This window comes from Cervus elaphus, chromosome 20 (assembly GCF_910594005.1).
Source record: "Cervus elaphus chromosome 20, mCerEla1.1, whole genome shotgun sequence".
In the NCBI taxonomy this organism is placed as follows: Eukaryota; Metazoa; Chordata; class Mammalia; order Artiodactyla; family Cervidae; genus Cervus; species Cervus elaphus.
The window spans coordinates 40,835,424-40,907,512 of NC_057834.1; the positions used below are offsets into that span (position 1 = coordinate 40,835,424).

Consider the following 72,089-nt stretch of genomic DNA (forward strand, 5'->3'; position numbering starts at 1 on the left):
GCGTTGGGACTGTGACAGGATCTGAGCTGGTAGTGACTTGATCTAAGTTCTGCTTGAGAAGGGTCATTTTGGCCATTCTTACACCGCAGGCTGAGCCAAGGCACAAGTCACGGCTCCTGTCTTCCTTCTTATCTTGGATCCTTATCAGAACCCAGAGAGCATATTTCTATTCTAGATGTTTATTTTAAATTTAGCCAGGAAGAAACTGACCCTTGGTAAAGTAGCAGTGATACAATTACAATTGCCAAGTGCAGGTCCCTTTGCATTGTATTGTATGTTGTGTCTTTTCTGGGAAAGTATCCAATTTTAAAAGCGTGTCCTTTGTCCATCTGAACACACTTGACCTTGGTGGACCGCACACTCCCATTAGAGGTCCAGAGGAGAGGATCCCCAAACTAAGTGGAATTTGCAGAAGGAATCTGCTCCTACACTTCTTCTCCCAGGCAGAACTACCATATCAGACTAACCCTACCATACTTGTTAATTTAGCCTTTATCTGGTCCTCCCACTTCTGCCCCCCAGAGTGCCTGGCTGCTCTGGGACATCCCTGCTGATGAGGACAAGTCACTCAGGGCTGGTAGGTTCTGTTTTTCCACATGGGTTGGAAACACCTCTTATTTCGTTTTCAGCTGCCTTGTGCCTATAGCAGGGTACTTAAGAGCACAATGGGAAGGACACAGAACACAGCATCAAGGCTGGCTGACGTTTCTGTTTTATTTCCCTCTGCTTCCCACGCTGCAGCCAACCTGAAGTGTTCATTCCATTCACACCCACAGTATTTTCCCAGGCTACACCTTTACTCAGGTGGTTCCCTCTGAGACTCTGCTCCATCCCCTTTGGGGATCTCTTCCTTGGTGCTCATTCTTCAAAGCCCAGATCATATGTCATCTCCTTCAGAAAGTCTCTGTCAGTTCACTAATCCTCATGAGATTCCCCATCAGTGAGTCTCCAAAGCTTTAGCATGGGCTCTCGATTCAGACATACTTGAGTTTGAGTCTCGGTGACTAGCTGAGTGACCTTGGATGCATGACTGTTCTGTCCTCTCTGAACCTCAGTCTTCTTGACTGTAAGGTAAAGGGTATAATCACACCTGCGTCATGGTGCTGTTGTGCTGGAAAAATGAGATCATGCAAGTAAAGCCTTCGACGCTCTGACTGATATACGACCAATGCTAAATAAATGGCGGTGGCTATTGTTACTAGAGTTATCTGAGCATTTGTTTTTTGTCCCTGCTTACTCTTAAGGGCACAAACTGTCCTATTCAACACCATTTCTTTGGAGATTCTTCCATAGATACCCAAGCTTTGCTTTTCGGACCTTGGATGGAGCCCTTCTCTTCCAGTCTTGCACTTCTGTATCATGACACTAGAGGGCGGTAAGAGACCACGAACACTTTAAGACAGGCAGGTCATCTTGGATGCCCTTCCTCTTGGCTAGCCTGTACCAGTAATGGGGCACCTACTATAGTTTTTCTCGCTTGGATTACACTCTCATTCCTTTGTGCTAGGAAAAGTCCAAAAGCACAGAAGCCAAGAGCTATTCATTGTAGTCCTTTTGGGAAGGCCTCCTCACTCCCCAAGTTTGCTTTAGTTGATTGGTTAATCAAAATCAGCCAGGATTTCCTGGTACTCATATCTCCTTTACTATGCTTCATGTTTTAAGGATGAAATGGCTTCAAGAATGCAAAGTGCTTTGAACATTACCTGGCACATAAGAAAGAAGCCTATTTTATTTTTTTTTAATTTTTTTTATTTTTCAGAAAGAAACCTATTTTAAAGGGCCAATTTGGGAAGTGAATAAAAGGTAACAAGGAACACAGGGAAGCTTTAGAAACCCAAATGTGCAACGTTTCATTTGTAAAGCTGTGTGCTAGACCCAGTGCCAAGGACTCCCCAAATATTATTTCATTATCAAATACTGAAAAGTTAGTATCCCTGTGTGCATTTTAACCATTGTCATAGACTGAACGTTAGTCTCCACCCCCACCCCCACCCCTCCAATATTCTTATGTTGAGATCCTAACCCCCAACATGATGACATTAGGAGGTGGGAGGTCTTTAGAAGGTGATTAGTTTATCATAGTAGGATTATTGTCCTTATGAAAGAGATCTCCCTTCTCCCTTTCTCCACGTGAGGGCGCAGCGTGAAGATGGCAGTCTCTGAACCAGGAAGTGGGCTTTTACCAGACACCAAATTTGCCAGCATCTTAATCTTGGGCTTCCCACCCTCCAGAACTGTGAGAAATAAATGTTAAACCACCTAGTCTATAGTATTTTTGTTGTAGCCGTCTGAGTGGATTTAGACAATCATGAAAGGAGAGATTAGAGATCCTATATAACTCACCTACAATAACACAGAATGTAACTAGTGCAGCTAGCTTCAGTCCTAGCTGTGTCTGACTATATATAGCACACATCTTTTAACATCCACAGTGATGCCTCAAGTGGTCAGGTTGTTTTATTTGTTTGTTTAATAATGATTATTATTACCTACTGCTGCTGCTAATTCGCTTCAGTTGTGTCCGACTTTTTTGCAGCCCCATGGATCGTAGCATGCCAGGCTCCTCTATCCATGGGATTATCTAAGCAAGAATACTGGAGTGGGTAGCAGTTCCCTTCTCCAGAGGATGTTACCAACCCAGGTATTGAAACCAGGTCTCCCACATTACGGACGAATTCTTTACCAGCTGAGCTACAAGGGAAACCCAAGAATACTGGAGTGAGTAGCCTATCCCTTCTCCAGCAGATCTTCCTGACCCAGAAATTGAACAGGTGTCTCCTGCACTGCAGGTGGATTCTTTACCACTAAGCTATCAGGGAATTGTGGCTCAGCTGGTAAAGAATCCGCCTCCAATGCAGGAGCCCTGGGTTCAATCCCTGGGCTGGGAAGATTCCCTGGAGAAGGAAATGGCTACCCATTCCAGTATTCTGGCCTGGAGAATTCCATGGACTGTATAGTGCATGGGGTTGCAAAGAGTCGGACATGATTGAGTGAGGTATTCCCTGGTGGCTCAGATGGTAAAGAATCCACCTGCAATGCGGGAGACTTGGGTTTGATCCCTGGGTTGGGAAGATCCCCTGGAGAAGGGAAAGGCTACCCACTCCAGTATTCTGGCCTGGAGAATTCTGTGGACAGAGGAGCCTGGTAGGCTTACAGTCCAGGGGTAGCAAAGAGTCTGACATGACTGAGTGACTTTATCTATAGATATCTCTAAATTAAGGACTTTTTACTTTCCCTCAGCAGTTATAGTATTAAATAAATACTATCACACCTTAAAAATACCCAAGATATTTTTATTATGCAGTGTCCACTCAGTGTTCACATTTCCAATTATCTCCAAAAGGTCATTATTTTTCTAACAATTTATTTGAATTGAGATCAAAATAAGGTAGGTACATTTTTATTGGTTAATCTATCTCAAGTTTATTTTTGTGTATAGACTCCCTGTCCATTTTTTTGTCTCTTTGGAATTTTTTACCTGAAGAAAGTGTGTTATCTGTCATACAGGGTGCTTCCCGTCTGGATTTTGCGGACTGCCTCCTCACGGAGTCATTCAGCACCACGTGGGTTCCGGTATAGTACTGCTTTCACTTGTCCACATGGTGGCGCTTCATGAGACAGCTGCCCTTGGGTGAGCTGGCAGAAAGCCTGAAGTACCTGGCATTGTCTGTCTTCCCAGAGTGGCTCTCAGCCAGCGAGTTAAAAGCGCAGGAACACAGCAGCCCAGCCTTCTTGCCTCCCGCCAGCACAGCTCGGAGTCTTTTTCTACTCTCTGCAGTTCTCGTAAGGAAAGGCGGGATTAATGCTACCCATCCATCTTTGCCTGAAAACACACATCTACATGGCTTCTTCTCACAGTCCTGCTTCTCCTACTCCCTTACTAGTTTTGTCTGGAAGTACAGCCTTAATAAATTATTTGCAAATAAATCCTCATCTCAGGGAGTGAGATGATACCCGTTGTGGTTCCAGAAGGCTGATTCTGGTGGTGGAATTTGGAGTTGACTTGCTTGCTGTCTAGAAGGAAACAGGATCCCTTCACTGATTGCACTATCTTTCATGGTGAATCAGGGCAAGATCTAATGGAAGGTGATGCCCTGGCTTGTGCTACATCTTTGATTTTTTGAGATAAATAGAGGAAATGCTAAGCTTGAGGATGGTGAACTCAGTTGTTGCTGGTTGATATTGATGCTTTAAAGAGATAAAAAAAAAAAAAAAAAAAAAAAGCTCAGGTCACCCACTTATTACCTTCAGATGTGATGTGAAAGTCAGAAGGTGTACATAGTAGTGTTTAAAAAGACCCTCATCTCCTGCAGATAGTGCTAAATGCAAGACTTTAAGACCTAATAGTAACCTCAGCATGTATGCGTGCTAAGTTGCTTTAGTCGTGTCTGACTCTTTATGACCTATGGACTGTAGCTCACCAGGCTCCTCCATGGGAATTCTCCAGGCAAGAGTACTGGAGTGGGTTGCCAATTCCTACTCAGAGGATCTTCCCAACCTTGGGATTGAACCCATGTTTCTTATGTCTCCTATACATAGGCAGAAGGGTTCTTTATCACTAGCGCCACCTGGGAAGCCTAATAGTAACCTCTGTAGAAAGCCAAATTTTCAGCTTTCATGCTTCTTATACCAAAGGAAGATCCTAATAGGGAAAGAATGAAACCTCAAAACTTGTGATGGGAACATATTCATGGCTGTTTTAGAGAACACTGAACTCCAGAATCCCCTGAATTTTCTCAGCCTGCAGAAGCCAGCCACTCTACTTAGACGACATCAGTCCCCACATTCTCACTGGCTGAAGATGTGAAGAGGCTTCATTTGAAGCAGATACTTTGTAAGGCATTATCATCTAACTGGAGATCACCCTCACCTCCTCTCCTGGCCATTGGTTCAAGTCTCAACAAAGCCAACTGAGTTAGTGCTGATCCTGCTAAGGGAGGGAAGAATTATTCAATCCTGGGAATCTGCACCAGGACACAGGAGTGCTAACCAGATGCCATGATTGTCTGTGTAGAAAATCTCAAAGAATCAACAGTAAATCTTCTCAAACAAACAGCAATCATACCAAGGTCAACAGGATACAAGGCTAATATACAAAAGTCAATTGTTTTCCCATATCCCCGCAATGAACATATGGAATTTGATATTAAAAGCATAATGCCACTTACAAAAAATACTTTGGTAAAAATCTAACAAAATATGTTCAAGACCTTTATGTGAAAACTACAATAGTCTGAAGAAAGAGAACAAAGATCTAAATAAATAGAAGTACATGCTTTGTTCATAGATTCAAAGACTCAATACTGTTAAGATGTGAATTTTTCCCAAATTTATCTACAGATTCAACATAATCCAAAACAAAATTCCAGCAAGCTCTTTTGTGAATAGCAACAGACTGATTCTAAAGTTTATGTGAGAAGGTGAAAGACTCAGAATAGCCAACCAAAGACTGAAGAATAAGAATGAAGTTAGAAGACTGACGTTACCTAATTTTAAGGCTTAATATAAAGCACAGTAATCAAAACAGCATGATATTGGTGAAAGACTAGATCTGTAGTTTGATGCAACTGAATAGCGAACCAAAAATAGATCTACACAAGCAGAGTCAACTGGTTTTGATAAAGGGGCAAAGGCATTTCAGTGGAGAAAGTCTTTTCAACAAGTCATGTTGGAGCAACTGGACATTTATATACCAAAAAAAAAAAAAAAGAATGAATTGAGACCCAGACTTTATACCTTTCATAAAAAATTAACTTAAAATTGATCATGGACCTAAATATAAAAAATCTGTAAAATTTCTCTAGGGTAACCTAGGAGAAAACCCAAGTGACCTTGGGGTAGTTGGTGAGCTTTAATTTTTAAAATTTTTATTTGTTTAATTAAAAATTTATGCATTTTAAGGAAATTAACATTTTTAGAATCACAAAAGGTGTCCACTACCACATCATTAATCAAAGCAGCTCTCATCTACCGCCACTCTAGACCCTGTTTTCACTGGTGCCTGCCTCTATAATTAATTCTCTTCAGAACTGTGATTTTTTTTAAACTTTTTGTTTTATATTAGAGTATAGCTGGTTAGCAATGTCGTGATAGTTTCAGATGTACAGCAAAGTTATTCGGCTCCTTGTATACATGGGAGTGTGTGTATACATACATACGTATACATACACATCCACACCTGTGTATAGGTGTACATACATACCTATACATGTATCTATTCCTTTTCAAATTCTTTTCCCATTTAGTTTGTTATATAACACTGAGCAGAGTTCCCTTTGCTATACAGTAGGATCTTATTGGTTATCTGTTTTGAATATAGGAATGTGTACAAGTAAGTCCCAAACTCCCTAACTATCCCTTCCCTTCATCCTTTCCACCTGGTAACCCAAAGTTCATTCTCTAAATCTGTAAGTCTGTTTCTGTTTTATGAATTAGTTCATTTGTATCATTTCCTTTTAGATTCTGCGTATAAGCAATATCATACAATATCCTTCTCTGTCTGACTTATTTCACTCAGTAAGACAGTCTCGAGGTCCATTCATGTTGCTGCAATTGGCATTATTTCATTCATTTTAATGGCTGAGTAATATTCCGTTACATATATGTGCTCAGCTTTATCCATTCCTTTGTCAGTGGATATTTAGCTCACTTCCACGTCTTGGTTATTGTAAATAGAGCTGCAATGAACATTGGGGTGCATGTGCCCTTTCAGACCATGCTTTTCCCAGGATAAGCCCAGGAGTGGGATTGCAGGATCATATGGTAGCTTTCCATAAGACAACTGCTCACCAAAGAAGATAGATGACAAACAAGTATAATGAAAATATACTCAACATCATTTTTCATCAGGGAATTATGAATTAAAAATATAAGATACCGCTATACATCTACAGCTCAGTTGGCAAAGAATCCGTCTGCAACGCAGGAAACCCTGGTTCAATTCCTGGGTCAGGAAGATCCTCTGGAGAAGGGATAGGCTACCCATTCCAGTATTCTTGGGCTTCCCTTGTGGTTCAGCTGATAAAGAATCCACCTGCCATGCAGGAGACCTGGGTTCGATCCCTGGGTTGGGAAGATCCCCTAGAGAAGGGAACGGCTATCCGCTCCAGTATTCTGGCCTGGAGAATTCCATGGACTGTGTAGTCCGTGGGATGGCAAAGGGTTGGACACTACTGAGCAACCTTCACTTTTACACATCTATTATAATGGCTAAAATACAAAAAGTCAACATTAAACGTTGGTGAGGATGCCAGGCAACAGAAACGCTCATTCATGGCTGGTGGCAATACAAAATAGTACAGACACTTTGGAACAGAGGATACCTGTTTCTGACAAAGCTAAATATAATCTTACCATATGATCCAGCAACTCTAGGGATTTACTTGATTTAAAAATCTAAGGCCACAAAAAGCCTGCACACAAAGATTTATAGAAGTTTTATTCCACAATCACCAAAAAATGGAAGCAACCAAGATATCTTTTGATAGATGAATGGATAAGCAAACTGTGATATTTACATACAATAGGATACTAGCGATGAAAAGAGATAAGCTATCAAATCACAGAAAGACAGGGATGAAACTTAAATGCCTATTTCTCTTTTTTTAATTAATTTATTTATTTTATTTAGATGCTAATTACTTTACAATATTGTAGTGGTTTTTGCCAAACATCGACATGAATCAGCCATGGGCACACATGTGTTCCCCATCCAGAACCCCCCTCCCAACTCCCTCCCCATCCCATCTCCCAGGATCATCCCAGTGCACCAGCCCAGAGCACCCTGTCTCAGGCATCAAACCTGGACCAGCAATCCACTTCACACATGATAATATACACGTTTCAACGTTACCCTCTCAAATCATCCCATCCTCGCCTTCTCCCACAGAGTCCAAAAGACTGTTCTTTACATCTGTGTCTCTTTTGCTGTCTCTCATATAGGGTCATCGTTACCATCTTTCTAAATTCCATATATATGTGTTAGTATACTGTATTGGTGTTTTTCTTTCTGACTTACTTCACTGTGTATAATAGGCTCCAGTTTCATCCACCTCATTAGAACTGATTCAAATGCATTCTTTTTAATGGCTGAGTAATATTCCATTGTGTATACATACCACAGCTTTCTTATCCATTCATCTGCTGATAGGCATCTAGGTTGCTTCCATATCCTGGCTATTATAAACAGTGCTGTGATGAACATTGGGGTACACGTGTCTCTTTCAATTCTGGTTTCCTCGTTGTGTATGCCAAGCAGTGGGATTGCTGGGTCATATGGCAGTTCTATTTCCAGCTTTTTAGGAATCTCTACACTGTTCTCCATAGTGGCTGTACTAGTTTGCATTCCCACCAACAGTGTAAGAGGGTTCCTTTTTCTCCGCATCCTCTGCAGAATTTTTAAATGCCTATTTCTAAGTCAAAGAAGCTGCTGCTGCTGCCGCTGCTGCTAAGTCACTTCAGTCATGTCTGACTCTGTGCGACCCCATGGACTGCAGCCCTCCACGCTCCTCTGTCCATGGGATTTTCCAGGCAAGAGTACTGGAGCGGGGTGCCATTGCCTCCTCCGAAGTCAAAGAAGCTAGTCTGACTTTAATTATATGACATTCTATAAAGACAAAACTATAAAAATAGAATAAAGATTAGGGTTCAAGGAGAGCACAGAAGGGTTGGATAGGTGAAGCATAGATGACTCTGTTTTAGGGCAATGAAACTACTCTGTATGATTATACACACACACACACACACACACACACACACATATATATATAATTTTGCATTTGTTAAAACCAATAGAATTTTGCAGCACATAGAGTAAAACAATGCATGCAAAATAAAGAAAAAATAAGAAGTTGGGGAATCCTAGGAAAGAATATAGACTGTTATACGATATTATCTGTGTTACAAATGTATGCAACTGCCTCATTGGAGAAGGTAAGAGAAAAAAAAACTGACTTAAACAGCTTTGGAAATGAGAGAAACATGTAAGACTAAAGGCATAAGAACTGCTTATTAGCACTGCGGTACGGTTGAGACGGGAATGGCAACCCACTCCAGTAAGCTTGCCTAGGGGAAGTCCCATGGACAGAAGAGCCTGGCAGGCTACTGTCCATGGGGTCACAAAGAGTTTGACATGACTGGGCAACTAACACTTTAACTTTCATGCTGTGCTCAGTCATGTCCGACTCTTTGTGACCCCACGGACTCTAGTCTACCACATTCCTCTGTTCAGGAATTTTCCAGGCAAGTATACTGGAGTGGGTTGCCAATTCCTACTCCAGGGGATCTTCCTGACCCAGGGATTGAATATGCATCTCCTTTGTTGGCAGGTGGATTCTTTACCACTAGGTCACTTCTGATTCTTCTATGAATGTACACTAGAAATGAACAATTAAGAAGATGGATGGTGGATGGTAGGTGTGACATTTTCCACTGTTGGAGTTGGAATTTACATATGAGAAAGAGGGTAGAATGATTCATGTGGTTAAGGATTATAGTTGGAGATGGTGGTATGAACTATGTTTAGCTTAATATAAATACAGGTGCTTACATATAGAAATGCACACTCATGCACACATATACATACATGTTAGTACACATACATATATTTCCTTTGTGAATTGAGTGGACCCAAAAGAAACAGTAAACTAGTAAAAGTGAGCATGACAGATCTTGGTTTTTAATGGCATTCTCCAGTAAAATCAACCAGGACTCCTCGAAGAATTTGTTAACTCTAGGATTGGGGCAGGAATATACATGATAAGCCTGGAGTACCTCGTAGTGCCAGAAAGGATGGAATGCTCAAAAAAATCAAAGGAACGAAGGAAAAACAAAAACTAAAAACTCCACTTTGATATTTAACTACAGACACAGGAATCAATTGAAAGATCTCCTAATGGCCAAAGCTGGAACAATTTAAACAACAAAATAAAATACTATTCAGGTCCTTTGCCCAAAATAAAGAAAGTACTATCTGGATCTTTTGTCCATTTTAAAACCGGATTTTTCATTTGTTTGTTTTCTTTTTTTTTAATTTGTATGAGTTCCTCATTTATTTTGGATGTGAACAAACTCCTTTTGGTGACAGACCATACTATTATAGCCAAGACCACTGCCAAGGAACTTATTCTCTAGATAAGTTGGTTTTAGGTCTTGCTTTTAAGTCTTTAATCCATTTGGGTTGATTTTGGGGTATCATTCTGAGAGTCTGATTTTATTTTTTTGCACTGAATATCCAGTTTTCTCAACACCATTTATTGAAGAGACTATCCTTCCTCATCTTGTATTCTTGGTGTCTTTGTCAAAAATTAATTGACCACATAAGCATGGATTTATTTCTAGTTTCTCTAATCTGTTTCTTTGATCCATGTGTCTCTTTTTATGTCAATATCATGCTGTTTCCAGCAGGTATATGAAAAGGTTCCCAACATCACTTATCAAGAGGGAAATGCAAATCAAACCACAGTGGGATATCCTCTTACACCTGTTAGAATTGCTATTATAAAAATGTCAAAAGCTAACAAGTGTTGACAAGAATGTGAAGAAAAGATAATCCTTGTACATTGTTGGTAGGAATGCAATTGCTATAGTTATTATGGAAAACAGTATGAAGTTTCCTCAAAAGTTTAAAAATAAAGCTGCCATATGATTCAGCAATACCACTTCTGGGTATATACACAAAGGAAATGAAATCAGTACTTGAAGAGATATCCTATGTTCATTTCAGCATTATTAATGATAACCAAGATATGGAAACAACTTAAATGGCAATGGATGAATGGGTAAAGAAAATGTGATATATGATGTTATATTATAATGTGTGTGTGTATATATACATATGTATATATATACATATATATATATAAAATTTGGACTTCCCTGGTGGCTCAGTGGTAAAGAATCCACCTGCCAATGCAGGAGATGTGGGTTTAATCCCTGTGTTGGGAAGATCCCCTGGAGAAGGAAATGGCAACCTAGAAAATCCCATGGAGTAGCCTGGAGGGCTACAGACCATGGGGTCACAAAAGAGTTGGACATGGCTTAGAGACTAAACAACAACAGCAAATTTAATCTCAGAAAGGGAGATGAAATTTGTGACGCCAAAGAAGCTGAATTTATAGTAGCATAGAGCAGAGTAGTGGTTATAAGAAGCAGGGGTGTAGAGGGAAAAGGGAGATTTTTAAAAATGAAGGAAAGGAAAATGGTGGTTGCTGAGGGCTGCAGGGAGACGGTCATGGGGAATTATTGTTTAATAGGTACAGAGTTTCAGTCTTGCAAGAGGGATGGTGGTGACGGTTGCACAACAACATGAATGTACTTAATACCTCTGAACTGCACATGATTAATACATGAAATTTGATGTCATGAGTATTTTACCACAATAAAAAATAAACTACTACTGGAGTATAACCCAAAGTGTAAAACAAAATATTAATGAGTACATGCTGACATAAATAAATTATTAAACACATCTACCATATACACATCCAAACATATACACATCCATATATACATAAGGAGAGGAAATAAATATGTCTCCTATATGGATAATTCAAAATAATTTATGAGGATACTCCATCTTCAGTGACAGAGAGCTTAACTCCTCAATTCTTTCTTAATCGTGGGCTTTGCAGAATGACATCCTTCCAAAGAATACAGTATAGTCAGATGGGATGTTGGGAGGGAGGGTGAAGACAGTAATTTTACAGTGGAGAAGCCTTATATATACTACCTCAGCCAGGTGATCAAGGTAATAAATCATGTGAATAGTATGTACTCTTTATATAATGTAATGAAAAAGGCAGTTTACCTCTGTGGTATTCCTCCTAGAAAACAATAACTCCAGTCAAACCATGAAGAAAACATCAGACAAACCCAAACTGAGGGATATTCTATAAAATACCAGACCAGGATGCCTCAAAACTATCAAGGTCATCAAAAAGCAAAGAAAGTCTGAGGAACCATCACAGTCAAGAGGAGCCTAAGGTAACAAGACAGTAGTGTGGTATTCTAGATGGGATCCTGAAACAGGAAAAGACATCAGGTGAAGACTAACATAATTGGAATAAACCATGAACTTCAACTAATAATAATGTACCAATACTGTTTTGCTAATTGTAAGAATAAATGTGCCATACTGATATAAGGTGTTAATAACAAGGGAAATTGGGTGTGAAGTGTAAAGTAACTCTCTGTACTATCTTCTTGACCTTTTCATAAATCAAAAGCTACTCTGAAAAAAAAGGTATTTTATACATTCTGCTATATATAAAATCTATAAACAATAAAGTTCTGTTGTATAGTACATGGAACTCTATTCAATATCTTGTAATAACCTACAATAGGAAAGAGTCTGAAGTTGTACACCTGAAAGTAATACGGTATTGTATATCTACTCTAGTTAAATAAATAAATTTTTAAAAAAAGAAAAGAACCACCAAAAAAGTCTATTAAAAATCAAAACCTAGGACTTCAAAAAAAACTGCACACATTCTGGGTGTTTCTAATTACTTCTCCCTGTGCCCCCAATCTTCCCACCCAGTTCTACCCAAGCTTCCTTTTAACTCTTGTCCTCTTAGGAGGACTTGAGCCTGTAATCTCATCCTCTAAATAATGAGAGCCACCCAAGGAGTGAAGTATTGAGATCAAAATTTTGAATGAAACACCCTGTTCACTGTGTGATGGATGAATTCCTGGGTGTGTGGACACAGGGATCAAAGAACAGCTTGAGGGCCATTGCAATCATTCAGGTGAGAAATGACCTTGATCAAAGCTTGGAGGGTGTGGGAAGGGGTAGCAAGGATTTATCTCTGGTGTGGGGATAGGGAAGAAGAGGAAATGAGCATAGGGAATGATGTGGTTTCTCTGGCTTTGGTGAATGCACAGATGGTATCATTACCCAAGAGAGAGAATTCCTAACGAGGAATGACAGTGTGTGTGTCTGGAGTTGGGCGGGGAGTAAGGGACACTAAGTGCCTTTCAGACCCATTGACTTTGGGTGCATATGGCATTCTCAAAAGAGATGTCCCTGACATATGCTCATGATTGTGATGAAACAGCTTTGGGTAACTTGAGAAAACCTGCCTGAGATGATGTTAAATTATCAGAATCCTGGTGGCTCAGCAGTTATGAATCTGCCTATGATGCAGGAGATGCTGAAGATGTGGGTTTGATCCCTGGGTCAGGAAGACCCCCTGGAGGAGGAAATAGCAACTCACTCCAGTATTCTTGTCGGGAAAATTCCATGGACAGAGAAACTTTCTGGGGTACAGTCCATAGGGTCACAAAGAGTCGGGCCTGACTGAGTGCACACACAAGGTGATTCCCAGGAAGGAAAGAGCCCCATGTCCTGATGTGGTTAATGGTAGGTAGTAAAGGCTACAGAAATGTCAGGGAGGGAAAACCACTGCAATGACCTTAGATCTGTACTTCTGCAAGCTACTGGCTCCTCTGATTCCAGTTGGCTCAAACTTTGCTTCCCTTAGTGATATTTTCTCCATCAGAGACCAGTCCCAGAAGTCCCTCTTCTCCCCATCTTCCCCAATTCTGCTACTTTACTTTCCTAAAGTCTTCCTTAACCATGTCAGCAGTTCCAAGACTCTTGGAAACCATGAGCATATTCTGTGGAGAGAAAATCTGGGCAAGCACCAGAACCGAGGTGGAGCCCTACTCCCTACCCGTGCCTTTAGCATTGGGTTAGCATTGGGTTCAGTGGGTATAATGGAAAGCAGGGCTGAACTGAGATGAATAGATCCTCATCCCTCAGCCAAGGTAACCCATTCCCTCTTCCTGACTGTTGAGTGCTACTTTCAGGTACACGAGTGAACTTTTGTTTTGCTGTTGTTTTCATTTCCTTTTTAGAAGCTGTTGAATGTATTGAGTGGTTTGGGGTACAGAATCAAAGAGGGGTCAGAGTATCTGTCCACCTATGGGAACTGGCCAAGAGAGTCATTCTCAACCTTTAACCTGCACACGGGTTTTTATGTGGTGAGTGATAGAGTAAAAAGTCAAAGAAAATACAGGATTCCAAGCCTTCCAGGATTTATTCTGTATTATTGTACACACTCACAGATTCAGCTATAACAGTGGGGATGTAGTCAGAGTAGCTATAGTCACTCTCTCCTCAGGTAAAGCCTCTGGCCACCTGAGGTTGGGATTGGGCTCGTCAGAGGTGGATGCTGGGATATAACTCCCCCCACCCCAGCCCTATCAAAGAGACATGCAGAAGGTCAGGGTCAGGCAGGTTCACAGATGAGGCGGGTCACCCAGGTTGGGGGCCCGAGATAAGCGAGGCCACTGGCTCTCTTTTCACTTGTATGGGATTTCCGGGGCCTCTGGGACACTGCAGGTGGTTACTTATGTTTAGAAGGCACTACACCTCCTGCTTCCTCAGAGGGCAAGGCTTTTCCCTTCAGTGGCAGGACTGGTTGGATCTCTTGGACCTGGCCGGGAGCTGGGACAAACACAGGCTGTTTCAGCTGCCCCTCCTGCTGCTCCAGCAGTTGCTCCTCTTTCTTTTCCAGTTGCTCCTCTCTCTTTGCTGGTTCTTGATCCAATTGCTGGCCCAAGACCTTCCCCTGTTCCAGCTGTCCTTTTAGGTGCTGCTCTCTTTGTGTTTTCTCCTGCTCCAGCTGCGGCCCCAGGTGTTCTGCTTCCTGATATTCCTCGTGCTGTTCTTTTTGCTGCTGCACTTCCTGTTCCTGTAGCTCATGCTGTTGCTTTTTGACAAGCACTTCTGGCACCTGTGACTCTTGCTGCTGCTGCTCCACCTGCTTTTCTGGCACCTGTGACTCTTGCTGCTGCTCCACATGCACTTCCGGCACCTGTGACTCTTGTTTTTGCTGCTCCACATGCACTTTCAGCACTTGTGACTCTTGCTGCTGCAGCTCCACATGCACTTCCTGTTCCTGTGACTCTTGCTGCTGCTCCACATGCACTTCCTGTTCCTGTGACTCTTGCTGCTGCTCCACATGCACTTTCGGGACCTGTGACTCTTGCTGCTGCTGTTCCACATGCACTTCTTGTTCCTGTGACTCTTGCTGCTGCTCCACATGCACTTCCGGCACCTGTGACTCTTGCTGCTGCTGCTCCACGTGCACTTCCTGTTCCTGTGACTCTTGCTGCTGCTCCACATGCACTTCCGGTACCTGTGACTCTTGTTGTTGCTGCTCCACATGCACTTCCGGTACCTGTGACTCTTGTTGTTGCTGCTCCACATGCACTTCCTGTTCCTGTGACTCTTGCTGCTGCTCCACATGCACTTCCGGTACCTGTGACTCTTGTTGTTGCTGCTCCACATGCACTTCCGGCACCTGTGACTCTTGCTGCTGCTGCTCCACATGCACTTCCTGTTCCTGTGACTCTTGCTGCTGCTCCACATGCACTTCCGGCACCTGTGACTCTTGTTGCTGCAGCTTCACATGCTTTTCTGGCACCTGTGACTCTTGCTGCTGCTCCACATGCTCTTCTGGCACCTGTGACTCTTGCTGTTGCTGCTCCACATGCACTTCCTGTACCTGTGACTCTTGCTGTTGCTGCTCCACATGAACTTCTGGCACTTGTGATTCTTGTTGTCTCTGCTTCACATGCTGTTCCTGCACCTGAGACTCTTGCTGCTGCAACTCCACATGCACTTTCTGCACCTGAGACTCTTGCTGCTGCAGCTCCACGTGCACTTCCTGCACCTGTGACTCTTGCTGCTGCTGTTCCACATGCTGCTCCTGCACCTGTGACTCTTGCTGCTGCAACTCCACATGCACTTCCTGCACCTGAGACTCTTGCTGCTGCAGCTCCACATGCACTTCCTGCACCTGTGACTCTTGCTGCTGCTGTTCCACATGCTGTTCTTGCTGCTTTGGCTCCGCTTGCTCTGGTTCACACTTTTGCTCAGGCACCCCCTTCACAATTGTGTGTTTCTCCCTGAGCTCTAAGGGGACCTCCCCCGGGAGCTCCGAGTGTACCTCCTGGCATGGGGCAGGCAGTGGAGTTGGCTGCTTCACTTGCTCCTGCTGGGTATCGGTGGGAGGAGAAGCAGGCTTGAGGGGCTCCTGATGGGCAGGGGGCAGGATCACTGGCAGAGTGTACTGCTGGGACATCTTGGAAGCTGCTTTCGGTCAACCTGAAAAAGAGGAGGGGTTAGAGGAGTTACTGAAAGCAAGGAAATAGATGAAGCCCAAGAATCTGTAGCAGTGCCTGGTTTCTCAGCATTCCTAGTTCCCTTGGGTGGGGCATTCTTCTGATCATGCTGGGCTATCATTCCACAGAAGCAGCAGAGTGAAGGTAGGGATGGAGAGGGGCGGGGAAAGGCCCTCCTGGGAGCTTATTGTTCCCAAGAGCCAATAACAAGGACTGTCTCCAGAGCTGCTCTGTGCAGGTGCGCTGGGTAGCATCTCACCTCCTGCTCTTGCCTATCCTTGTCTCTGGCTTGTTCCTGACCTCCTCTGACAAACAGGAGAGTTGAGCTCTGGGATTATGACAGGAAGAAGGAAGGTGCCAAGGTGGGGGGAAGTTCTCCTGGAGGACCCCCAAGTCCTGGAAAATCAGTAACCCATCCCAACAGGATCTGAGAAGTGATGCTGCATGCCCTGGACTGGAGTCACATGACATTATCTTGGCTTAAATCTCCCAGTGAAATGCTGTGTGGTTCTGGGCACGTCATTTAGTCCCTCTGGGCCTCAGATTTCTCCTCTGCAAAATGAACCGGTTGGCATATTCAGCTCCAGGGCTTCTTTCTCTCTTGACCTTCTGAACTTTGGCTGGCGGTGGTGGTGGGAGGGGGCTGGAAGGTTGCTGAGAGCTGGAGCTGGTTCTTTCAAGTCTCCTACTTCTAAACTGGGTTTCCCTGCCCCTGCTCTGCCTGAGTTCTCCAAATAGAAAGTGTTCCCCGTTTGGCATTTCTCCCTTCTGTAGCACAGCTAAAAATTACAAGTGTGTCCCTGGACCCCATTCCCCTTGAGAGAAGACAAAAATAATAGTGAGCCCAAATCAAGCAGTTTTAGGAGAGAATCTGACTGTATTTCCCCTGCATCCCTATCTTACTCTTCTCTCCTCCCTGTCCCCCACACTTGAAAATACAGTCCGAAGAAGACATGGTGCAAGAGGGGATTGCTGTCTGTTCTGTTTCCAGGCCACGCACCTAACCCTCAGCACAGTGACCTGAGCTCCCCCAGAAGGACAGTGGTCCAATTGAATCCTGCACACGAGTGACCCCTGCACCCCCTCAGGCTGACCACCCCCAGCCACGTTCTGGCCTGTGGGAGGCCCCAGGTCCCAAGCCTGGTTCTACCAGCAAACACTTACCAGACTCACAGTGGGGCCAGCTGGAGAGGCTTCTAGTGGAGTGCTGAGCTGAGCAGGGGCCGAGGTGCCCTTTATACCGTTCCCCAGCCTGGCCTCCTTTCCAGGTTGAAGGAGAAGGACTGGTTTCACCACTCCAGTTGGTCAACTTCCTCTAGCCCCTTCCTGACTCATCATAGGCACCTTAATCAGAAAACCCCTGAGGGCCCCTTTTCACAGAGACACACAGCTCCCGCCTGGCCAGTGGGCTCTGGGGGTTCAGTCACCCCCATGAGGCTCATCACCTCGGCACAGGGAGGTGAGAGGGAGGCATCTTGGGAAACTGGTCCCCTATTCCTCTTTTTTTGTTTAACCTCAGCCAAACTTTTCTTCTGAATCTCAGTTCCTTTACCTGTAAAATGGGTTTATCTTCCTTATTAGGCTGAGGGATTCAATTCCAGGGCACAGAATAGAAAGTTACATGTCTTTCTGGGATGCCCAGTCTGGAGATATGTTAAAGGTGGGAGGAGCCACTTTTCAGGGCTCTTTTCAGCCCAAGAAACAGGGCTACTGTGGGATTCTCTTGGCCACTAACCCACAACATATCTGCTCTCAAGACATACCTATAACATAGCTATAACATACCTATAACTTCATTCTGCATGGAAGTACTCTGTCCTGGGATAGGGGAGGGTTCAGTCTGACAACTTTAGAGGTTAAGCAGAATGCTTACAGGAGTCTCCTGCCATGTGTCAGGGGCTACCCAGGCCCTATGCTGAAGACTGTAGTTACAGAAGTTCCCAAGAATGCCAAGCTCACAAAAACTCCAAGGCATGGACCACTTTAGGCAAGAAAACAGGCATTAAATCTATAATATATAAAATAATAAGGATTACTTTTTACGGTGATAAAAACAAACATCTCATACAATGTTTTGGGGAAATTCATGAAGATATAAAGATCAAGATTAAGGGGCCTTTCCAGGTGGTGCTAGTGGTAAAGAATCTGCCTGCCAATGAAGGAGACACAAGAGACATGGGTTCGATTTTTGGGTCAGGAAGATCCCGTGGAGTAGGAAATGGCAACGTGCTCCAGTATTCTTGCCTTTAATAACTTCATAGACAGAGGAGCCTGGTGGGCTATAGTCAATGTGGTCACAAAGAGCCAGACATGACCAAGTAACTGAGCATGTGTGCACGCGTGCGTGTGCACACACACAAACACTCTGACATAAAGATCAAAACTAGATCATCCACTACTTTCTCTAAACTACTCTCTGAACGTAGCTTAAGCAAACTTTCAGGGTGGGGGTTAGAGCTGGCTTGTCCCTCACCAGCAACAATGGTGACCTAAGCCTCTTGGAATAAAATGTAAACTCCCTACCAAGTGTTCAAAGACCCTTACTGAGAGTCCTCAGTTACTAAGACAAGCCCAGTGCTCCCCACCTCTGGGGCCTCCCAGGATCCCTAACTCTGCATCTTTCAGTTTCACAGTTAATGCTGGGGCCTGGAAGAGGGACTCCCTGGGACACCATCTAAAGGGTATCCCCTGATTTGCTGCATTTCACTTATAACAACTGAGGGCTGCTTTATTTGCTTTTGTCCACTTGTTTATTTTCCAAATTTCTCATTGAAAAATAAACTGTAAAAGGCAGGAGTTTTGCCTGCTGTGTTTTCCACTATGTCCCTAGAACCTGTCCTAACTATCAAATATAACCAGTAGCCTATAAATATCAGTGGAAAGAATGAAGGAACAGTGCATTTTAGTGTCATGCATATGTGTGTATAAACAAAATTGAATTGTGACTTGCCTTTCTCTTTAATAGCTTATTTTATGGACATCATTTAATCTTTCTCCTTCACAACCTAATCATAAAAAAATAAATAAAATCAAGGAAAATACTCATTTCTGGGGCTAATTTTGAGAAGTTCTGATTTCTGTATGGTATCTCACAGGTATCTCCCTCCAAGCCCCCAATAGATCTATTTCTGAGCTAATTTTGTCGTGCTCCTGGGGCTTAGTCTGAAAAGACAGATGGAAGGACTCCTGTTTCCGGAATATACCCTCAGTTCATGCCCTCTGTGGCCCCTGAGCCTCACCTGGGACCTCACATGGTCTCCCGTTAGCACAGGGCCAGCCATCTTCTGGGGCAGGGCAAGTGCTCTCCACCCTGCCCCCTCCCCCTTTGCCCCATGCAGAACTAAGCCAGCACCCTCACAAAGAGGCACCCATGCCTTCTACTTTGCAGCTGATCTCACATGGGAGGAATCTGCCTCTCCCCAGCTCATGACTGTCAGTCCCTGCTCCAGGAAGTCACACCGGTCTTATGGGTTTCCATGGACTAGAATCTGCCAGATCTACCTCCCGCCCTCTGATTCACAGCATAATGAAAGCTTTGGGGGAAGACAGTGTGTGAGCCTTTGGCCACTGGGCAGAGCCGGGGTGTGGTGAGGAGGGTGAAGCCTGGAGTTGCTGGGGTGTGTGTGTGTGTGTGCACGTGGGCACGCGCTCACGGGGAAGGATTGGAGGAGCCCCAGCCCCAGCTCATGGGGCTCAGAGGCCCGATGCTCTGCCCTCAGATTGCCCCATCTGGGGCACAGACAGGCATGTGCATGGGCGAGATTCTCTTGGTGTCTGCGTGAGCGATCCCACGGGGCCCCAGGGCCCACACGAAGAGGCCGGGTAACTGTCTAGCCCCCGCCCACTGTCTTGGGGATGAGCTCATATCCCATGACACATGCAGAGGCCCTGAACCCAGCTCAAGGAGGCCCTGGCTCTTTATCTTGCAGAGCCAGAAACTGGCTGGTTTCTCTTTCTGAGTGATACATCCTTCTTGAACTGTTGCTTAGCTGTGGGGGCAGGATGAATGGGTCATGTACTTCGCTGCCCGGGGGCGCCCAGGAGGAGGGTTATGAGGATAGCTCTTAGTAAGTTGGTGGGATGGGGTGATGGCAGATGGTCCTGCAGTGCTGGCTTGGACCAGGTCTCACGTTCTCATCTAGGGTAGCCACGCCTAGGATGTCTCCCAAAGAGGCAAAGCCCCCATCCTCTGAGGCCGTGGACATCTTCTCCATCCCCTGGGGCTTCTCCTCTGCCCAGGGCACTGTTGCCCACATCTTCCCACAGTCCACACTCTGTACTGGTCACCTTCCCACAGGCCCATAGTCCTCACTGCCCTGCTCCATGGTGCCTCCTGAAAACTGGCCTCCGCTCCTCATTTGCCCTCTGTGGCCATCTGCTGCTCCAAGAAGAGAGAAAAGACCAAGAAAGGGCCAAGAGGCTGAGTCTTCCTCTCTAGGCTCCTGAGTTGGCCTGTCTGATGTACCCTGGTGCTTCCCTTATGTCTTCCTCTGGCCTCTCCTCCTTGACCTGTGAGGTTGCTAGGCTCCAATTTCTTGCTTGTGAATCTGATCACTGTGGAGAGACAGACACAGCTCTGCTCCTGGTGCAGTAAGAGGAGCAAAGGCATGAAAGTTGATCAGGAGCAGAGAAAAGGAGCTGTTCAGTGCCCTCTCCTCCAGCTTGCAGGATGCCCTCCTCTTGGGCTCGCTGGGAAACCACATCCTGGGTAGCTGATTGTCTGCACCTGATTACAGCAGCATCTCTGAGCTGGGAGCAGGGGTGGGAGCTGGAGAACGCATGGGGAGGGCCTGGCCAGGGTGCCCAGGAGCTTCCCGGCACTTCCCAGTCCCCTCCACTGGGGCCAGTGCCGTTTTGTGACAGGTGGGAAGTGAAGTCTGAAGAGAGGACATGAGAAGCCCAAGGCCCTACAGAGGGCCTGCGGCACAGCTGAGCAGAGCTCCCACACGCTGATCTCTGTCCAGCGGGCTCTCTTCCCCACCAGGCTGCCTTCCCAGGTGCCTGAGCATCTGACAGAGGTAACGGGCTACACTAGATAACCTGGGACATCTTCTGAGTGTGAATCAGCCATCTACGGGCTGACCCCATGTGGTCAGTTCTGGGCTTCCTAGAGGAAGGACCAGTCTTCTTTGGTTCAGATTCAATCAAAATGCCCTGAGGATGACCCTCATTTGTTCTGGGAACAGAAAGCTCTACTTCTTGGCTGGTATATGTGTGTTTGTGTGTTAGTCCATCAGTCGTGTCTGACTCTTTGAGAGCCCATGAACTGGGGCCTGCCAAGCTCCTCTGTCCATGGAATTTTCCAGGCAGGAATACTGGAGTGGGTTGCCCTTCCCTTCTCTGGGAGATCTTCCCAACTCAGGAACTGAACCCGGGTCTCCCCCACTGCAGACAGATTCTTTACCATCTGAGCTGCCAGGGAAGTCCTCCTGACTGGCACTGATCTATTTTAGCCTCATCCAACCCCTAGGATTGTTGTTCTGTTGGCTTTGCAGTCAGATGGACCTGGGTTTAAATCCCACTCAAACTCTTGTTATCTGAATGAGCTGCTTTTCCTCTATGACCCTCAGTTTCTTTGTCTAGAAAAATTTATTTTTTACCCTCTTTTTTTTATACTATTTTTAATCTAGTAATTTCTCACCCATACCAATGAAATGCTCAGAAAGGGCGGGGTTGGGAGGGAATCTGTATTCACCCCAGCTCTATTTTAATAGCAAAAATTGGAAAGAAAAGTTTTTCCATTTGAAGATAAGATAGAATATGAAAAGATTAAATTATTTTTGAAAATTAATTTCACATATAAGGAACTGGAAAAGGTCAGTTTTCATTCCAATCCCAAAGAAAGGCAATGCCAAAGAATGCTCAAACTACCACACAATTGCACTCACCTCACACACTAGCAAAGTAACGCTCAAAATTCTCCAAGCCAGGCTTCAACAGTACATGAAATGTGAACTTCCAGATGTTTAAGCTGGATTTATAAAAGGCAGAGGAACCAGAGATCTAATTGCCAATAACCCCTGGATCATTGAAAAAGCAAGAGAGTTCCAGAAAAGTATGTATTTCTGCTTTATTGACTATGCCAAAGACTTTGACTGTGTGGATCACAAAAAACTGTGGAAAATTCTTCAAGAGATAGGAATACCAGACCACCTTACCTGTCTCCTGAGAAATCTGTGTGCAGGTCAGGAAGCAACAGTTAGAACTGGACATGGAACAACAGACTGGCTCCAAATAGGAGAAGGAGTATGTCAAGGCTGTATATTGTCACCCTCCTTATTTAACTTATATGCAGAGTATGTCGTGAGAAATTCTGGGCTGGATGAAACAGAAGGTGGAATCAAGATTGCCGGGAGAAATATCAATAACCTCAGGTATGCAGATGACACCACCCTTATGGCAGAAAGTGAAGAAGAACTAAAGAGCCTCTTGATGAAAGTGAAGGAGGAGAGTGAAAAAGTTGGCTTAAAACTCGACATTCAGAAAACTAAGATCATGGCATCTGGTCCCAACACTTCAGGGAAAGTAGGTGGGGAAACAATGGAAACAATGACAGACTTTATTTTTTTGGTCTCCAAAATCACTACAAATTGTGGCTGCAGCCATGAAAATAAAAGACACTTGCTTCTTGGAAGAAAAGCTATGACCAACCTAGACACCATATTAAAAAGCAGAGATATTACTTTGCCAACAAAGGCCCATCTAATCAAAGCTATGGTTTTTCCACTGGTCATGTATGGATGTGAGAGTTGGGCTAAAAAGAAAGCTGAGTGCCAAAGAATTGATGCTTTTGAACTGTGGTGTTGGAGAAGACTCTTAAGAGTCCCTTGGACTGCAAGGACATCCAACCAGTCCACCCTAAAGGAGATCAGTCCTGAATATTCATTGGAAGGACTGATACTGAAGCTGAAACTCCATCTTTTGGCCACCTGATACGAAGAACTGACTCATTGGAAAAGACCCTGATGCTGGGAAAGATTGAAGGCGGGAGGAGAAGGGGACGACAGAGGATGAGATGGTTGGATGGCATCACCAACTAAATGGACATGTGTTTGAGTAGACTCTAGGAGTTGCTCGTGGACAGGGAGGCCTGGCGTGCTGCAGTCCATGGGGTCAAAAAGAGTCGGACATGACTGAGTGACTGAACTGAACTGAACTGAATGAGGAACTGTGGTAGCATTTTAAATATGAATTTGTTAACTATAAAATAAACTATAACATACAGATATTATTTGCAAATTTGTAATAAGTGTGTGATTATATTTTTTAAAAAATGGGTATTTGCACCTCCTTTGACTTTTGTGAGGATTTGGTGAGGTGATATTTGTGGTTAGCACACAGATGGTGCTCAGAAACTGTTTTCCTGTTGGGAGTCATGGCAACATTAGCTGACAGACTGCAGTGTGCTACCTGCGCATACATAGAGTCTTAATAACTCAAGGTTTCACTTTCTCCTTTTGCCAATGAGAAATCTGAAACCTCAAAGTCACACAGTGCATGGAGTGAAGTGGGGATGGAAACCAGGGATCCTGATGTCCCATTTACTCCTCCCTCTAGTCAGCCTGCCGTGGGCCTCTGGCAGTGCTCCAGCTCAGCCCATGGCGTGTTTCCCTTGTGCACTCAGGAGGCTCCACATGGGCTGATTGTGTTTTCACGTGGTAGGCTCACTGAGGATTCCACATGGGCTTGCATTCCTGCAGCATGACGGTCCACAGAGGGGCCTGGAGGTTGTGTGGGCAGAAAATAGGTAGTGGTTTGGATCTAGCTTTGATGTGGACAAAGGAATCCCGGCAATGGAGTGAGGAGTGCACAGGCAGTCACAGGGAGCCAGAGACGATAGAAAGGGCTCTGCCAGCTGCACGGAATGGGGGCTGACTGGTAAAGAACCCGAGGGATCGAAGCCTTCACAGGGATGCGCTCAAGAAGTGGAAGGCAGTGGTGGGAGGGACACATCTCACTAGAGGGCAGACAGAAAGGGTGGAGGGCCTGAGCTGGAGGGAATAGGGGAGGGATTCCACAGAGGAGAGAGGAGGCAGGTGCAGAACGAGGAGAGCAGGACCTAGTCTAGCTGTGCAGACTCCCCCAGAAATGTCGTCCATGGTCAGACAAGTCAGAGGAGGTGAGGGTGCTCCTGGGACTCAGCTGACCTCTTGGTTTATCATTCCCCATCCTCTTTCCCCTCTATTAATTAGAGGATGCTGGGGACACCTGACCCTGCATCAGCTGCTTCTGTGGAGGACTAATTGCTCTTAACGTTACTCCTAAATGTGGTTGCAGAGGCCACTCAGATCCATGTGGAGTCCATGCATGTACGTGTGTGTGTATGTGTGTGTGAGAAATCTGGGCATTAGAAAAAGCCACTGCAGAGTTATATACAGAGGATTAGAATCATCTGGGCCTGGATGAGAGGTTTTCACCAAGAGGAGTCAGTAGCCCACATTGCCTTGTTGGGGTTCTGCTCAGACCCCTCTGAGCAGCCTCAGCATGGGCCATTTCTAACCTCATCTGTTCTCTGTACCTGTGGACTGCTCGCCATGAAGCTGTCCAGTTGTTCCAGGCCTCCAGATGGGTTGGTCTGGTGCAGAGTGCGAAAGAGTGCCTCTTCATTCCTTCCTTCCTAAAACTTGCCTCCCTGCTTACTATCTGCATTAAACAAGACCAATGCAGAGTCAGGGTGAGTCCTGGCCTCTGGGATCCCAGCTGGGCCAGGGTACTGAGGAGGACTTTGGCTATCACCCTAACCTCCCAGTCTGAGAGGGAGATACCACCTCTGATTTCAGAAAACCCAGATTAGGGAGACATGGCTCCTGCTCCCAGGAAACTCCCATCCGATGGGAAGAGGGGTACAGAAACAGTGATGGGTGCAATTCAATGCTGTGACATGTAAGCCCACAATTAACTGGTCTGTGTGCATGGATGCAGGTGTGAATAGGCAGGGCTGTGAGTCTCCCGGAGGGACTGGCTGGGGGGTGGTGGGCAAAGGAGATACAAAGGCAAAGAAACCTGCAAAGCCTGCTCTTTACCAGACATGGTGCTAAACAAGCCTCAACCACCGTCTCATTTAACCCTTTGCACTTCACAGGCAAGCAGCTGGGACTCAGAACAGAGGTCCTCCAGGCAGCAAGTGGAGCAAGTCTGGGAGTGTCTGCTTCCAGGCCAGCCTCTGCACCAGAAAAGGCAGAGATGTCCACTAAGTCCCATAGATATGGGACACACTGGAGCGATAGAGTCCAAATGTGACAGAGCAGGACTGGAGAGCGGCAAAACAGAGGACAGGTGAGCTGGAAACTGCTGGAGAGTGGCTGAAAAGTTATTTTCCTGCCACTCAGGTTTTACTAGAAAGCCTGCTTGGAGTGGGATGGGGGGGTGGTGCATGAGGGGGAGAAGGAGGTCAGAAGGCTTTGGGGGAGAAAGGTGAGCCCCGAGCTTCCTCTTACAGGCAAGTCTTTGCATGCATGGCTGTAGCTTCACCCTCTCTCTACCCTGTGGTCCAGCCTCCAGCACTCTAGGCACCCCCAAACTACCTCTCTCCCCAGCTTAGGAACACAGCTGAGAAATCTTGCATTGGAGGAGACTTCACAGTCATCAAATTCAACCCTGACTTGTATCACATGAAGGATGACACAGTCTAGAGAGGGGACAGAAGGGCAGGGGTTACAAAGGGGGTCAGCCGCAGGCCCCGGCCAGGTCCAGATCTCCGGATCTCCTGAGTTCACCTTTACTCACCTCTCTGCCTCTGCACATTCCATTCTCTCTGCTGGAATGCCTTTTTTTCACCTCCTGCCTTATTGAATTTTTTAATCATCCAGAGCTGATTGAGAGCTTCCCATGTACATGTGTTCCAGGCATTTAGGGGTACAGCTTTGAACAAAACAAGTGCAAGTCCCCACCCTCCCAAAACTTTCATTCCAGTGTGTGGAGAGAAGGTGGCAAGTGACATAAACACATACCTGGAATATAAAGCATGTTAGAAATACTATGTAGAAAAAAGAAGGTATGAAAGAGGTCTAGGGAGTGCTATGGGATGGGATGTTGTATATTTTATTTTATTTTTTTGGCTGTGCAGCATACCATGTGGGATCTTAGTTCCCCAACCAGGAATCAAACTTGTACCCTGTGCATTGGAAGCATAAAATTTTAACCACTGGGCAACCAGGGAAGTCCAATGTTGTGTATTTTAAATGGAATAGTCAGGAAAGGCCTACAGCAAGAACCCAAGGAGTGGGGTCAGGGTGAAGATATGCAGGGGAGAAGGAACAGCAGGGGCCATGTGCCAAGCAGGCATGTTCTGGAATCAGCAAGGAGGCCCATATAACTGGGCATGTATGAATGAGGGAAAGAGCTGTAAGAGGTGAGGGTGGAGGAGTGGGTGATGCTGGGCAGTGGGAGAAATCATGAAGCAACTTGGGCTTTTATGGTGAATGAGATGAGAAGCCTCTTCAGAGTACTGCACAGAGGGGCGGCATCATCTGACTTACTTGTAAAAGGTTCTCTCTGGCTAGCTTGGAAGCAGGCAGCCACAGTAATGTGGCAGCTGCCTAGAACTAGGGTGACAGCAGGAGGGGCAGGGAGACATGGTCAGAGGATAGATATGTCTTGACAATAGAATCAGTAAGATTCCCTAACAGATTAGATGCAAGGTATAGGTGAGGGCAAACAATGACTCAGAAGTTCTTGGCCTGAATGACTGAGGATGGAGCTGCCACTTAACAGTGACAGAGAAGACCACAGGAGGGGCTGGCTTTGTGGGAAAAATCAACAGTGAGCTTTGAGACATGTTTGGGATGCCCATTAGACACACCCAAGGAGAATTGTCAAGTAGGCAATGAGATATACTAGAAGGAGAATTAAGAAGGAGGTTCATGCTGTAGACATAAATTTGGAAATCATCAGCATATAAATGGCATGTGAAGTCATGAGCCAGGATTAAGTCATCAAGGGAATGAATATAGATAAAAGAGAAGAGGTCCCAGGACAATCCCCTGAATCATTCCAGTGTCAAAGGGTCAGATGAGAAGCAACAAGTCAAAAAACTGGGACTGAACGAGAAGGAGCAGATGGTGAGGTAAGAAATTCACCAGAAGAATAGGGCATCCTGGAACACAAGTAGAAAGAGTGTTGATCGGAAAGGATGAACATCTGCGGAAAATGCTATAAAGATGAGAACTGAGAATGCCTGTTTGGTTGGGCAACATGGAATCCATTGATGACCTTGACAAAGGTAGCCAAGGGCTGTGGTGAGGATGAAAACCAGCCTGCAGTGATTCCAAGAGCAAATGAGAAGAGAAGGCTTAAGAGCAGTGAAGATAGAAAGCATTTTCCAAAAATCTTATAGGGAAGAGGAGCAGATAAACGGGAAAATAACCAGTGCTAATTCCTGTCCTCCAGCTTCTTTTGAACTTTGCTCATGATTTTGCCCTTCCCTTGCAGGGAAGCTGTCACTGACAGACCAGAAGCTGTCTCATAGACAGACCAGTCTATGAGACCATGATTGCTCTAGAGCTCACGCTCATTTCAACCTCATCTCCTCACTCTTTGTTCCTGCCTGTAGAACCTTGGATCCAGCATGGGACTTTCCCACTTCTTCTCTGTTCCTGTAGAGCAAGTAACTCCATGACTTACTTCTGCACCTCATTCAGACTTCTACTCGAAATGTCACTTCCCTTCACACTGTCTAAAATAGACCACTCACTCCACCATGTTATTTATCTCATTAGAGTGATCATCATCATTTGAACTTATGGTATTTATTTGTGTGCTTGCTTCACTAGGAAAATAAGTGCATGAGAAGAGAGCCCTTGACTACACTAGTTCCTAGACTTTCCCAATACTCAGGACCATACTTTGCATGTGTGTGAGTGCTCACTCAGTTATGTTCAATTCTTTGCAACCCTACGGACTGTAGCTCACAATGGTCCTCTGTCCATAGGATTCTCCAGGCAAGAATACTGGTATGGGTTGTCATTTCCTACTCTAGTGGATTCTTCCAACCCAGGGATCAATGCTGCTTATCTTCATGTCCTACATTGGTAGGCAGATTCTTTTACCTCTGAGCCACTTGGGAAGCCTACTTGGCACATGATTTCTTCAGCATGCCTATATATCTGTCACTTACATAAATACTCCTTGACGTAATGTCTACTTATGTTAAAAAGATGCAAAAATATGTTTTCCCATAAATAAATGTAACCTGTAATATCTAGTTGCTGTTCCTGATGACAGAAAACTTAATGCATTCACATCCAGATAAACTCAATCAACTCTGGCTTAACTTCAAGCATTATAAGACCCCCTTTCCTATCCCTTCTCCGCTTAGCCTCAGATTATTTTAAGTCTGCTTTCTGAAAGGTATTCGATTTTAGATCTGTGCCATGAATCCCCAATTGGAGCTGAAACTCCAATACCTTGGACACCTGATGCGAAGAACTGACTCATTGGAAAAGACCTTGATGCTGGGAAAGATTGAAGGCAGGAGGAGAAGGGGATGACAGAGGATGAGATGGTTGGATGGCATCACCAACTTGATGGACATGAGTCTGAGCAAGCTCTGGGAGTTGGTGACAGACAGGGAAGCCTGGCATGCTGCTGTCTATGGGTCACAAAGTGTCAGACACGACTGAGCAAATGAACTGAACTGAATAGATGAATCCCCAAACCTTAGAAACCTTCAGGCTTCTGTTTTGAAGATCCAGTCCTTGACTCTACTCTGGGGTCTGTGCTGCTGGCCAGATGGAAGACTCAGGGAGTTTTGTACAAGAAAAAGGATGGGATTAAAATATTCCAACGTTTCACCTCTCCACGTCATCTCTCCTTCTTCCTGGCAGTAGTGATCATTTGACATTGTGAACATTTCTTCCTCTCCATTAATAGTTTCCAGCTTTAGAGACAAAAGCCAGAAACCCATCTTCCCTTCAGTGTTTTCCCTCGCTCTTTTTGGTGGTATTTCTGTGCTTCACCTTTCAGTCCTCCACTCCTGTCCTCCACGGCAATACAGGACCCCCAGCCATTCTCCACCCCTGCCTCTAAGTAGTTCCACGCAGCAGGTGGAGCTAACTGGCTATAAGGCCAAACAAAAGAGTTAAGTCTGCATTTAGGGGTGAGACCAGGACAGACAGTCCTGGCATTTCTGCAGGCACTAGGAGCTATCAGAGCCAAGCCAGCCTCAGCCCTTCTGGGGGGAGGGGGTGTGCTGTGCCCCTTCCCAGGAGGCAGGAAGCGGGAGAGGGGCTGAAGCCAGGGTAAGTATGGTGTGATTTTATGTGGGGAAGGAGGAGCATTCCATCTCTCTGAAGTTCAAGGAGTCCCCTCTTCTGTGCTGTGCTGCATGATATCAGTTTAAAAATACAGTCTGTGATTTTTGTCCATGACTCTTACATGAAATTCAACCCCTTCATCCAGTGCTTAACCAATCAAACAGCAATTGGTCTAGTGTGAAGGGGAGAGAAAATTAGGATTTAAAAACCCTTCTTAGGTGGCTCAGTGATAAAGAACCTGCCTGTCAATGCAGGAGATGCAGGTTCAATCCCTGGGTTGGGAAGATTCCCTGGAGGAGGCAATGGCAACCCACTCCAGTATTCTTGCCAGGAGAATCCCATGGACAGAAGGGTGTCAAAGGGTTGGTCACGACTGAGCACGTATGCACACAATTTTAAAGACATATTTAAGTCTCCGCAATTTGTCCCCTCCTGAGTTTTCTGCCACTGAAATGATCCCTCTTTTTTTTCCAGCTTTATTGAGATATAATTGACATATATCATGTAAGTTTAAGGTGTACAACTTGACACTTTGATAAACATATATATTACAAAATAATTACCACAATAAGGTTAGTTAATGTATCCATCTTATAATTACCATTTATCTGTGTGTGTGGTAATTTAAGATCTCCTCTCTTAGCAGCTTTCAAATATCATTAAATTCCAGAGCTTATTTATTTTCTAACTGCAGGTTTGTACCCTCCTAACAATACCTTCCGATACCCCTACCCCGACCCGGCCCAGTCCCTAGCAACCATCACTCCACTCTGTCTCCACGATTGTTTTTTAGCTTTCACATGTAAGTGAGAAAATTCAGTACTGTCTTTCTGTCAGACTTATCTCACTTAGCAATTATCCAAAATGAAACACAGAAAGACAATCTTAAAAGAGAAAAGAATAAAGCTTCAGTGAGCTGTGGGAAAATATCAAGAAACCTAATACCAGCACAGTTGAAATGCCTGAAAGATGGAATAGACAAGCAATTACTAAAATATTCCAAAATTGCGGTGGAGGGGCTCTATACAGATACAAAAATATTAATGAACTCAAGTACAAGAAATGTGAAACAAATTATATCAAGTCGCATCACAATAAAATTGCTTGCAGTAGGCGATAAGGAAAATAATCACAAAAACAGGCACAGAAAAACAGACACATTGCACAAAGATCATATTACAGAGGGAAAAAGAGTAAAAGCAAATTGCTCACTTGTCACGATGCAAGCCAGAAAATGGCAGAGGAAATGCACTGAAAGGGAAACTTTGGAATTCTATATCCGTAAAATATCTCTATAGAATGAAGAGAAAATATTTTTTCAGACATTTCAAAGGTGAAATAATTTAACACCAACAGACTCTGAACTCTAAGAAATGTTAAAGATAGTCCCTTGGGATGAATAGGAGTGATATAAAATGGATTTACAGATGCACACAAAAGAAATAGCACTCTACCTAGATAGAAACAAAAGACTTTTCTTATTATTTAAAACTACTTGAAGAATAAATAATTATTTAAAGCAAACTTGATAGAAATTTATTTTGAAGTTTTTAGCATATGTTAAAGAAAAGTGTATCATACCAAAGCACGTAAGTCAGAAAGAAAGAAATGAAAGGATATTGTTTATAGGTTCTGAGACTGTAAGTGAAGTGATGTAATATGAAGATAAACTATCCTGAGTGAAGGATCTGTACAACACAACACACAACATAACCACCAAATCACACAGAGTTATGGAGTGTAAATCAACAAAGGAGATGAGATGGGATTATATAAAACATTCCATGCAAAAGAAAAACAAAGGCATAAGAAAACAGAACAAATGTGGGACATAGAAAACAAATAGCAAGGTGGTAGATTTAAACTCTGATTAAAGGACAGAGATTGTCAGATTGAACAAAAAAGACCTAACTGTATATTATCTAGGCTTCCCTGGTAGCTCAGTGGATAAAGAATCCACCAGCCAATGCAGGAGCCACAGGATATATGGATTTGATCCCTGGGTTGTGAAGATCCCCTGGAGAAGGAAACGGTAACCCACTCCAGTATTCTTGCCTGGGAAATCCCGTGGACAGAGGAGCCTGGCAGTCTACAGTCCATGGGGTTGCAAGAGTTGGACATGACTTAGCAACAAAAGAAGAACAGCATATATTGTCTGCAAGGAACTTATTTTAAACATAAAGATACAAATAGGTTAAAGCTAAAGTGATAGAAAAAGAAATGCCTTGTTTATACCAACAAAAAGAAAGCTGAGGCCTCCCTGGGGCTAAGTGTTGAAGAATCATCCTGCCAATGCAGAAGACATGGATTTGATCCCTGATCCAGAAAGATCCCACATGCCTGGGTGCAACCACGTCCACTGTGCCACAACCTTTGAGCCTGTGCTCTTGAGTCCAGGAAGCGCAACTATTGAGCCCATGTGCCACAACCACTGAAGCTCGTGCCCCTCAGAGCCCGCTCCTCAACCAAAAAAAGAAGTCAACGTAATGAGAAGCCCACACACCATGAGAGGAAAAGCCCTCACAGCAACGAAGACCCAGCACAGCCAAAAATAAGCAAATAAATACATGAAATTTTACATATGTAAAATGAAAGTTGAAGTGACTAAATTGACTTGAAAGCAGATTTTAGAGCAAAGAATGTCACCAAGAACAGAGAAGTTCATTCTATGATGATTATGATGCAATTTATGAAGAGGATATGATACATCCTAAATGTTAATGCATTTATTAAGAGATTTTCAAAATATATGAATCAAAACTGTTATAAGAAATAATTGAGGAATTTGCAGTTATGTTCAAAGATATCAACACTACTCATTTAATAATTGATAAAACAAGTGGCCATGATGTCAGTAGAAATATAGAAGACTTGAATCATACTGTCACATCAATTAACCTAATTGACATTACAGAACATTCCATGCAACAACAGATTCCACTCAGATTCCATTCTTTTCAAGTGTACTGGGAGCATTTACTGAGAGAGAGCATATGCTGGCCCATAAAACAAGTCTCAGTAAGTTTAAAAACTTTTAAGTTATGCAAAGCATGCTATTTGACCACAGAGGAATAAAATTAGAAATAACAGAAAGATCTTTTAAAAGTCTCCCAACATTTGCGGGGGGTGGGGGGGTGGGGCGAGGAAAGGTCACTTATAACTAACTCATAAGCCAAAGTGTTAGGGGAAGCACACTGATTGAAACCGCCCACCCTGGCCAGGCACCATAGTAACCATTTGCATGAGTTGTTTTATGGCAGGAGATCCTGATAAGGAATACGGAACTAATAGGCCACCACCAGCCGGAAGAGTTCGGGAAAGATCGAGAGGAGACACTACCTGTCCGTCCACTTCCCAGAATCCCTCTTGCTAGCATCCATTTTGGCTGAGCGATGCGTGCGCCACCAGGAAAGACTCTGAATTAGAATGATTGGCCAAAGACCACCCGGAAACTAATCCCATCACCATAAAACCCAAGACTGCGAGCCACGCGGCAGAGCAGTTCTCCTGGGTTCCCTTACCTACTGCTCTCCACCCGGGTGCCCTTTCCCAATAAAATCTCTTGCTTTGTCAGCATGTGTCTCCTCGGACAATTCATTTCCGAGTGTTAGACAAGAGCCCAGTTTCGGGCCCTGGAAGGGGTCCCCCTTCCTGCAACAAAAGGGCAAGCCAAAAAGAAAGTTAGAAAGTCTTTTGATCCAGAAAATTGCAACACAACCTTTAAAAATTTTTGAGTGTAGCTAAAGTAATACTGAGAGGTAATTGTACAGCATTAAATATGCATATTATAAGAGGAAAGACTTCAAGTTAATGATCTTGGCTTTCATGTTAAAAAACAAGAAAAGAGAAGAACAAAGAAAGCCCAAAGTAAACAGAAGAAGGAAAATAATAAAAAGTCAGCTCAGACATTTAGTGAAATAGAAAAATAAAAACAACAAAACCAATGAAACAAAAAGCTGATTCTTTAAAATTGATAAAATTAGCCAACTTACACATGAAAAAAAGGGAGAAAATATAAATTATCAATATCAGAAATGAAGTCACCTTACTACAAATTCCACAGGTATTAAAAAATAGTAAGGACATATTATAAAAAACTTTGTCAATAAATTCTAAAGTAGATAACATGATTAAATTTCTTAAACAAAAATTGACAAAGTTCATTCAAAAGGTAATAGATAATCTGAAAACTCTAAATCAGTTAGAGAAATTATATTCTAAATTAAAAATTTTCCAGTAGGGACTGACAGTAAAAGGGCACAAGGGAAATTTCAGGGACAGAATGTACTAGTAGTCACAAGGGATATACATTTGATACAAATCATCAAGCTAAACACTTAAAACAGGTATATTTTTATTACTTGTAATTTATACTTCAGTAAAGTTGATTTTAAAAGCTTGAGCGGAAAAAAAAAAAAAAAAAAACTTCCCACAAAGGAGCACTGGTGAATTCTACCAAATGTCTAAGAAAAAGATTATACAGAATTATCCACAAACTACTACAGAAAGTTGAAAAGAAAGGACTACTTCTCACTTCATAAGGACAATGTTTTGACACCAAAGTCAGACAAAGACAAGACAGGAAAAGGAAGCTATAGACCAGTATCCCTTATTAACATAGAGGCAGAGAAAGTAACAAGATTTTAGCAAATCAAATGTAAACACAGTTTAAAAAAAAAAAAAAAAAAAGGACTAAACAACCCAATCAGATAGGGTTGATTTGCCAAAGGAATGCAAGGTTGTTTTACCATCAAAAATCAATCAGTATAATTCACCATATTAACAGACTAAAAAAAACCCCAACTATATGAGCATTTCAATAGATGCAGAAAAAAGCAGTTTTCAAAATTTGACATTTATAGAAAATGGTATGAAATTTACATGAAGCTACTAAAACTAAAAAGTAATATATGAGATTGCTATACAAAAACAATTGCATGTTAATATACTAACTGTCGACTGAAAAATAGAGTCACAACCTGAAAGTAGAGAGTTATTTTATTTGGTGGGAATGTTTAGGACTCTGAGCCGGGGAGACAGCATCTCAGTAGCTCTGGGAAAACTGCTTCAAGGAGGTGGGGAGAAGTCAGGCTATATACAAGTTTGCAACAAAGGGAGCAGGCAGTCTGAACATCAAAGATCAGGTATCAAGTTAAGGAATTTAGTATTCTGTGTATGGGAAGATGCAAGCCTCTGGGCTCACTGAACTCATTTCCCTCATATGCACTTCAGCTATCTGGGGCCAAATCCTGTTTCCTTGTTCACCTTGCTTCTTGCATCCTCCCAGCTCCTCAGCAATCACTGTGGGGGAGGGGGCATCTGCTGGATTGCTGTTTGGGGAGCCCTCATTCACATTTGGAGACCAGAAATAGCTGATGGCTGTGAAATTTCCTGTTAATTAATATGGTAGGAGATATTTTCATTTCACATAACAATGAATAACCAGAAATTGAAATAAAAATACCATTTACATTATGATAAAAATATGTGAAATACCTAGGGAAAAAAACAGACAAAATATGTGCAAAATCTTTTCACTGAGCTACAAAACTTAAAAAGAAATTAAAATGACCTAAATAAATGGAGAGATATTCTATGTTTATGAATAGATTTTGTAATGTTAATATATTCATTCCTCTCCAATTTAATCTATAGATTTAATTCAATCCCAACTCAAAAATCTCAGCAGACTTTCTTTTTTTTGTAGAAATGGACAAGTTTATTGTAAAATTCTTATGGTAATGTAAAGAACCTAGAGTACCTAAAGCAACTTTGAAAAAGGACAAAATTAGAGGATTATTTGATTTCAAGACATTATAAAGCTACAGTAAATAATAAGAAAATGTCAGTCAGTTAGTTCAGTCACTCAGTCGTGTCCTACTTTTTGCATGAATCGCAGCACACCAGGCCTCCCTGTCCATCACCAACACCCAGAGTCCACCCAAACCCATGTCCATCGAGTTGGTGGTGCCATCCAGCCATCTCATCCTCTGTTGTCCCCTTTTCCTCCTGCCCCCAATCCTTCCCAGCATTAGGGTCTTTTCCAATGAGTCAACTCTTTGCATGAGGTGGCCAAAGTATTGGAGCTTCAGCTTCAACATCAGTCCTTCCAATGAACACCCAGGACTGACCTCCTTTAGGATGGACTGGTTGGATCTTCTTGCAGTCCAAGGGACTCTCAAGAGTCTTCTCCAACACCACAGTTCAAAAAGCATCAATTCTTCAGTGCTCAGCTTTCTTCACAGTCCAATTCTCACATCCATACATGACTACTGGAAAAACCATAGCCTCGACTAGGTGGACCTTTGTTGGCAAAGTAATGTCTCTGCTTTTAAATATGCTATCTAAGTTGGTCATAACTTTCCTTCCAAGGAGTAAGCGTCTTTTAATTTCATGGCTGCAATCACCATCTGCAGTGATTTTGGAGCCCAGAAAAATAAAGTCAGCCACTGTTTCCACTGTTTCCCCATCTATTTCCCATGAAGTGATGGAACCAGATGCCATGATCTTTTTTCTGAATGTTGAGCTTTAAGCCAACTTTTTAACTCTCCTCCTTCAGTTTCGTCAAGAGGCTTTTTAGTTCCTCTTCACTTTCTCTCATAAGGGTGGTGTCGTCTGCATATCTGAGGTTATTGATGTTTCTCCCGGCAATACTGATTCCAGCTTGTGCTTCTTCCAGCCCAGCATTTCTCATGATGTACTCTGCATGTAAGTTAAATAAGCAGGGTGACAATATACAGCCTTGACATATTCCTTTTCCTATTTGGAACCAGTCTGTTGTTCCATGTCCAGTTCGAACTGTTGCTTCTTGACCTGCATACAGGTTTCTCAAGGGACAGGTCAGATGGTCTGGTATTCCCATCTCTTTAAGAATTTTCCACAGTTTATTGTGAGCCACACAGTCAAAGGCTTTGGCATAGTCAATAAAGCAGAAATAGATGTTTTTTTGGAACTCTCTTGCTTTTTCGATGATCCAGTGGATGCTGGCAATTTGATCTCTGGTTCCTCTGCCTTTTCTAAAACCAGCTTGAACATCTGGAAGTTCACGGTTCACATACTGCTGAAGCCTGGCGTGGAGAATTCTGAGCATTACTTTATTAGCGTGTGGATGAGTGCAGTTGTGCGGTAGTTCAAGCATTCTTTGGCATTGCCTTTCTTTGGGATTGGAATGAAAACTGACCTTTTCCAGTCCTGTAGCCACTGCTGAGTTTTCCAAACATGCTGGCAGCAGTTTCACAGCATCATCTTTTAGGATTTGAAATAGCTCAACTGGAATTCCATCACCTCCACTTCCAACAAACACCCTCTTCCAACAACACAAGAGAAGACTCTACACATGGACATCACCAGATGGTCAACACCTAAATCAGATTGATTATATTATTTGCAACCAAAGATGGAGAAGCTCGATACAGTTAGCAAAAACAAGAATGGGAACTGACTGTGGCTCAGACCATGAACTTCTTATCGCCAAATTCAGACTTAAATTGAAGAAAGTAGGGAAAACCACTAGATCATTCAGGTATGACCTAAATCAAATCCCTTATGATTATACAGTGGAAATGAGAAATAGATTTAAGGGACTAGATATGATAGACAGAGTGCCTGATGAACTATGGACAGAGGTTCATGATGACATTGTACAGGATACAGGGATTAAGACCATCCCCATGGAAAAGAAATGCAAAAAAGCAAAACGGCTGTCTGAGGAGGCCTTACAAATAGCTGTGAAAAGGAGAGAAGTGAAAAGCAAAGGAGAAAAGGAAAGATATTCCCATTTGAATGCAGAGTTCCAAAGAATAGCCAGGAGAGATAAGAAAGCCTTCCTCAGCAATCAATGCAAAGAAATAGAGGAAAACAACAGCATGGGAAAGACTAGAGATCTCTTCAAGAAAATTAGAGATACCAAGGGAATATTTCATGCAAAGATGGGTTCGATAAAGGACAGAAATGGTATGGACTTAACAGAAGCAGAAGGTATTAAGAGGTGGCAAGAATACACAGAAGAACTGTACAAAAAAAGATCTTCATGACCCAGATAATCATGATGGTGTGATCACTCACCTAGAGCCAGACATCCTGGAATGTGAAGTCAAGTGGGTCTTAGAAAGGATCACTACAAACAAAGCTAGTGGAGGTGATGGAATTCCAGTTGAGCTATTTCAAATCTTGAAAGAAAATGTCAGGAAGGACAAATAGATCAATGTAACAAAGTAAGAATTCAGAGGTAAATAAAAGCAAATATGGTCAGATGATTTTTGACAAAACTGCAAAGGCAATTCAGTAGAGAAAGGATAGTCTAGAGCAATTGAATATCCATAGATTCCCCTCCATACTCCCCAACTCAAAAAAACAAAAAACAAACAAACAAAAAAACCCTTTGTCCAAAGCTTTTACCATGTATTTTAAAAAGTAACTCACAGAAGAACATGTAGGAGAAAATTTTTGTGTTCTAGGATTAGGCAAAGATTTCTTAGATATGACACCAAAAACAAGATCCATAAAAGAAAAAAAAATAATTGGATTTTATCAAAATTAAGAACACCTCTTCTTTGAAAGAAATTGTGGAAGAGAATGTAAAGATAATCCACAGACTGGGGGAAATATGTGCAAATAGCTGACCTGATAAAGGACTTATATCTCTATATATATTGTTATTCCACACGGGCTTCCCTGATAACTCAGAAGGTAAAAATCCACCTGCAATGCAGGAGACCCCGGGTTGATTCCTGGGTCAGGACAATCTGCTGGAGAAGGGATAGGCTACCGATCCCAGTGTTCTTGGGCTTCCCTTATGGCTCAGCTGGTAAAGAAACAACAAATATATATATATTTGTTGTTCAGTCGCTCAGTTGTAACCCCATGTGTTGCAGGAAGGGGAGCCTCTTACCGGGATGGAAACTGGGCTTTTGTCTACCACTCAGAAATGATTTGTCCGAGAAGACACATGTGCTGACAAAGCAAGAGATTTTATTGGGAAAGGGCGCCTGGGTGGAGAGCAGTAGGGTCAGGGAACCCAGGAGAACTGCTCTGCCAAGTGGCCATCTCGGGTTTTATGGTGACGGGATTAGTTTCCGGGCTGTCTATAGCCAATCACTCTAACTTAGAGTCCTTCCTGGTGGTGCATGCCTTGTTCAGCCAAGATGGATGCCAGTGAGACGGATTCTGAGAGGTGATTGGACATATGGTGTCTCCTTTTGACCTTTCCTGAACTCTTCCAGTTGGTGGTGGCTTATTAGTTCTGTGTTCTTTACCAGGATCTCCTGTCGTAAAACAACTCATGCAAATGGTTACTATGGTGCCTGGCCAGCGTGGATGGTTTCAGTCAGTGTGCTTCCCCTAACACATGGACTTTGCAACCCCATGGACTGCAGTATGCCAGGGTTCCCTGTCCTCCACTATCTCCTGGAGCTTGCTCAAACTCAAGTCCGTTGAATTGATGATGCCATCCAACCATCTCATCCTCTGTCATCCCCTTCTTCTCCTGCCTTCAATCTCTCACAGCATCAGGGTCTTTTCCAATGAGTTGGTTGTTCGCATCAGGTGGCCAAAGTATTGGAGCTTCAGAATGGGTCCTCCCAATGACTATTCAGGGTTTGTTTCCTTTAGGATTGATTGATCTCCTTGCTGTCCAAAGGACCCTCAAGAGTCTTCTCCAGCACTACAGTTAGAAAGCATCAATTCTTTGGCGATCAGCCTTCTTTATGGTCCAACTCGCACATCTCTATGTGACTACTGGAAAAACCATAGCTTGAACTATATGGACTTTTGTCAGCAAAGAGTGGTGTCTCTGCTTTTTAACATGCTATTTAGATTTGTCATAGATTTTCTTCCAAAGAGCAAGCGTCTTTTAATTTCATAGACTATTTTTTAAAATCTCAGAATTCCGTCATAAGAAACTAAACATCTCAGTAAAGTAATGGAGGAAATATTAGAAAAGATGATTCACCAAAGACGATATATGAAGACAGTGACCATATGGAAAGATGTTCATACCAGTAGCCATAAAGGAAATGCAAATTAAACTCAATGAAATAGCACTGCATATCCGTTAGAATATCCAAAAATAGAAAGATGTGCAGCAACCAGAATTCTCATATATGTTCAATGGGAATGTAAAATGGCCAACCATTTTGGGAAACAGTTGGGCAGTTTCTTAAAAGTAAAACATACACCTACTGTGTAACAGTCATTCTAGCCTTTTAGGCCTTTACTCAAGAGAAATGAAAACATAGCCCATCCAAAGACTTGTCATGAATATGCAGGGCAGCTTTATTTGTAATAGTCAAAACCTGGAAACAATCCAAGTGTCCATCAATAGATTAATGGGTAAACAAAATGTGGGTATTATCCATACAATGAGGGCATTTACTACCCAGCAATAAAAAGTAATGAACAATTGATACATGCCACAACTTGTTTGAATCTCAAAGTAGTTTTGCTGAGTGAAAGAAGCCAGGCATAAGAGAATACATACTGGATGATTCTCTTGACATAAAATTCTTAAAAGTTCAAACTCATTTATAGGGACCCAAAGTAGATCAGTTGTTTTCTGGGATTGGTGGACAGGGAGGATCATGAGGGAGGAAATACAGAAGGGCATTAGAAAAATGTTGGAAGGAATGGACATAGCAGTTGTATACCAAGAATACAGGAAGAAGTGATGTCCACAATGTAGTGAATGGGGCTGGTTTCCCTATTTCTACCTGTTCACCTAGATGAACTGAACTGTGTTTTGTGGGCAAATTGTTTTATCATGGTAACTCTTCTGGAGGGAAAAAGGGACCTGGTGACCGATAGAGAAGTTTGAGGAGAACCATGCATTGCGTATCCATGATGTGTCAGATCTGATGTTAAACGCTTTAAATGAATGATCCTATTTCATTCTCATAAAAACCCTTTGAAGTACCTTTACTCTCATTTTACAGATGAGGAAATGGAGCCTCAGAGGGTCCAACAACTTGCTCCACCATTGCAGAGCTGGTATTGATACCATAAGACTCTGCTGCCTGGGCCAGTCACAGTGCTGTGCTGAGTCCTGGGAGCTCTGGTTCTAGGAAGATCTTGGGGGTGAGAGAGGGAAGTCACTCCTTGGCATGTGTTTTTGCTGGTTTGACCTCAAATGTGTTGCCCCAGGACCCAGGGACACTGGAATTCCTTCGCTTAGGGTGACTGACCACCTCCACCCCCCTCTTCCTGGGACTGGAGGGATTCCTGAACATGGAACTTTCATTTTAAAACCAGGATGAGTCAGTCACTCTAATTCTGGCTCAGCAGAGGCCTTGTGCTTCCAGACTCTGGTTTTCTGGGTCCTGGGTGCCTTCATGACATGCATAGCACATTTTCCTGGGCTTAGGCCAGACAAGTGAGGTGGTTTCAATGGTTTCACAGGTAAAGGAGGAAAGAGAGGTGATTTTCTTTATTGCTCTTTTATTTTTGTGCTATCTAATATCAGGATCACTAGGCAAGATGGTTCTAGCTTTTTCAACCTCCTATTTCCAGCTGGGGCCTCACAAGGGTGGGGGGTTCTGAAGGGAGGTAGGGGCTTCTGGTTGAAAGTAAATGGTGGTCACTGAGAAACAGCTTTTCTAAAGGTGGGTCTAGCCTGACGCCGCTGGGTGGTGGGCATGGCCTGTCTACTTGTTTGGGACAATCTACTTGTCTGGTTACTTCTGCCCCCGGGGACTTTTGGGCCCCTGCTTTGGGCTTTGGGACTGCTGCTGGGTTTCGGAGTTGTTCTGAGTTTGGGGTGCAGCAGGATCGGGCTCCTTATTAAGGCAAGTACACTCAGGCTTGGGCTCCAAACAGCAGCACGGCTTTGATGGGCAGCATGGGTTGCATTTTGATGGGCAGCATGGGTTGCATTTTGGTGGGCAGCATGGGTTGCATTTTGGCGGGCAGCTTGGACTGCATTTTGGCGGGCAGCTTGGACTGCATTTTGGCGGGCAGCTTGAGTGGCACTTTGGTTGGTCACACATCTTCTCAAGTTTTGGGGGTCCTAGAACAAAAAGATTTTCAGAGAAAAAGCTGGCTATCTGCATTCCCTCACTCCTTCTTTGACCCCCAGATACACCAGTTTTCTGAGCAATGACACAGACAAGGGCTGGGAAATCAGGCCAAGATGTTCAGAGGGAACCCAGTCCCACAGTGCTGGGCTTTCATTCGGGTCAGTGAGCTGCTTCCTCACTGTGCTGTGCTCAATTGCTCAGTAATATCTGACTCTTGCAACCCCGTGGACTGTAGCTCACCAGGCTCCTCTGTCCATGGGATTCTCCAGGCCAGAATACTGGAGTGGGTTGCCATTCCCTTCTCCAAGGGATCTGCCCAACCCAGGGATCCAACCTGCATCTCTTAAGTCTCCTGCATTTGCAGGTGGGTTCTTTACCACTAGCGCCACCTGGGAAGCCCCAAAGGGAGTCAATTTCCCAATGGAAAAGGAAAGACCAGAATATGTGATAATTTTGCCTGGGGTCTCTTGGCTAATGAGGAAGAGTATGACCCTTGACAATTGAGTCTGAGTCGAGTGGTGAGCACTTCACAAACATCATATCATAAATGATTGCAGCCAACCTGAGAGGTCAGTGTTTTCACCCCCTTTTACCTATGAGTAAGACAGAGGTTTAGTGATCTACCTCAGTTGCTGTTAGGTAGATTCAAAGCAGTTTCCATCCCCACTCAGAGCATATGCTTGGTCTTATGTCCTTGGTCTGGTGCTACTCAGGAGCGCAGGTGCAATGAGAGTCTTGCTAGATGACTCGTTGACCGGTCCTGAAAGCACCACCTCCTCCCGTTCTCCCCAGTAAGAAGTCACTGCCTTGGGGGCCCTTCCAGCAAGAGGAAATGGAGAGGCCACTGTTTTTGGCACGGAGGGCCGAGATCCAGGCTGGCTCTATGACTCCCAAGTCAAAGAGAAAAGCAGTTCTCTGACCTTTATCTCTTCCTCTATGCTGGTACAGTGTTGGCAATGCAGAGAGGGTAACTGGACCCTGCATGCGTCCGCAGACTCAACCATTCAGGACTTTTGTAATCTTCCAATTCTTTTAGGAGTAGGAAACACCCAAACAACTCTTTTCTTTGCATCTTATCAACCCACCTTTCTCCTACCCAGGAAATCCAGGAATGTTCTCCTTAGATCCACAGGCCTAGGACCCAATATATGGCCCCTGGGGCAGCCCCTCTGGTTTCTGCCCAGTACCTCTTTACGAACATGGATGAAAGCCACTGGGAGGCCCCAGAGCAGGACAAATGGTCTAGAAGTGGACAGGAGTCCGTAGACAGAGAGTCCTCTAGCCTTAGAGGAGATGTGGAGGAGGGGAAATGAGCCTGTACCCCAATTGGGGGCTCATCCCACAAGGCCACAGACCCCTGTAGGCAGATGCTGGGTCTGTCAGAGGTGGGTCTATGAGAGCTGGTCACCAGGGTGGAGACGGTTAGGTATGGGAGTTCATCTGACACCTGCTGAGATCAACTGCTTCTACCCTCCAGCCTCCAGCGTCCAAGGATAAGCCTCTTTTTTTTTTTTTTTAACTTTTAAAATTTTCTTGTTTGCGGCCTGTGGGATCTGAGGTCCCCAACCAGGGATCAAACCAGGCCCCATGCAGTGAAAGTGCAGAGTCCTAACCACTGGACCACCAGGGAGTTCCCTCCATACTGTTTTTTTAAACTGAACCAGTTATCGCTGTTGGCTTTCCACGAGACACACACACTCATATGCCCTTGTGTGTGTGTGTATGAGTGTGTGTTTATGCAGAAGCGCAAGCACAGGAAGGAAGAACATGAGTCTTCTGGCCATGGCTGTGTGGCTGCATCGAATTGAGATTTTGTTATATCTGTTCATCAGGCTTTAAAACTGGAGCCTGTGTGAACAGCTCCTAATGGAACTTGCTTCTATTCTGGCCTCAGCCCCTCCTTTTAGTGGATTCTTCCCTGTTCTCCATCCCACCCTTGTTCTGCCATCTGCCACCCTCTCCCCTAGTGGCTCAGATGGTAAAGAATCTGCCTGCAATGCCGGAGACCCAGGTTCAATCCCTGGGTCGGCAAGATCCCCTGGAGAAAGAAATGGTAACCACTCCAGTTTTCTTGCCTGGAAAATCCCATGGACAGAGGAGGCTGATGGGCTATAGTACAGACCCACAGGGGTCACAAAGAATCAGACACAACTGAGTGACTAACACACCATCTCCCGGCCCTGCTCCAAACACTCCATATGCTGAGAAAGCCATGGTTCTCATCTGTTTGCTCTTCTCTGTGTCCTGGGATAGGGGACTTCCTGGGTATAGTAGGTATGAATCCCCTTGCAACGAAGACTTCCTGAGGGTTCCCTGAGTAGAGATGGAAAGGCTTATCAACCCCTTCTTGCCAATGAAGGCAGCTCTAGTTCACAGAATCTGTGCAGGATTTTCATGTTAGGTGGTTCCTGAGGCAGACCTGTCCAGTGACCCACTTTGCTGTAGACCCAGGGCCTCAGCTGTCTCAGATGATGGGTGTCAGGCTCTTAGCTCAGCCCTTTCATCTGGGGCTCCACCTCGCTCAGCTCAGGTGTGCAAGCCAGGCCCCAGTGAGCCAGGTGTGGCTGACACCTCCGCCCAGCTCAGCCTCTCTCCCTCCACTTTCAGAACTGCGAGAGCCTCATCGTGGGGTTCTGTGGGAGGGAGTCCCCAGCATGTGCCTGAAGAGGGGCTGTCACTGTGCGGCTTGTGTGTCTTGAGGACAGACTGAAGTGACTCCCATTTGGGGTCCACTATGCTGTGCACCTCCCGAGCTGGAGCACCAGAGTGAAAGATACATGAGAAGGAAGCATCACCTCATAGGGCCCCCAACACTGCCTCTGCACCCTCCACCGTCTCCCAAGTCCCTGGCCGTCCAGCTGCAGCCTCAACTGTGTCAGCGGCAGGTTCCCACCTGAGAGGCAAAACTGACTCCTGGAGTAGGGTGTCGGCCTTAATTCCCTTGTGACTCTATGCCTGCCAGTTATTCGGGAATTAATTCTGTCATCCGGGGAGAGGTTTCTGCTTAGTTTTAAGCACACGACGCAGGACCAGAGTTCCTAAGGGGTGGGAGTAGGAGACAAGTCACACAGTCCCTCCCTTCAGGTCAGGAGACGCTGCAGAGAGGCTGAGGTGACAGAGACCTGCCCTGTCCATGCCCTGACTTGCCTGGGAGGAAGAGGAGGGAGAGGCAAGGCAAAAGGAGACACAGAGAGGAAAACAGAAGGCAGACATCAGCAGGAAAATGGGGGAAAAGAGAGAGGAAGGTTAAGGTCCATGGAGCCTTGCTCTCTGCCTCCTTTATGGTCTTTGAAGCTGTTTGACAGAAAGTCTGTGTGTACTTGGGTGTCCTGCAGCCCTGGAGGGTGTTTGTGCATGTGTGTGTGTGCACTGGGAGCCTGGTATATGACTCAGGCTCCTTGTTGTCTGAACCTGTCCCCTCTGTCCCCTGAGGGGCCAGACCTGAGATCAGGGAAAAGGAGGTGGAGTTGGAAGAGGGTGAGGAGCGGATGGTGGGGTAGACGGTAAGCCCTTTAAAACTTTTTCCATTGCTTTTCTCTGAGCATGTTTTGCTTTCTTCACAATTTCTTCCCCCTGCCTCTCTGTCTGTCACTGTTTTCCATTCTCTCTTTGCTCCTCTGGGTCTGTGGTTCACCTTTCTCCCTCTGCAGCCAGGGCCCCTGGACTGACAGCTGAGGGCCTCCTGCCCACTGGGAAATCCAGTATGTCAGGCTCCACCCTTCCAAGTCCAGGCTGGGCTGTTTCTAGAGGAGCAGTTCTCATCCTAGTGACCAGAGGGTTCACCTGGCTGCTCCCAGTCAACCCCTCCCAGCACTTCCTCTTTGGGCGGGTCCTGAGAACAAGTCCCCGCTGGAGACAGAGACGTCAAAGATGGAGAGCAGCTTGGGAATGAGTCCCGTGCACTAAAGGGGAGGGAAAGGGCAGGGCCGTCAGGCCCCACGCCTTCCAGTGTTCTCCTTGTTTCTCTGCCTGGAGGATGCGAGGCTGCCCTCTGTGGGTCCTCTGCCCACCAGCCCACCTCATCTCCAGCCACTGTTCCTCTGTGTTGTCAGACTGGCCCCGAGCAGATCCTTGCTAAATTCTGCTGGCCTCTGTCTGGACGTTTGTACTGCTCTTTCCATGGCCTAGAACACCCCATCCTTACACTCACGAAATTATACTCAAATCTGAAGTCTCAGCTTCCACATCACTTGAGGAAGACGTCCCTAACTCACAGGGTCTGTGGCTCCGATATAAGTTCTTGGCGTTCCCTGAACTTCTCGCTACCTTTTTACCATGATTTCCCTAATCGTCTGTCTTCTCTGATGTGTTGCTTGATGAACAGGGGCATCCTCACTGTCCTGCTTGCCACTGTTCTCGCCATCTAACACTGTATGACACTATGTAGCCTTCAATACCAAGGAATGAATGAATGGACGAACGGAAAGTCAGGAAGACAGGCAGGGTTACCTGCTCTGATCACTTCTTTTTTGTCCCTTTTCAATTCGTGCTTCTCAAGCTTGGCTTCCGGAAACTGTCTTCCCTGGACTGGCAGGAGATATGCCCCTTGCTCAGCAGCCTAGTGAGTCCATGATGATCAGAAGCCAAATGGTTTCTGTTCCCTGCTTGTGTCAAGATCCTGAGATTCTTAGCCTCTATGACCCGCCATGTGTGCGTGTCATAGTCACGCCCTGAGATTCTGCGATTGTGACCCACCAGCGCCCCCTGCTGACTGGATCGCAGGGCTCCTCTTGATTTCTTCTTCCCTGAAGGGCACAGGGAGCTCTCGCGAGAACCCGTAATTGTTCAATCACCAAAGCTTAACGCACACATATGTATTGTGTCCACTGTCTACCAGGCTGTGTCCTGAATGTGAGGTGCACAAGCCAATCGTTCACGTTCTCAAAACTGCTCTAATTCGGTGTAGAGACGGGAGAGGGGTCAATACCATGTGATGAGAACGATGGCAGGAGGGCACGGGGGGCCGTGGGACCACACGGGCTCAGGGTTGGGGTCTAGGAGGCTTTCAGGAAGGAGTGACGTTCAAGCAGGGATTGGATGGCAGCCGAAGATAAGGAGTGGGACCTGGAGATGTGTGAAGGCATTCAGACTCATACATGGATAAGATAAACGTGGCCTGGGTAGGGGAGAAGCTGGGTGTGACTGGCGCATGGAGGAGAAAGCAGACGTAAGCCAGGAAAGCGGGTGGATGCTGTTCTGATGAGAGCATCGTACACTGTGGGGAAGGGCTTGGATTTAACCTGAGGATAAGGAGAGTCACTGAGGGGTTTCAAACGGAGAGAAACAGGGATCCCTTGCGGGGCAAGGGCTCTATTTTAATCATTTTCCTATGTTTCCAGTACATTCCCAGCACAAACACCACCCACCTCCACCTAGGGCCCTTCGCTTGTACTGGCTGGAACAGTCTTCATGACTGACTCCCTCACCTCCTTCAAGTCTTTGTTTATAAGTGGCTTTCTATTTGAAATATGACCACACTCCTCCTCCTATTTAAAACTACAATCTGCCACTCTTTCCCTCATTTCAATCACCTTAGACAGTTTTATCTTCTTTTCCTTGGTAACACTTTACATACATACAATATATTTTACATATAATTTCTTTGCTGTGTTTTTGGCTATTGTCTTTTTTCTCTCACCAAAATGTCATCTCCAAATGGGCAAAGTATTTTTTTTTTCTCCGCAGACTCAAGCTTCTAGAATAGTGCCTGACACATAGGAAATAAACAGTATTGGTTGAATGTATGAAAGCTGATTGTCAGTTACTCATTTTTGTGGGCCATGGTCTCGGCTGTAACTCCCAGCTTCACTTGCCCAAGGTGAGAAACCCATTTTTTAAAAGTTGGTTCTCAAAACATCACCCAAACTAACAGAATGTGCGCCTTCACAGTCCCATTCCTACCTTCTATGTTTTTCTTTTTGCCTCCGTCATCAAATTTAGGGATGGTTATGATCATCTTCCTTACCCAGAGAAGCTTAATATATTGGTGGTGAGAAAGACTGAGGCCACCTTGTAGGAACTAGTGATTAATGTAATTAATAGTAATTTATTAACTAAACATTAATGGAACAAATCCTTGTGGTCCCTCACATCTGTGTTCTGGTCCCTGAGGCCTAGCTTCCAGCAAGTCTCCTTTGATATTATCCACTATTATAATATATTCATTTGGTTCCAAACCCAAAAGGTAGAAGGGATACAATGTGCAATTCCTCCTTGCTACTACAATTCCTTTAGCCAATAGTGATCTGTTTCTCAGATATCCTTTCAGGATATTTTATGTGCCAAAAGCATACAAAAACATGTATATTTTCCCTTCTTTTAACAAAATAAGAAAGGAAACTCCACATTGTCCTGCTCACTGATTTTTCTCACAATGTATTCAATAAGTTGGGGGTTTCAGTACATAAAAAGGGCCTTCATTCAGTTTGCAGCCTGAATAATAATATAGAGACACATGCACGCAAAATCATTTAGTCTTGTTCGACTCTGTGCAACCCTATGGACTGTAGCCTGCCAGGCTCCTCTGTCCATGGGATTCTCCAGGCAAGAGTACTGGAGGCAAAATACATGCCCTCCTCCAGGGGATCTTCCCCACCCAGAGCTTGAAATCTTGTCTCTTACATCTCCTGCATTGGCAGGCAGGTTCTTCATCACTAGTGCCACCTAGGAAGGCAGAGACACACGGGAATCCCCAATTTGGGCTCTTGTGAATGACACTACAATAACACACCACACACTCTTCATGCCTCAGGGAATATGGACATAGAATTCATTGCCCTAAGTATAGTTGCTTCCTCAGAGGATAAAATTGACAGACATTGTCAATTTTTCTTCTATAAATGTTTCACGACTTTATATCACTCCTTACAATGTCTAAAACTTCATGTTTCCCCACAAACTCACACAATGAATTCATGATTGAACTCATTCACTCTATCAATCCAATAAGTAAAACTGATAATTCAGAGTAGGTTTGAGGTTTTTCTTAGTAAGTCAGCTCAATTCTTTTGTCTAGGAGTCATAATATTTCTTTAGTTGGAAACTGTCCAGTTATGCAGTTTGTCTAATATTTAATTAGATTGTTGATAATTTTATTATTGATTTGTGGTGTGCATACTATATGGGGGAAATTAGCCCATTTTTGTGCAATGATATGTACAATATCTTTTGGTGTGCTTTTGACCTTGTTAGATTTCAGCCACAAATAATTTTTATGTAAATGGTTTTTTATTTTATTTTATTTTTGTAAATGTTTTTTTAAAAAAGCCTTTGTGTTTGCTATGGTGAACTGTCACATTCTAAGTAGTGTATAAGCCCTGAGTTGAAACATAATTAGCACATTTTAGAGCTACAAGCAAAAATGAAAGTGCTCGCTATGCAAATAGGCTTTTAGGCAAGTCCCCTGTCCATCCTTCCACCTATCCTGAGTGCTGTCCTTAAACCAGGCATATATTCTGGAACCACCCTCAGTTCATTTAGCAAGTTCTTTATCTCTGGGGTCAGTTGCCACCAGCAGCAGAACAAGTACAGGAATCTCTATTCTTCATTATTCTAAACAATCTGTGAATAACCTCTGAATTTGCATCAGCTTACTGGGATCTGTAAAAGGCCTGAATGGTGTGGTCAAGGATCCTGAGTCCCTCCATGTGAATGGGAAGCAATATTAAAGCTGCAGCCTTTACCTCAAGCCTGTATCTGTCCTCCATTGCACTTTGGAAGAATTGGGTTGGCCAACAAGTTCGTTCATGTTATGGAAAAACCAGAACGAACATTTTTGGTGAACCCAATACCTCCTCTCAGTCATGATTCACTTTTAAGAGGTAGAAGTATCACATTCTTTTCCCAAGTCCACCTGACAAACTCCAATCAGGAAGAACTACTCCCAGAGATGACTGTGGTTGTCCCTTTTTCTCTTCATCTCCAATTCACCTCATCAATAACCAGAATTCAGAAGGCCCTTCAAGATTATGATGTAGCATAAGAATTTCCAGGTAATTCACAACCAAGCATTGCTGCTGCAATTTAGTTTAAGGCATAGCTTTACTGTGTGGATTACAATAAACTGTGGAAGAGATAGGAATACCAGACCACCTGACCTGCCTCTTGAGAAACCTGTATGCAGGTCAGGAAGCAACAGTTCGAACCGGACATGGAACAACAGACTGGTTCCAAATAGGAAAAGGAGTACGTCAAGGCTGTATATTGTCACCCTGCTTATTTAACTTAATATGCAGAGTATATCATGAGAAACACTGGAGGACGCACAGGCTGGAAACAAGATTGCCGGGAGAAATATCAATCACCTCAGATACACAGATGACATCACCCTTATGGCAGAAAGTGAAGATGAACTAAAGAGCCTCTTGATGAAAGTGAAAGAGGAGAGTGAAAAAGTTGGCTTAAAGCTCAACATTCAGAAAACGAAGATCAAGGCATCTGGTCCCATCACTTCATGGCAAATAGATGGCGAAAAAGTGGAAACAGTGGCTGACTTTATTTTTCTGGGCTCCAAAATCACTGCAGATGGTGATTGCAGCCATGAAATTAAAAGACGCTTATTCCTTGGAAGGAAAGTTATGACCAGCCTAGACATCATATTGAAAAGCAGAGACACTACTTTGTCAACAAAGGTCCATCTAGTCAAAGCTATGGTTTTTCCAGGAGTCATGTATGAATGTGAGAGTTCGACTATAAAGAAAGCTGAGCACTGAAGAATTGATGCTTTTGAACTGTGGTGTTGGAGAAGACTCTTGAGAGTCCCTTGGACTGCAAGGAGATCCAGCCAGTCCATCATAAAGGAAATCAGTCCTGAATATTTGTTGGAAGGACTGATGCTGAAGCTGACACTCCAATACTTGGGCCACCTGATGTGAAGAGCTGAGTCATTTGAAAAGACCCTTATGCTGGGAAAGATTGAGGGCAGGAGGAGAAGGGGATGACAGAGGATGAGATGGTTGGATGGCATCACCAACTCAATGAACATGGGTTTGGGTGAACTCCGGGAGTTGGTGATGGACAGGGAGGCCTGGTGTGCTGCGTTTCATGGTGTCGCAAAGGGTAGGACACGACTGAGCGACTGAACTGAACTGATAACTTTACTGCCCCCTGGTGGATGTAAATATCCTTACAGTACTGAAATAAGATTGCCTCTTCAGTTGCTTTACTGAGGTGTGAATCCAATCACTGTCTCCAGTGTAAGTCCTTCCAGGACAGTGATGTGGTCTATTTGTCTAAGAAACAAAGGTGTGTGTGAATGTGTGTTTGTCTCTGTGTGTGTGTGAGAGAGCGAGCGAGAACACACACACCACTATGTCAGTTATTAATTTATTGCTTCTTGGCTTCAAATGCACGCTTTAATATATGCTTTATGATGAACGATGGACATCGTGCTCATTTCTCCATAAAAGTGAGCACAATGTTAAACTTTCTCCATAGAGGGTGCTGTAGAGACGTTACAGGAGGAAGGGGCTTCCTGTGGTTTCCACGAAGGTGGGACCAGGGCAGGTACAGGTGAGTGTGGGGACATCTGAAGGTGCTTGCCCCAGTCATGGGCCACTTTACTGTCTCCACATGAAGATGACCTTTTTTCTCAGCCCTCTCACCCTGAAACCAAAGTCCCCTCTGACCCAAGTGCACACAGCCTTGTTTGATGAAAGGGGGTGGTGGACTTCCACACAGAGCTTCAGCTCCCTCTCAAGTCTCCTAGCTGCTGGCATGTGCTGAAGGCCCCTGCCCCTACTGTGGCCTGGACGCCCATGGCAGACCCAAGCCACACAGGTTCTTAAGCCCCCCTTGCCCTGCACTGGGAAGGTGGTCTGTTTGCCTGGCAACTCCAGATCAGCTTTGGTCTGGCTAAACCAGAGAGCTCCTCTGCTACCTGCTGGCTGAAACAAATTTTCCAATCACGTGGATCCCTTCCAAGCTTGTCCTTCTTTGAGTACTTTTCCTTAGCCTCTGTCATATCTTGTATCTACATTGGAAGGATTGATGTTGAAGCTGAAACTCCAATACTTTGGCCACCTGATGTGAAGAGCTGATTCATTTGAAAAGACCCTGATGCTGGGAAAGATTGAAGGCAGGAGGAGAAGGGGACAACAGAGGATGAGATGGTTGGATGGCATCACTGACTCAAAGGACATGAGTTTGGGTAAACTCTGGGAGTTGGGGATGGACAGGGAGGCCTGGCATGCTGCAGTCCATGGGGTCGCAAAGAGTTGGACATGACTGAGCGACTGAACTGAACTGAACTCTTTCTTTTACTATTGTTAATGATTCTTATATTGAACTTCCCTTTTCTAACTTACTGGTTGGTTCCTATAACCTGGTTGAACCCATTGCTACAGTCAGCCCAGGATCAAAGCTTGCTTCTAAAATTTGTTCAGCTCTGTGACCATGAACAAATTACTGAAACTCTGATTCCTAGTCTATAAAAAGAAGGCAGATTACGTGCCCTTTACAATTGTCATGAGAATTACACAGAGCCCATTAAGTGCCTAGAAGTCAGCAAGCTTTGTTAGATGTGGCCAGTTAAGGAGATAGAAACACAGAAGAAAAAAAAGTCAGAAAAGGAAAATATAAGCCAGAAAAACACCTGATAGAACAAAAGGCAGAGAGAAATGTTAACATAAAGTCAAACAAAAAGCAAATGAGATGAATAGCCAATGGTCCTTGAATTTACTTCAAATGGCAAACATTTTATTCAATATTTATAATTTAGAAACCATTTCAAAATAGATTATTTCATCTAACCTTCCCAATAAACCATCTTAGTGTGGATTGTCATAAATGATGCTGTCATTTTCAAAGGTCCCAGACGAGACTCAGAAGCACGTTGGAAGCCACCTGCTAGCTTGTAAAAAGAGGGTCTTATCTCCCTGCATAGCCCATTGTCTTCCTACCACTGCCCTCTTGTGGTCAAGTAGATATCAACGCCTGAAACGTATCTGTCAGCTCACAGGGCTGAAAGTCTCCAACTCTAGTCCCCAAAGAAGACTCTGCACAACATTGAAGGGTGTCCAGCCTGACTCAAAGAGGAAGTGTTTCTTATAATAATCTAATCTTGTAAGTTTAAATTTTTTGCTTTGCCTTAGGTCGTACTTAAAATTAGCCCAGTAATATAGGTACTAATTGATTAGTGAAGTGCACATGTTATTTTGTAATAGAAATTTGATGAACATTGCTCCAGAGCTACATTTCCCAAAATTATTTGAATAGGGCACAGGTGATATTTTTAAATTTAATAATGGAAGAACGCATTTAATTTTATTTAAGAAATACACATAATGCCTTCTGTTAAACAAACAAAAAAACCTTATATTAAAGAAGAAAAAAAGAAGATTCCACAAATTGGTTTTCTCAGTAATATATCAAAGAGGAATAAATTTGTGTAGTAAAATGCCTAATGTTTAATAACACTGAATAGTATTTCAAGTATATTCTGATATTGAAAAATAAGAGAAATATTATTGCATTTTCCCATCCTTTAGACAACATATATCAAGATAGAGATTAGCCAGAAATTCTACACATGAATTAATGCCCAAGTTAAAGGTCATGCGCTCCCAAGTCAGACAATCTATGAGTGACTTTATGGTTTTCACTGGTTAGTTATGTTATTTTCTTAAACTTAGTTTGTATGCTAATAAGAAAAATAGTAAAAAATATCATTTATATCACAATGACATTTATATTTTATAAAGAACAATATAACTTGCAATTATTTTTAATAGACTACCCAGTTATATAGCGTGGAATCTTTAATGTTCTGTGGAAACTTTAAAATATTTTAACAACTACAACCATTTCTCAGATAAAATCTTATGTTGGGACTACTATGTGTAAAACATACAGGAGTTTATTCACTGAAGTTTACTTTTGCATTCAAATTTATATCAATTAATTAAGAGAAAGTAGACTATTTTGATGAACACAAAATAATCCGTGGATAGCAGATGGCAGTTGCAGTTTTATTATCAATTTACCATCTACCCTTTTCTCTGGATTTTTTTTCTGGTTGGACAGTATTGGTAAAATCATAATTACTGTTTTGCAAATGGCAATCAGGGCCTCTACTCAGATTGCACAGGCTGTGTACTGCAGAACCCCAGGGGGCACCAGGAAACCCCCACCTACAGGCCAGGACTAACAGTTGTTGGAATGTGTCTGTTTCTCTGATTTGGTTTCAAATCCCATGGACAGAGGAGCCTGGTGGGCTGCAGTCCATGGGGTCGCAAAGAGCTGGGCACCACTGAGCAGCTAACACTTTGCTTTGGTTTCAACAGCTCAGTTTTCATTGTCAGTATCCTTTTCTATTAGGCTAATCTCAACATTCGAAAAAGGAGTCACAGTATCTGGCAACCAGAAAGTCAACAGGGACCTTGAAGATTTGGGTAAAGAGGTGGAGGTAAAAGCTTGACTGACTAGGTTAAAAGGAGAATTAGAGACAAAGTGTACAAAGAACACTTTTGAGGAGTTTTATGGGGGAAGAAAACAGATCAGATGAAAACTATCTCTGAATCCTGTTTTCCTTATATACACATATCTGTTTACCAGTGAATCCTGTTGGTCCAAGCCAGCATTAACACCTGCCTTAATTAGTGTGGTGACCTCCAACTTGGCCACTCGGTGTGTGTGTGTGTGTGTGTGTGTGTGTGCGCATGTGTGCTTAGTCACTCAGTTGTGTCTGACTCTTTGCAACCCCATAACTGTAGCCCACCAGGCTCCTCTGTCCAGGCAAGAATACTGCAGTGGGTTGCCATGCTCTCCTCCAGGGGATCTTCCCAACCCAGGGATCGAACCCAGGTCTCCCAAACTGCAGGCTTTACTATCTGAGCCGCCAGGGAAGCCCACTTGGCCACTCTGATCTGCCCTTAACCCCACAATCTATTCTCAAAAAAAAAAAAAGCCAAAATTATGAATTATGCTTTTAAAACATGGGTTAGCAGATCTGAAAGAGACACGTGCACCCCAATGTTCATCGCAGCACTGTTTATAATAGCCAGGACATGGAAGCAACCTAGATGCCCATCAGCAGATGAATGGATAAGGAAGCTGTGGTACATATACACCATGGAATATTACTCAGCCATTAAAAATAATTCATTTGAATCCGTTCTAGTGAGATGGATGAAACTGGAGCCCCTTATACAGAGTGAAGTAAGCCAGAAAGATAAAGAACATTACAGCATACTAACATATATATATGGAATTTAGAAAGATGGTAATGATAACCCTATATGCAAAACAGAAAAAGAGACACAGATGTACAGAACAGACTTTTGGACTCTGTGAGAGAAGGCGAGGGTGGGATGTTTCAAGAGAACAGCATGTATATTATCCAGGGTGAAACAGATCACCAGCCCAGGTGGGATGCATGAGACAAGTGCTCAGGCCTGGTGCACTGGGAAGACCCAGAGGAATCGGGTGGAGAGGGAGGTGGGAGGGGGGATCGGGATGGGGAATACAAGTAACTCCATGGCTGATTCATGTCAATGTATGACAAAACTCACTACAATATTGTAAAATAATTAGCCTCCAACTAATAAATAAATAAATAAAACATGGGTTGGTAATGGCACACCTCTGCCCCAAATCTTCTAATACATACTCATTTCACTCATTATAAAAGCCAAAATTCAGTAAGATCTTCATAAACTGGATCCAAGTCATCTCTGTGCTCCTACAACTACCCGGACATCCCACTCACCCCATCCAGGCACGCTGGCCCCTTTGCTGTGGCCGAAGGGCATGCATGCTTCTGCCTGAGTTGTACTCATGGTTCCCTCTGCCTAAAATATTGCTCCAGATATTCATGAGGTTCATGTCTTCATTTCCTGTAAAGAAAATTTTATCACACAGGCCTTCCCTCACCCCTGTATAATCTAGCAGCCCTCTTGCCCCAGCAGTCTCAGTTCCCCAACCTTCCTTCACTTCTTCTCTATACAAATTAGTAATGTTTAAAATATATTAAACATTTAGTTATTGTGTAGTTATTGTCTGCTTTTCTCACTAGATTCTAAGCTCCACAAGAGTAGGACTATTTTATTTTTGCTTCAGGCTCATCTCTGAGCCTGATGCCTAGCACATAGTAGGTGCTTAATAAATATCCATTTAATAATGTAATAGTGATTAGATGTTTCATTTTTTTTTTTTTTCACCATGCCTCCTGTCTTGTGGGATCTTAGCTCCCCTACCAGGGATTGAACCTGTGCCCCATGTGGTGGAAGCACAGAATCCTAACCACTTGACTGCCAGGGAATTCCCACAAAAAACTGAATTTATTCTTATTCTATCTTGAGTCAAAAGTTTTAGTTTCATTGTTTATACTTATCTGCTGATTTAAACAGTGGCATTGCAATACTACATACATATGCTGAGCTTTTTGAGTTTATTAAAAGATCAGTAAAATTTGGCAACTAATTTATTAGTTTAACTTATGCAACTATGATATATTTATCAACCATAATTATGTTTATAAACAAAGTGATCATTCTTATCATATTCAAAATATCTGTGCTAGGACATTGCCTCTATATGGGCAATGATCTGTGGTATAAAAAAGTAAATACCATTTCTTCTTATTTCACACAAATGACACTGGAAATCTGGCAAGTTAAAGTCAATTTTTACGAGTGGTTTTGTCAGGTCTTGTTTTGTGATGTGTCAGCTTCCTGTAAAATCCATTTGTCTTCTGATGCAACACACAACAATTTCTTTAACACACATTGACAGTAGTGTCTATATAAAGCACAACTTCCATCCAGAGTTTTTCTTGCCATTGCTTTTGTACTCTCAATAAAACACCACTTTTACCTATTTATTTAATAGTATATAAAAATCTTATCTCAATATATAAAGTTACTTTCTTCTGTTGAGTACCTATCAAGCACCTTTGTATTTACTCATCTGAACATATTGTAGCAAAATGGAAAGATTTTCACCAGCCATCTTCCTGTTGAGTTTGAGATGGAAGATACTTTAAAGAATGAAGCTAGTGACCAAGAAGGATCTACTTTAATAAGTAAATTTTTAAAAGGAATAAACCTAGAATGTGACAAAAAGAATATTACTCTGTAAGTCAACTGATATAAGTAAGACCTTAAAAATGCACACTGAGGTGTTACCCAATTTCTAATCTGACGTCTACCAGTGAGGTTAGCAGTCCTGATGATCGCCAAAGCATTGTCATTTGTCACCTCTTATTTAACACTTTTGGTGAGCATGCTGAATATTATCACAGCATTTTAAACATACACAAACACGGTCTTTCTCTCGCAGACATCCCAAAAATCTCTGAAATACCTCTCTGGACTCCTACTGTTCTTTCTGTTGGAGGTTGAAGACTCACTGAACTAGAAGTCCTTTTCCTTGGACAGAGTATTGGGAAGTAACAAAAGGTGGTCAGGTCTATCTTTATTCTAACCCCTAGAGCTCTCAGTGCCCTGGATGCCCCTGGTCAACCATGAGTTTCAACAATGTATTGTGATCCAAGAGGATGGCCTGGCCCAGCAGCCTGCAAAGGTCTCTTCTGCAATAACACCTAATGAAGAGCATTCATGTGTGAGACTCACTCCACTGCATGAACCCAGATGTTCTAGTAGCTGTGGCTTGCTTCAACTAAGCTGGGACTATGTACAGTTTCTAGAGGACTGACCATAACTCCCTCTTTTGTCTCTCACCAGCCCAACAGGTAACCATGGGTCATGAAACTGTGGTTAAGATCCAGAGTACTGGAATAGATTGGGAGTTTGGGACTGACATGTATGTACTACAATATTTAAGACACTTAAAATAGATATGCTAGGGACTTCCTTGGTGGTCCAGTGGTTGAGAGTCCACCTGCTGATGCAGGGGACATGGGTTCAATCCCTGGTCCAGGAAGACTCCACATGCCACAGGGCAAATAAGCCCATGAGCCACAACTACTAAGCTGGTGCTCTGGAGCCTGTGAGTTGCATCTACTGAGCCCACACATCTAGAGGCTCTGCTCCACAACAAGAGGAGCGACTGCAGTCACTAGAGAGTAACCACCACTTGCTGCAACTAGAGAAAGCCTACGTGCTGCAACGAAGAGCCAGCACAGCCAAAAATAAATAAATGAATTTAAAAACAAAAATACTTAAAAAAAAGATAACCAGCAAGGACCCACTGTATAGCACAGTGAACTCTGCTTAATATTCTGTAATAACCTAAATGGGAAAAGAATTTGAAAAAGAATAAATACATATATAAGTGAATCACTTTGCTGCACGCTTGAAACTAATAACACAACATTGTTGATCAACTCTGCTCTGTTATAAAATAAAAATTTAAGAACAGAGAACCACAGTGCTGGAGGAAGGGCAGAAGCGTTACTGTTGCCTACGGCCCACTGTTAGTCTGGAAAAAGTACTTGGAGAATTCGCTCCCGAACCCATGCCACTTGTCCCATTAAATAAAAGAGGGAAAGAAATGACCTGGGATGAAGAGCAACAGCAAGACCTGAATGTCTCTCAAGGGTATTGTGCTCCCTGGACCTCGGCATATATTCCCACCAGACTCTGGCACTTGAGTGAAGAGAAGGCATGAGGGGCTAGGTCAGGCAGATTTGCTCAAAGAGAGTCATTATCATGGCTTTCTGAACTGAGATCTGGAAACTACAAGTACCTTGGTGACATTTCTTTCTTAAGCACATGACTACCCAAGATAAGAAGGATCTGGAGGCTAAATTCTGGGGCTGGGAAGTAGTGTGTCCTTTATGAGTAGGAAGAAGCTTCAGTGATGGTGGCAAATGGGGCCACAGAAGTGGAACTGGGTCATGATACTTTGGGGACACCCCCCTCCTATTCCTCTCTGGATCTTTTTTTCACAGCCTCCCAAACCACTCAGACCCAGAGTCTACTCAAGAGGGAATGTCCCACCTGGTGTCTCTATGAGGAAGTCTGCTTAAGGAATCCAGATTCCTGGGAACTTCTCAGAGCCAAGGCTGGGGAGCATCAACAAACACCAAGAAGTTCTGAGTGCCAAGACAGATAAGCTTTATTTTTGCACACTGATAAGGCTTTGAGAAGCAGACTTTATTCCAGTATCTGGATCTTCTTGACCTAAGACCAGAGCTAAGGCCAGGAGGTACGAGATTTTTGGGAAAAAGGAATCCATCTCTGCAGCTTAATTCAGGAGAGGGAAGAAAAAGACCAAGAAGTGACATTGGCTCCAGACTGGCCCTTGGCTGTGGCTCTTTGGATCCTCAACAGGTGCAGGTCAGCTGTAGTCCCCAAAACCATGGCAGCAACTGGAACATCCAGCAAGCTCCACGTCTAAGCAGCTGGAAGGCTGGGGCTGGCGTCGGTAGTTGCTTGGGAACCGATGGGATACCAGAGAGCTGCAGCCTCCAAAGCCAGAGATAGAACAGCTGGAGACATAGTGGGTGCGGGCGGGAGACAGGCAGGGAGCCGGGGCCTGAGGGGCCTGAGGGACCTGAGGGGCCTGAGGAACCTGAGGAACCTGAGGGAAGCGCTTAGGTGGATATTTGGGGAGGCTCTTGCTGGGGAGCTGGTACTTCTGCTGGTTTTGCTGGCAGAACATCTTGGAGAATGTTCAGTTGCTCTGTAAAGCAATACAGATATTCCAAAAGTTCAGTGAATATAAACCCTATTTGCATCAGCATTTTCCCAAGTCTGACGTTCTGTAATTTATTCTGTGGCTCCAGGGCCCATATCTTCATAGCAGAGTAGCCCTACTTTCCTGGCATAGGGGAAATCAGCAGTGCGTAAATTAAACGTTGGTAACACCTTCTCCAGGTGGCTAAGTGGTTAAGATTCTGCTTGCAAGGCAGGAGACATGAGTTCAATCCCTGGGGTTGGGAAGATCCCCTGGAGAAGGAAATGGCAACCCACTCTAGTATTCTTGCCTATAATATTCCATGGACAGTGGAGCTGGTGGGCTGCAGTCCACGGGGTTGCAAATAGTTGGACTCAACTGAGCACACACACACACACACACACACACACACACACACACACACACACACACACACACACACACACACACACACACACACACACACACACACACACACACACACACACTCTGACCTGTTCTGGTTCTCCTAAGTCTTCTGAATTCAAAGGCAGCAATATGGGGCACTAGATAGTTCTCCAAATCTTAAATTTTTAAATAACATTTTCTGGTTTAAGAACCCTAGAAACCACATGTTTAGCCTGAGCCCATGGTCATACTAACCGGTTTCATCATTTGCCTTTTTTTCTTTCTTACATCATGGGCTCTGCCTTAAGCCTTGTGTAACTATCTCTTGTCTTACAAAGTAACCACCCCACACCCCTGGCCTTATCTCTGGTTACCATTTATCCCCCCTAGGATTGCTTCTTCTGAGCTACCTCAGTGATTTCCATGAGGCTGATTGTCCTTCAATTACAAGGTAGTTCCCATTCTCTCCAACCTGGAGTGGCTTGTCCAGGTGATGTGTGGCAGTCCTGGCCCTCCCCAAATTGCCATCAATTCAATTAAGACACTCACCTTGTTCTTCTTACCTCTGGCAAGTGATGGTACATCAAATGCAGTGAGGAGACAGTGTGATCTGAGGCCTTTTATACAAATCCTGCACCCAACTCGAGGGAATGAGCCACGGTCATATGAAAACTGTTCCCAACCAGGTCTTTATGGTGACCGTTTCCCCCATTCCAGGGGCTCTGTCACTCTGCGACACTGGGTCATTACTGGATGCTCGTGAATATCTTTCCAGGGCATCCTCCCCACCATAAACCCTGGAAGTATTTCCATAAAGATGAGAAGATTGTGATTTCCAAGGGGTTTATAATGGAACAGAACAACCTGGAGATTGAATTTAGGGTTTATGGAGGAATCCAATGCATGCTTGAGATGAAAATCTGAAGCTACAAATGTTGGGTCACCCAGAACATATGTAGGAGTTTCTGAAAACTCTGTTAACAGATTTGGGACCAGTCGTCCAAGCACCCTGGGGTCACAATCAAAGGATAGGCGTATCTGATTCAGATCCCAAAGTGTCTAAAACATTGACCAATGATGTAGCCTCATAGAAGAGCCCACCTGGACAAGATTTCAGGCCACTTCTTACCCTCCACACATGGATGACAAAACTGAAAGCCAGACAGGATGAAGGAGATGCTCTGGTCTTACAGAGTCTGAACTAGAAACCAGGTCTCCTAACTCTCTAGCTAGTTCTTTCTTTGATCATAGTTCCTTGTTTCTAACTTGCTTGAAATCTACTAGCTTCCTTCCCACCAGCAACCTTTCCTAGTTTGCTTTTCTTAGTTCATCATTTCAACCACATTTTGGCCAACATATTACGGATGTGAGAATTTGACCATAAGGAAAACCAAGTGCTGAAGAATTGATGCTTTTGAACAGTGGCACTGAAGAAGACTCTTGAGAGTCCCTTGGACTGCAAGGATATCAAACCAATCAATCCTAAGGAAATCAACCCTGAATATTCATTGAAATGACTGATGTTGAAGCTTCATTACTTTGGCCACCTGATGTGAAGAGCCAGCTTGCTGGGAAGTATCCTGATGCTGGGAAAGATTGAAGGCAAGTGGAAAAGGGGGCGGCAGAGGATGAGTTGGTTGGATGGCATCATTGACTCAATGGACAAGAGTTTGAGCAAACTCTGGGAGATGGTGATGGACAGGAAAGCCTGGTGTACTGCGGTCCACAGAGTCACAAAGAATCAGGCATGATTTAGCAACTGAACAACAACAATAAATAAACTTTCTTGCACCTTTAGCTTGTCAATGCACTTGACTGACAAAACTCCAACCTTGGCTGAATCTTCCCTGCTATGCCTTGCTGCTATAAAAATAAAAACAAAACAGATGCTCTGGATGGTTGGCATCATCACTAGATCTTAATCATCCTCTCAATGTCTTAGTTGAGCCCAAATCACTGCTTGGCAATCCCATATACTCTGTACTTACTCTACACAAACATCATGACCTCCCTCCTCTCCTGAACCTTCAAAACATTCACTGTTGCCTCTAGGTAGATGATGCTGCCTCCACTTCTTGGGGCAGACAGTAGCTGTCAAGTGTAAAATGTTCCACTTCCCACCACCAAGTCTTCAAACCTATCCATGCCTGCAATTATCTTCTGTGACTTCCTGTGTTAGAGAAGGATCAGCTCTTTTTCTTTTCTAATGCCTCTCTACTCCTTTGCTCCAGACTCTTCTAGCTCCTACAAAATGTCATTGTAGCTTCCTGTACTTCTCATTGCACCATGCTTGCATTTGTTTTTCAATATCTGTCATCCTGGATCACTGACTCAATGGACATGAGTTTGAATAAGCTCTGAGAGATGGTGAAGAACAGGGAAGCCTGGTGTGCTGCAGTCCATGGGGTTGCAAATAGTTGGAGACAACTAAGCAACTGAACAACTACAGCCTAGATAGAATGAAATCTCAGTATTTGCTAGTTCACTGTTTATCCTCAGTGCCTACAATGCCTGACATCTTGTAAGGCCTCCAAAAAAAAAAAAAAAAGCACATTTGCTCAGTGAATTAATGAGCTATTTGTGGTTGAGGCAAAGGTCTCCCTCCTTTCACTCCTGGAGAAAGAGTACCTTGGGAGGCCAGGTCAGTGCCAGGTAAATAGGTCAGATTTGGAGGCTGCTCCCAGGATAGAGTCATTATTGCCAATCAGCCATAAGAGTTTGGCAGTGGAAGTCAGGCCTCTGGTTCTGGCTCTGCTACTCCTCCTGGGTTTCAAAGGAGACTGGACCTGTACATCTTCAAATGTGTGTTTTGCTCATTAGCATCAGACCTTTAAGGGCTTTTCCTGGTTTGCTATTGTCCCTGAACTTATTTCATCTGGGGTCGTGAGTGGTGGTGAACTTGATGAAGAAGGAGGAGAGGATGGCTAGTGTGTATGTGAGGATATGAAACACTGGGAGGTAAGACTCATGACAAGGAAGCAATTCCTTATATATTTAGTTCATCCCATCTAATAGAGGAAATTACTTAAGTCGTCTGGCTGTGACAAAGCAGAGTATTGTGTATATATGTGACTCTCGCTTAATCATTTCTCTCCTAGCTAAGAGTTTGAGCCACTGAAGCCCAGATCTGTGGGATGGGCAACATTATGCCCCTTCTCTGCATGGCCCCCACTAAAACATTACAAATAATTTTCAAAGGTTGAAAAACATTGTTCTATGGCATTGATCTAATATCATCAATGAACCATTGATTCAATCATGAAAAATTACTTATCCCAAAGAAAGTCGTTTCTAACCATAACTTGGAAATGATCATTTTAATGACATTAATTTGTTCACTGAGTACCTATTGGGTGCAGAGTTTTGTGAATTCACAAAAAATGTTAAGATACTTCTTTGCCCTTAAGGAATGATACAGGTGGGTTGATATGAGGGAAAGGAAGGGAATTGAGATTTATTCTTAACCTGTTGTCCGTCAAACTTGTTATTTTCATTATTCCAATACATTATCTCATTGAGTTTCTTGCTGTTAACCCCATGTTACAACATAAAATAAGACTGAAGCTCAAAAACAGAGTGGGAGTTAGGGGATGAGAGGGAAACTGAACACCTGCATAGGCACGAGATGTGAAAGGGCTTAATCTTTTCTGGAAACAGAGTGACCTTACTGTTGGATAAGAGCCAGAAGCAGGACACTAGCTGGACAGAAAGGAGGGGCGGGCCCGGAGCATCAAGAGAGTTACATACTGGGTTGTGTACTTTAGCCTATAGATTGAAAGTGAAAAGTGAAAGTGAAGTCGCTCGGTCGTGTCTGACTCTTTGCAACTCCATGGACTGTAGTCTACCAGGCTCCTCCATCCATGGGATTTTCCAGGCAAGAATACTGGAGTGGGTTGCCATTTCCTTCTCCAGGAGATCTTCCTGACCCAGGGATTGAATTCAGATCTCCCGCATTGTAGGCTGATGCTTTACCATCTGAGCCACTAGGGAACTCTATAGATTAATGGCTTCCAAAATCATATCCCTGGAAACTCTATTGCCTGGGAGGTTCAAACATCACCTCCTTGGAGGGCCACACCTGCAGACAGTATGAGTTGTTCTATCTTGGGTCACTTCCAGTCCTCCCTCCCTGCCACCACCATTGCTATTGTGTTAATTTCATGTCTTCGCGGGCATAGAAGCTGGAAGAAGATGGTTCTCAGGGTCAGGGCACTAGCCTTTGAATCATGGGTATGTTATTTACTGCTTTTGAGCCTCATCTCTTTTTCTTAACCTGCAAAATGAGGTTAATCTGTAAAATAAGAACCCTATAGAACTATTTACTGTGATAATGAGAGTAACGTTGAACAGGTAGTAGATTGAAAATACATTTTTGTTTCCTTCCTTTGCCTCACCATCTTACTGACAAGAGGATTCCTTGAAAACTTTGAGTCAGGTTTTGAAAGATTGTTTATCTTTAATTCTTGACTGTTTGGGCTATGTGGGGGCAGGGGTTCTGAGGAGACATCAGTCTGGACCTTCCACTTATCACTTGCTACAATCAAAGTCATTACACCTTTACCTGCTGTATATATTGGAGGTAAAAAATCAATTTCATCTGAAAACTAGATTATGCTGCCTAAAATAGTTTGACCTTTTTAAGAGACAAGTGGGCATCATTGACCATTTAAGCAAAGAAGGGACATGATGAGATTTACACTTTAGAAAGATTCTTCAGTTTAGGTGGCCTTAGGTGCCTTGACTTGATTACATGAGCTGATGTCTGTGGTAACAACCAGGCTACAAGTCTGACGTGAGGATCAGAGTGGGACTAGGGGGAGCTCTTTTGTTAATGAGCTTGTAGATAAAGGGACTGGTTGAAAGGTGATGGAAGGTCTTCCCTTGGCAGAGGCCTGTCTGGACTAGAGAATTTCTTGTGCATTTCTGGACTGTGTTCTCATCTGCCCAAACACCTCCTCACCATCCTGCTTGCCTGAGGATGCAGGCATGCTTAGGATTCCTTCTGTCTTGGGTGTGCCCTTAATAGAAGGGTGAGGAAACAACCAGGCCAGCCCTGGCATGTGTGAGATTCTTATCAAGTTAATTCCTAAGAGATGAAATAAAGGAAAACAAGGATCTTCATTCTGACTGAGCAGTGAGATCTTGGAACCATCTTCCTATGGGGCAGAACACCAGCGGATGGGCAGACTGGTGGCTAACAGCCTAGGGAGAGGATTCACGGTCCTCTCAAGGGCAATGGGATTCACATTTGGACTGTTGAAGGACCCATGATGCTTGTGCTTGGCTTGGGATGGAAGCCATGAACTGCATTCAATGATGGCCCTGTGGGTCTGAACCCATCCCAATTAGGGGATAGAAGAAAGGGACATGATCTACTCAGCATAACACATCCCCAACTCTTGCTTCTGGGACTGACATGGCCTCAAATCCAGTCCCACTCCCCTGTCTGTACAGTGTGGACTAGAGACATAGGCCCACCTTGTCGTATAGGATGGTGGTTTGAAAGAAGAAAACATCACCGACATTGAGTGGGGTTCTGTGAGCTGTAGGTAGAGCATAAGCGCTATCATTCTTTATTACATTTTCCAGTGTTTGCCAGCTGTTGAGTCTTATTCCTGTGGGACCAGGGAACACACAGCAATGTCATCTGGTATCATCTGGTACTAACATGGCCCCTATTTTCTCTAGGCTCCCATTGTAGAAAACTCCCTTGGAATGAAGTAGCAGGTCATCCCTAGGGCACAGGCCCAGTCCAGTCCGGATGTTGACCAGCTGTGGGTCACTTCCCTCTTCCAGGCTGCAGTGTCTTCACTTGTAAAATGAGTGGTGTTGTTGTTCTTATCTTGATCTCTCAGGTAATTATGGGGGCTGCTTGATCTTATTAGGACCTGAGTGACTTTCTGATTTATCATCTTTGATGGTTGTGTTGGTAACAAATGTAAGCATCCTTCTTTGAATCCTGGGCTCCACCCTGACCCTGCAGTTGACCTCAGTGAGTCAAGGAATAACTAAGAACTTCTGAGTGTGTGCTCTATCATGCAGTTGTGTCTGAGTCTTTGCAACCTATGGACTATACAGCCTGCCAGGCTCCTCTTCCATGGGATTCTCCAGGCAAGAATACTGGAGAGGTTGCCATCTTCTCCTCCAGTGGATCTTCCTCACCCAGGAATTGAAAACTGCATCTCTTGCATCCCCTGCATTGGCAGGTGGATTCTTTACCACTGAGCCACTGGGAAGGCTACTAAGACCTCTAGGGCTTACATTTACAAATGCCACCATCAAATGACACCTTGTAGTCCTAAGGTCAGAAAAGATACAGAGAGATCACTTTGCTAACTCCCTTCCTCCAGGCAATGATACCAAGAAGATATTTCTGAATCTTCCAGAAAATGAGACACCACAGCCTATAGTGACAGGGCTTTCCTGCTCCTATATAGCTTCATCCCTCTCTTCTGATGCTCACCAAAGTGAAAAGAACAGATCTTTGACTCTGTCATCCTACCATTCTTAGAGATTTCTGTACTCATAATATCTCTGGTTCATCACAACCCCATGCAAAAGACTATAACATCATTCTCTCTACTGTGCCAAAGAGATAGAGTCCAGTAGATCGTATCCTTCAGCTTGCAATGAACACATCTTAAAAACATCCAGTACAATATTGTAAAGCCATTAACCTCCAATTAAAAATAAATAATTATTAAAAAAGAAGAAGAAAAAGGCAGGGATAGTGATACCACCCCTCCCCGAAAAAGTCAGCTTCAAGTTGGATCAGGAGGTTATCTTTACCTAGGAAGGCCTGTACTCTAAACTGTTAGATAGGGCTCAGACATTAAGAAGCCTTAGGCAAGTTGCTCAGAGTGTGGGGCCTGCCATTCTCCTCTGTGGCATTAGGACTTTCTGCTGTAGTTCTAAGCCATTCAAGGTTTAGGGAAGTAGTCCCATAAGGGAAGTCTGTCACATTCCTCCACATTTACACTATATTTCACCAGTTTTACTCTCTCCTCTGAACAATGCTATGAGTTTAGTGTTACTGGCTATGAAAAAACAGAATATTGGAAAGTTTATGTGTAGTGAAGATCATACAATTTTAGGTTTGTGAGCAAGAATGCCAACCCAGCAAGGAATTTAATGAAGCAAGGAAAGATTTCTTTCATTCTTGCCCTTGGTGCTGTTACAGATCAGAGCGTTGAAACCTGGCTGTGCTTTTGAGCCATTTGTGGGAAGGACTTTTAAAACGCACATTCCCAGCTATGACCTATTGAGTTGTCTCTGAGAAGTGGGTCCTAAGCATTCTCACTGCTTAAATATTCTCTGGGTGATGCTGCTAGTTTGAGAAACATAGGTCTAAAGGGTCCTGGTAGTACCTTGGAATCAAAGTCAGCCCATGGAATATTCTGGCAAGACTACTACCTTTCTCCAAGCTCCTCCAGGGATCTTCGTAGGCTATTAAAAGATATAAGGAGCACAGGCAAATCACAAACCCATTCAGCCTTGGAGGAGTCTTAGCAAACATCTAGTTAGGTACCTACATCCTGTCTCCCATGTGCCTGATGCTGTGCTTTCTGGCCTCAAATAAAATGCTTACATTTGGATAACTCATTACCTCACAAACTAGGCCATTACTCTTCTGCTATTTTTGTTAGAAAATAACTCTACTTTTATAAGCCCATCAATATATCTGACTTGGCAAACCAAAAACTTACAGGTCCCTGCCTTTACTTACCATCTTGGAATCTACCAAATTGTGTTGTTTTTTCTCCCCAGTAAATATCAGTTGAATATACAAATAAAATTGGTAATGGGCTTCCCAGGTGACTCAGAGGTAAAGAATTCACCTGCCAATGCAGGAGATGCAAGTTTGATCTCTGGGTTGGGAGGATCCCCTGGAGAAGGAAATGGCAACCCACTCCAGTATTCTTGCCTGGAGAATTCTATGGACAGAGGACCCTGGTGGGCTACAGTCCCTGGGGTCACAAAAGTGTCAGACACAACTTAGCAACTAAAAAATGCAAAAAAAAAAAGAAAGAAAGAAATAATGATAGTACCTCAAGAAGCAGTTCTTGATATATTAGTCAGTAGAATGAGGGAATTAATTACAAATAAAATATGTCATTTGACTTGGGTAAGTGTCTATATTTCACACCTGAGAGTTGGAGGACCAGATAAATCATTTCAGTGTTAAAATCGTGACAGAATTAGGATGAAGTTCAAGGTCAGTTGATTTTACCCAGTGTTCATGCTTGGGGTGGAGAGGTGCATGGGGTTGAGAGGGGAGCGCCGTCATTTAGAGAGCGTGGCACAGGGGCTAAATGTCCAGTATCTGCACTCAGACCACCCACCTTCGAATCTGGGTTTCCTCACTTAGTAGTTGTACAGTGTTAGGTTCGTCACTTCTCTGTAATATGATCACTCATTTGTAAAAGGATGATAAAATTACATCTGCTTCATAGAGCTGTGAAAAGTCACTCAAGTCAGGTCTGACTCTTTGTGATCCCATGGACTGTAGCCTGCCAGGCTCCTCTGTCCATAGAATTCTCCAACCAAGGGTTTGCAGGTGGATTCTTTACCAGCTGAGCCACCAGGGAAGCCCAAGAATACTGAGTGGTATTCCTTCTGCAGGATAACTTCCCCACCCAGCCATTGAACCTGCACTGCAGGTGGACTCTTTGCCAGCTGAGCTGCCAGGGATGTCTGGCATGCTGTACTCCACGGGATCACAAGGAGTTGAACACCACTGAGCGACCGAACAGCAATGGCATAGAGCTGTCTTTAGGATTAAGTAAATAATATGTGTACAGAGATTAGAAGTGTGCTTGTACATAGGAGGCTGTCTATAAACACAGATTGTTGCTGTTGCTTTTGGTGTTGCAGTTCTTATTATATTATTATCTGGCTAGTCCGGTGTCCCTCAGTGATTACGATCTATATTTTTATTTCTCTAAAGATTTATAAATACTAGTGGATATCACAAGAACACGTCAGTGACTGGGAAAGGCTGGTTTCACAACATTCTTCCACAGCCTCTAACAGGACCACCACCACCTCCTACAAATGTCCCCGTGAGTCATGCTTGGGTTGGGCTAGAGCCGTGACAGTGGACATTGGGTTGACTGGAGCCATATATTTGAAGAATCACTCTCGTAAAGCTATAATGAGGAAAGTTCCCTAAAAATCATTTGTCTGTGTTCTCTGAGAGCAAACTTCTTAACTCAGCACTAGAGAAATGAGTAGAGTTAGTGGTAGATCCAGGCAGGCACTGAGTTTGCCTGGGGTTCAGAATGTGTCAATCCCTCCACTCCATGGGTAATCAAAGCAGGACAGAGAGAACCTGTCAGAGATAAGGGGAGAACTTCCAGGACCTCGATCAGAAGAAGAATGGAGACATCCAAAGGTCCATGTTGGGAGGGCATATTGAAGCTCCAGAGAGGATGATTGGGATCAGTGAGAATCTAAGGACTTGAAAGGACTGGCAGAGCTGCTGAAGACAGAGCAGTCTAGGAGTTAGACTCTGTGCTTGGGTATTAGATGATGCCTCAGCAGGATGGATAAAGGAGCAGAAACAATAACCCACTCCAGTATTCTTGCCTGGAAAACTCCATAGACAGAGGATTCTGGCAGATTACTGTCCATGGAGTCACAAAGAGTCGGACATGACTGGCATGCATGAACAAAAATGATTTATTTAGACCCCTTTATCTTTTTTGAGCATCATTTCACACCAGAATGAAGAACAAGGGTATTTTATTATCGGTATTTCACATATAGATGAATTATAATCCTTGTGAACCAAGCAATGACTAGACTTGTAAGACCTTCCTTTTTCAGGTTTCCTTACACTTTCCATTGACCCTCTGAGCATTTTGTTTTAATATGATTTGCTTTTCTCAGTGGGAGGTAAAACAATACTGGTTGTTATCCATCTATAATTTTGTTCTAGTAATGTTTTTAAGTGTATCACTGATCATTGCAAGCAATTTCTTTTAGACTCCATTGTTAGGAAGAACAAGCCTTCTCTTGAAGACTATGTCAGATAATTTGTATCTAGATTTTACCTATTAAGAAGTTCAGAACTACCCACCATTCTGAGATATAGTAACTACTCAGGTCACAAGTTTAATACTTGTGTTCTTTTATCAACTCACAGGCTTTCCTGTATTGCTTTCTGATGTGCTATAATACTTGCAGTTTTATGACAGAGATGCTATGTCCTCTCCTGTTCTGGTTCATAGAGAGAATCCAGACTGGTCCTAACCCATGCCCAGGAATGGAACGAGGCTTTCTCATGCCCACAGTTCCACACAAGGTGTTCATGATCTCATGCTTCTTGCACAAGCCATGTGATGAACTTGTTCACGGAAAATGAGTATGCTAAGGTGGGATGCCAGGAGGAGGAAGCTGAGCCACCTATGTTTGGCAGATGATTTCTAGGGGTGGGGAGTGGAAGTCCTCGTGGAATGACAATCCATTTCAGTTTAGTGCCTTGGTTTTCAGGATGTCTGGTCTTTATCTTGACCCATACTTATCCAACTTCAAGGACTCTGGCTCACCATTCTTTCCTCTTTAATCAGTAGTTTATATAGTCTCCAGAGGCAAGAAAAAAAGTTTCTTACATAGCATGAACTTCCTCCTGGGCTTTCATAATTTTGTTTTCAAAACAGAATGCACACTATTCTTGCATACTAGGAATGAACAAATAAGTGAACGTGTGACAGAAGGTGGGAAGTGGATTTCTCAGCGTTGGAGGAGAAGATTATAGATAAGCAAAAAATGAGGCTAGGACAAACCATGTGACACTGAATTAGAGTTGAAGACATCGGTATGAATATATATTCAGCTGAATATAGAGATAGATGGAAAACTAGTGAAAGAATTACAGACACATGACTATACACCTGTTAGTATACACATATATATTTCAAATCTCCATCCATTGAGAAGGATAAGAAGCAGTGATGTCCCAGTAGCACTGAACATAACCAACATTCAGATCTTAGTTTATAATATAATTTCCCAATAAAACAAACTAAGATTCACAAGACAAATAGATGAATCTAGGTCTGGGGTAAAGGATACACAAAATGAACCCGAATCATCTTAAAATGTCATAAAATAAGGAAGTGCTTAAAAAAGAGTCTGGTAGTTTGTTACCAAAGGAATATTGAAGCTTACTGAAAAAGCTGCCAAATATGAATGACAAATATGAACAACAAAATAAATAAATTGGCAATGGATTAGAACTCAAAGTATCATATAAATAGATGCCAGTGTCTGTGAGTACATACTGATACAAATAAATGATTGAATAAACTGGGGGGGGGGGGGGAGGGGGCGGGTACTCTTCCTACAGAAAAATTCCAAAGAATTGGTGTAGATACTGACCCCTCAAGAAGATGAGCCGAACTCTCTACTCCTTTGAATGGGTTGCTTATAATGACATCCTTCCAGAGAAGAATACAGAAATGGAAGGAAAAAGAGTGACTTTAAAGTGGAGAAACCTGACAAACACTACGTCAGCTGGGTGATCAAGGTCATTGTCAACAGTGATGTCACATGGATAGTATCTACCCTGGATATGATGGGATGAGAATGGCATTTTACCCCTGCCTTATCCTCATTCCCCGAATCCATAATCTCATTCTAATCATGAGAAAAACACCACACAAATCCCAACTGAGAGACATCCTCCAAGAAGCCCGACTGGTACTCCTCACGACTGTACAGGTCATCCAGGATAAGGAGTCTGAGAAACCGTCACAGTGGAGAGGAGCCTAAGGAGACAAGACGAATGAATGTAGTGTGGTGTCCTGGATGGAATCCAGGAACGTGAAATAGACACTAGTTAAAAATTAAGGAAATCTGAATTCAGTAAGGACTTCAGTTAATAATAATGTATTGATACTGATTCTTTAATTGTAACAAAAGTACCATACTAATGTAAGATCTCAACAACAAAGGCAACTGTTACAGGGGACATGGACTCTCTGGACTGTCTTTGCAACTTTCTTATAAATCTAAAATTATTCTAAATACAAAGCCTATTTTAAGAAAAAAACAGACATAGAGAACAGACTTCTGAACACAATGGGGGAAGGAGAGAATGAGATGAATTGAGAGAGTAGCATGGAAACATATACATTACCATATGTAAAATAGATAACTAGTGGAAATTTGCTGTGTGTGTAGGGAGCTCAAATCAGATGGTCTGCGACAATCTAGATGGGTGGGATGGGATGGGAGGGAGATTCAGGAGGGAAGGGACATATGTGTACCTATGGCTGATTCAAGTTGATATTTGGCAGAGACCAACACAAAATTGTAAAGCAATTATCTTCCAATTAAACTAAATAAATTAAAAAAGAGAGTATGCCCCAAATGTAAGGTACAGCTAACAATTGAGCTAAATGTGTCAAAACATGTTATCTGCAATATCACACATAACCCCCTCCACAGTTTCGGAAACAGATCCACTTATTTTACTTTATTTCTAAGTGAGGAAACTGAGGCACAGAAAAGTATAGAAATTTGAGTAAGATGACAGAGTTATTAGAGATTTGAAATGGGTTCCATCTGACCAAGAACTGAACTTACGCTTGGTCTGTTAACGAAGGTTTGACCTAGGACTCATACAAGGGTGTAGAAATGGGATGTGGTTTTATTGATTTTTAGAAAAAGTAATGTATTTAAGTAAAAATTAAAAACCAAGTTATTCAATAGCTTGTAATATGAAGAA

General features: G+C 43.6%; 1 protein-coding gene and 2 long non-coding RNA genes across 11 annotated transcripts; all 3 read right to left on the reverse strand.

Annotated features, from left to right (window-relative positions):
* Window positions 1–14,020: 14,020 nt before the first annotated feature.
* Window positions 14,021–17,386, reverse strand: IVL (involucrin). Of its 9 annotated transcripts, none has more exons than XM_043878345.1 (4): window positions 17,296–17,386; window positions 15,681–16,114; window positions 14,862–15,389; window positions 14,021–14,819 (listed from the first exon to the last, which is right to left on the reverse strand). In XM_043878345.1, the coding sequence occupies exons 2-4, from the start codon at window positions 16,089–16,091 to the stop codon at window positions 14,349–14,351; spliced, it is 1,410 nt and encodes a 469-aa protein (XP_043734280.1). In that variant the 5' UTR covers window positions 16,092–16,114; window positions 17,296–17,386; the 3' UTR covers window positions 14,021–14,348. The 9 variants fall into 9 exon arrangements, with proteins under 9 accessions (XP_043734280.1, XP_043734279.1, XP_043734275.1 ...); XM_043878344.1 differs by having other exon boundaries at window positions 14,862–15,512; XM_043878340.1 differs by having other exon boundaries at window positions 15,471–16,114.
* A 23,411-nt stretch (window positions 17,387–40,797) lies between these two features.
* LOC122677149 lies at window positions 40,798–46,021 on the reverse strand. Its single transcript, XR_006335722.1, has 2 exons — window positions 45,842–46,021; window positions 40,798–41,382 (listed from the first exon to the last, which is right to left on the reverse strand). It is a non-coding gene; the product is annotated as an uncharacterized LOC122677149 (long non-coding RNA).
* A 12,365-nt stretch (window positions 46,022–58,386) lies between these two features.
* On the reverse strand, window positions 58,387–60,003 carry LOC122677897. Its single transcript, XR_006335949.1, has 2 exons — window positions 59,906–60,003; window positions 58,387–58,975 (listed from the first exon to the last, which is right to left on the reverse strand). It is a non-coding gene; the product is annotated as an uncharacterized LOC122677897 (long non-coding RNA).
* Window positions 60,004–72,089: the final 12,086 nt, after the last annotated feature.

What these genes read in the sequence shown, in the direction of transcription:
- IVL (XM_043878337.1), bottom strand. Translation starts at nt 16,091, where the DNA reads ATGTCCCAGCAGTACACTCTGCCAGTGATCCTGCCCCCTGCCCATCAG. An exon ending in TGCAGCAGCAAGAGTCACAA is followed by an intron (nt 14,820 to 14,861) that starts GTGCTGAAAGTG and finishes CAAGAGTCACAG; the next exon opens with GTGCCGGAAGTGCATGTGGA.